The sequence below is a fragment of the Littorina saxatilis genome, linkage group LG2 (assembly GCF_037325665.1).
Source record: "Littorina saxatilis isolate snail1 linkage group LG2, US_GU_Lsax_2.0, whole genome shotgun sequence".
Classification (NCBI taxonomy): domain Eukaryota; kingdom Metazoa; phylum Mollusca; class Gastropoda; order Littorinimorpha; family Littorinidae; genus Littorina; species Littorina saxatilis.
Window position 1 is genome coordinate 27,111,934 of NC_090246.1, and position 72,089 is coordinate 27,184,022.

The window sequence follows — 72,089 nt, forward strand, 5'->3', positions numbered from 1 at the left end:
GTTAATGTAATATCACGCCACCTCCCTCGAGACTTAACTCCAAAAGATGTTCTTTTTACGTTAAAAACGTAAAACCAAGTGGTCACTGACAAAAATGCCAGTTAAAGTACAGAAAATAATAATAACACGCTGATCCCGTGTATAGTTAGAAAAAGTTACTGATCTGCCTCAAAGTGCTAATTCATGCAGGTGTCACACACCCCACGTCGTCACCACTCGAGTATAATCATTAATAATACAGATGACTTGGTGGTAAGGGTGCAAAAGACATGGTGCAACTTAGCTTTTTGCCACTGAGTGGGCGGCCCGTAATTAGTCTGTAGTCTCCACAACTGCTCCGTTGAATGTAGTGCCGGTTAGCGTGGCAACGAAGCAGGGAACAGTGGAGACATCAGGCGCCTCACTCAGTCGCTGAAGGTCCTCCCCGTAGTCTACCAGAAAGATGTAGAAGACGCGTAGATGGGCAGGACGGCGACAGCGACAGCAAATCACCAGTACAGCAGGTTAGCAGGTTACAACAATGCCGCGGACGACCTGGTTACAGCATCCCAGCGTAGCACGTAGTGGAATACGTAGGCAGCAACAGAAGAAGGCTGCAACAAAAAGCATCGGTGCACTAAACATGTCATGCTATCCCTCACACGCCACCTTTAAACATGTCACCCTGACATATTTCATCGAGCACGTGGGCCTGCACAAACGGACTTTTACAACAACAAATCAGCTATTTTCCTTCCTTCTCTCCATATCTGCAAAAACCATATACAGATTAGTATTTTAGCGTCACAAAGAGCAAATTATGCGCTAACCTGGAAAGAACAACAGAGAGTATTTCATTCCACAAACACAGACTCGTCAACAGCGTTAAATAATGATTTATTACCTCAACAGCCTTATGTAGGTAGCTCTCTTTTAAGCGAATCCGCTTCCTTTCGAATGACTTCTGTTCGTCACAGAAATACCGTCATCCTCTTCTCTCGCTGAATCCTTATGCGGTGATAACGCACAGCGGAGAAACCTTGACGCCCCGACTGTCAGCCAGCATGTATACAGGAAGAAGGTGGTCTGTCCTTGTAGTTCCTATCAAGCCCTACAAGCAAGTAGCATGGCACGTTGATATACCGTAAAGTATCTATACGTGTTGAAGACCATCAAACTTGTAGTATAATTCTGACACCGACTCTTCTCTCTCGCTGCCGAGTTTCGAGGGTGTCATTAATATGTCTCAAACAAACAGACAACCTGGACAAAATCACGTGACTCACCTTGTCACATTCCAAGTTCAGCTATCCCAGTTTTGCCCCGACAGCAGAAATCACCCACGTGAAATCCGTGCGACACGAAATTCCCGTGTTCGCTTTGCTCGGTCAGCTAAAACCCAGCCGTTGACAGAAAGCACAGGCGCTTTCTATCGCAATTGACCAAGAGAAGGCACCCCACAGAGTGACACTTTCTCGATCCATGTCATTAAATCGTGACACACACACACACACACACACACACACACACGCACACACACACACAAACAAACACAAATACACACACACACACGCACACACACACACACACACACACACACACACACACACACACACATCAAATAAAATCACCTGACATTTTGAACCGTCGCAACAAGTTTTCCCTTTTGTATGCGTCCACTACATCGCACTACGCCTGGGCATTGTGTGCTCCAGCATCAAAATCATTAGTGGAATACTGTAGTCATCTGAAGGTCCAGAGTTTTTCTCGTCTATTTATTTGGCGCCGCGACCAGGACAGATAAGAGCAGCTCAGGGGCACGGGGAAAGGGCACCAGTGACGCTCTCAAATCGATGTTACTTGGGGGGTGCCGGTGGGGGTGGGGAGGGTCCCGTCAATGCGGCTCCAATCAGGCGTCAAATGAAGGCCAGAGATCCCCCCATTCCTCGCCGGTCTAACTGGGATTCTCTCCCCCCTTTAACTCGAATTATCTCCCCCTCTTTTTAAGTATCGGCCTGTGCCTTGTTGACCGACTCCTTGGGCCGGGAACTGTCCACAGCCTGTCGATATCTGTCCGCCTGATGAATTTCACGTTTGTCCCATGCCCTGCTGCTTTCGCCACCGACGCCAAGCCTAGTGGCGCATACATGGCCCGAGAGCTTGGGGTGAATACTATTTGAAGAAGGAAATGTCAGGGTCGTTGCACATATCTTATAGCCTACTGCCTGAAACAGGTCGATGCAGGCAATATTTATGTTCGGTGAAGAAAAATGGCTGTTCTGTCGTTACCGTCTTATAGTAACAGCAGAAGAAAGGGCAACGGTGATGTGTGGTGTCTGGTAAAGAAAAAAAAAAGTCTTCAAAAATGTACCACTCGGCACAGAACGCAGCCAGGCTGTTGAATTTGTGCATGTGTCCCAATCCCATGTTAAAAACAAGTCGCGTAAGGCGAAAATACAACATTTAGTCAAGCTGTCGAACTCAGAGAATGAAACTGAACGCACTGCAATTTTTCAGCAAGACCGTATACTCGTAGCATCGTCAGTCCACCGCTCGTGGCAAAGGCAGTGAAATTGACAAGAAGAGCGGGGTAGTAGTTGCGCTGAGAAGGATAGCACGCTTTTCTGTACCTCTCTTCGTTTTAACTTTCTGAGCGTGTTTTTAATCCAAACATATCAATCTATATGTTTTTTGGAATCAGGAACCGACAAGGAATAAGATGAAAGTGTTTTAAAATTGATTTGGAACCGGCCCCCGTAGCGCAGTGGTTAGCGCATCGGACTGTGGGCCGGGAGGTCGTGGGTTCGAATCCCATCATGTGGGTTTTTCGGGCTACGGTCGGCTCCTACCCAGAGTGGAAGTGCTATGGTTCCTATGGGAAGGCTGGAATCACACAGCCAAGTGGCATTCACTTAACGAATGCGACTTTGAGGGTGCTCAGGTTCTGTATACCTGACCAACACCGCAGGTGCGGCAGTTCTCGGGCCTGGTTGACACCAGGATATATTATGACAGTAAGCGTAGAGTGCTGCCCTGTCACGTAGTCTCAAACCAAAATTGGAAATCCATAGCATCATTATTATATATAATCATCCTCATCTCATTAATCATCCAAAAATTATAAATTGTCCTTGCTCTTGTGGCCCTTCATGCCCGGAGCTCTCATGGTGACCTTGGTCTCAGTGTTCCTGTTCCATCCTTCCCTGAAAAGTACTTCTGCTGTCAGTCTTCAACGTGTGACGTTCTGGGGGGTCGACGGAGGGACGTGGTGGCTGTCTGCTCTCTGGAGGGGACCCTCACTCAGTCTGGCTCCGCGACTTAGCAGTCAATGTCGTTAGTAGGGGGCATAGTAGGTAGTGGGCTGCGTCCGTTAGCTCGGGACAGACCCACTACTGAACACCGTCGAAGTGACTCAGCAGAAGTGCAGTGTCATCTTCCGAGGGTAGCCTACCGCAACGACCCGACATCCCTCCCTGGAGCGTCTGTAAAATCGGCAAGTCTGGCAGCGGAACGAAATTCAGATGTGGATGGAGCAGTGAGTGCAGGGACGGGGCGGCGTGAGAGCACACCGGGACAAGGAACAGGTGTAAGGGAAAAAAAAAAAAAAAAATTGATTTGGAAAATTTAATTTTGATCATAATTTTTATATTTTTAATTTTCAGAGCTTGTTTTTAATCCAAATATAACATATTTATATGTTTTTGGAATGAGGAAATGATGAAGAATAAGATGAACGTAAATTTGGATCGTTTTATTATTATTATTTTTTTTTTTACAATTTTCAGATTTTTAATGACCAACTCAACTCTCAACTCAATGCCCGTCACTCCTGTCAGAGTATGGGCCGCCAACAACAGCTCTCCAGAGTCCTCTGTCCTGGGCCATCTTTTCTATCTGACTCCAGGTGTAGCCCATCTTTCTGGTGTCGGCCTCTTAATGACCAAAGTCATTAATTAATTTTTAAGCCACCAAGCTGAAATGCAATACCGAAGTCCGGCCTTCCTCGAAGATTGCTTGGCCAAAATTTAAATAAATTTGATTGAAAAATGAGGGTGTGACGACAGTGCCGCCTCAACTTTTACAAAAAAGCCGGATATGACGTCATCAAAGACATTTATCGAATAAATGAAAAAAATGTCCAGGGATATCATTTCCAGGAACTCTCATGTAAATTTTCATAAAGATCGGTCCAGTAGTTTACTCTGGATCGCTCTACACACACACACGCACAGACAGACAGACAGACAGACACACAGACACACACACATACACCACGACCCTCGTCTCGATTCCTCCCTCTATGTTAAAACATTTAGTCATAACTTGACTAAATGTAAAAAAAGCGCACACACACACACACACACACACACACACACACACACACACACACACACACACAAACAAACAAACAACAGCAAACTGCCCTTATTTGTTTATACGTTTGATGAAAACATGCTGGTGTTAACACTATCAATTCTTTTGTTACTGTCTTACTTGTTTCCATACCAGACGAAAAATACAGTGAATAGTATCTAATGTGTCGTTACCGTCTAAGGTATGTTAAAATGTCAGACAAAAAATACAGGTATAATAATAATAATAATAATAATAATAAATGAGCATTTATATAGCGCAACATCATAACTTTACAATTATGCTCTTTGCGCTTGACACATTTAAAATTAAAACACAGTTATACAAGCATTTACATCTACATGCGAAATATGCTAGTGTGAACAGTACAGTACATTATTTTCTGTCGTTGCCGTGTAATAATTATACAGCCGAAAAAGAGACACGTTGGCACTTTATTTATTTAAAGCATAAAGCAGGCATTGCCTGTTGTTATTGTCTTGTTTACAAAACACACAAACAAAGTACGCTGTGTTATCTTTGGCCTGGCTCACCTATGTAGCTTCAGCAGGACAGACGACGCACTGCAGATTATCCCAGCCCGCTACACGTTGCGTGAAAGGAAAACAGGCCAAGTACTCGTCATAATCCCTATCGCAGCATCAATAATATGCAGTGCGTCGTCTGTGTCCCTGAAACTGCGCAGGTATATTCTGCCCTTTAGGATGATGCCGTGGCAGCTGACTTAGCATAAGACGCGGGCAATGGCCATCATTACGTGTTGCCATTCTGGATGTTATGTGCATTGTTAAAGCAAAACATGACTGCGTGGGATTTCCTTTGAGAGCCTTTCCTGGTTCAGACGGCAATGATGGTCAACAGTAATCAACTGCGTGGGCAGACATCGGCTTTGTCTTTTTCTCTCGCCACTTGAAACGTACGTTCTGATTGGTCAACTTAGATCAGTTATTCTGGGCGCGCGCTCGTTAGATCTAAGTAGGCTAAAGAAGACTATGTCAGTATGGGTTTGTGATGTGTTGAAACGCAAGGGCAACAATAGAACAAGTTCATTGAATGACCCTTGGTATTCTGTTAAAAACAACGAGATAAAAACAACGGAAAAACATTAATACTTTGTACACAAGCTCTAGACATACACAGCACTAATAGGCCCGCATGGTTCTATTTTTTCAGTTGATGAGGTTGTTGTTTTATGTATATGTATATGTATATATATATATATACTAGAGGAATACCCGGCTTCGCCGGGGTGAATCGCGAGACAGAGACAGACAGCGTGGCGGTTCATCACAATCACCTCTGCAGGCGAAGTCCTGTCAAACGGGATTGAGAATTTTAGAGCTTATTTCTTAGCCCTATATTATCTGTTGTGTCTTCTCAAATGCCAGAACATACAGACAGACAAAAGCCGCTAGACCCCATCACAAACAGAACTCTACAATCCACAGGTTTTTGCCCACACACACACACACAAACACACACACAGAGAAGCCGTATATATAAATATGTATATCTATATCTATAAATATATAGAGATAGGTGAGAGTGTATTTTTCGCGTGGCTATAAATTGATTCGACCTTTTCACTTTGACAGTAAGAACAACTTACGGGTGCAAGGGAAGCGTTCTGGACAGCGCAGTGACATTCTAACAATAGAACCTCAGAAACGGGAATTTGGGGTGAACGGCGCGAGACAGAGACAGACAGCGTGGCGGTTCACCACAATCACCTTTGAAGGCGAAGTCCTGTCAAACGGGATTGAGAATTTTAGAGCTTATTTCTTAGCCCTATATTATCTGCTGTGGCTTCTCACATGCCAGAACATACAGACAGACAAAAGCCGCTAGACCACATCACAAACAGAACTCTACAATACACAGGTTTTTGCAAGGGAAGCGTTGTGGACAGCGCAGTGGACAGCGCAGTGACATTCTAAAAATAGTAATAGTAACTTACAACTGAACGGGAAAGCCACACGAAGGAAGGGAGATAAACGCCAAACACTGGAGAAGATAAGGAAGAGTTACTTATAATGGTGAAATGAACACAAAAACCCAAATCAGTTCAGCGCTGCGCGCTGAGAGCACGTGTTGAAATATCTCATCGATAATATTGTGTCCGGGGTGTAGCTGAATACGGTGTCCAAATTTGAAAAAGATCCACCGAGAACTTTGGCGTTGTGATGTGGTGTAGCGGCTATGGTGTGTCGGTATGGGGGCCCGGGTAGCTGAGGTGGAACCAAAATAGCTGAGGTGGAACCAAAATCGGTTCAGCGCTGCGCGCTGAGAGCACGTGTTGAAATATCTCATCGATGAGGTTGTGTCCGGGGTCTCTCTGAATAAGCCCACCAAATTTGAAGCAGATCCATCGAGAACTTTGGCCGTGCATGGCGAATACACAAATACACAAACACACAGACACACAGACACACAGACACAAGTCGTATATATATATAGATATATATATATGCGGATTCTGTGTGTGTGTGTGTGTGTTTGTGTGTGTGTGTGTGTGTGTGTGTGTGTGACAGTGTGTGTGTGTGTGTGTGTGTGTTTGTGTGTGTGTGTGTGTGTGTGTGTGCGCGTGCGTGTGAATGTACGTGTATGTGTACGCATGCTTATACATGCGAATGTGTTTGCACGACTGTCTGTAAAAGGCTGGGTGTTTGTTTGCTTGCAGGATAAAAAGGATTTTGTTCTACTAAGTTGAGCTGAAAGATGAACATGTTTCACAGGTACAACAACACAAACCGCGCGAAAAAAAATAACCGTTACAAATATGAAAGAACGCTGTCAAATACTTCTCCGAAGACGGGACACCATTCTTTGCAGAGATTATTGATTAAAGCTTCTGCTTGGTATGCAATTGTTCTTTACTGCCTTGACATTTGCTTCATTACGCCAATGCATTAGCGTATTTGCAAGAGTACTTTGAAGCTCCGCGTTCTCTAACACGCTCTCAATCACTGCTGATGACCGGCACGGTTGGCCTAGTGGTAAGGCGTCCGCCCCGTCATCGGGAGATCGTGGGTTCGAACCCCGGCCGGGTCATACCTAAGACTTTAAAATTGGCAATCTAGTGGCTGCTCCGCCTGGCGTCTGGCATTATGGGGTTAGTGTTGGGTTAGTGCTAGGACTGGTTGGTCCGGTGTCAGAATAATGTGACTGGGTGAGACATGAAGCCTGTGCTGCGACTTCTGTCTTGTGTGTGGCGCACGTTATATGTCAAAGCAGCACCGCCCTGATATGGCCCTTCGTGGACGGCTGGGCGTTAAGCAAACAAACCAACAAATCACTGCTGATATTTTGCCACGTCTCTCAGTCGTCCGTAAAACTACCAGCGCAGTGAACAGCTTGTCTGTTTCTTTGGAGAATCGGCTTGAGAGTCGGTTACTTAAAATAGTACAAGCGTGTTCTGGTTCTTGTTAGTATCGGCTTTAATGTGACGAATGGTTAGTTTTAGAAGTGAAAGCATGTTCTGCTTCTTTGTGTTGGGAGTATTGGCTTTAGGAGTAGCTTAGTTCAGATCCTAAAAGCGTGTTATGCTTCTTTGGAGAATTTCATCTTTTAGAGTCTTTAGTTTTTATTTAAGCGGTGAAAGCGTGCTCTGCTTTTTTTTTAAGGATAAACTTTAGTTTAACTAATTTTATATTTGAGTAGCCACGATTAATTACTCTAGGCTCTAGGGTTTTTCGAGTATCGGCTTTAGAGTCATACGAGTTTAGTTCTGTAGTAAAGTTATTTCTAATCATTAGTTCAGTGTTGAGAGTACCTCGTACTTAGTTTCCTTGTAGACTTTGGATCATCATTCCACTGGAGTTTCCACTAAACTTACGAGGTGTAGGGGGCCTACATGAAGCGTGTTTTTCCAAATCATAATTCCTCTGTAGTTTCTTTCCCTAATCTATAGTGTACAGTGTCTCTGCTTCTGTATTTTCCTTCCACGAATACCACAGGGAGTTTAAGCGCAAGGCTGAGCACATCAAGAATCTGATGCACCCTTGGGAAAAATGGTTGATTCTTTCCCGGTGATATTTTCAACAAAAAGCTTCACATTCTGACGTTACCTAAAGTAAGAACTTCTGGAGCAGTTTGTGTATGAAGGAGTACACAATGTTCGGAAATAACTCTGTCAAGAGTTTATGGGTTGTGGCAGAGTAGCTTGTCCATATTTTTTTTCTTGATTTTCCTTAGCAACACTGAGGCAAGCTATATGTGCCATTGTTGGCCAATCACTAGCGAGCGGCCTGTCTCCGCAAGAGTAGAGGTCGGTGATCTGTGCCTGTGAAATCATGCGAACGACTGATAATCCAGTTAATGAGTTAGAATTAGCGCCGTTCTGTGCTTTCTGCACTGTCCGCCCAATAAACGCTCTTTTCGTTCAAAATATCCGGGCTGACTATCGTTTTTGCCGACGTGATCGCATCTCTCAGTGCACAGATCGAGCGACCACGTGTGGAAACTCACCTCTTGCTAGTGATGGGCCTGCAGTGTCACGTGAAGCTTGCCTCGATGTTTCCAAGGTAAAGCAACTCTTCCACAACCAATAACAAAAAATACAGTTATTTCCGGAATTCGTCTGTGGCTCCCAGGACAGTAACGTCTTTTGAAAATAAATGTCTGTATAAACACGCTGCATTTCCTGGTACCAGTCCTCTATATACGTACATCCTTATACATTTATTTATTAAGGAGATTTCTATAGCGCATAACTAAAAGCACTATGCCATACACATATACCTCTTAGGGAATAAGCCCCTAATTTATATTGACATTATGTTAAGTGTAAGGTACTTTCACTACCTAAATAAACACTATTGTCATCATTTTCACGAGTTTTCATTCACAAGCACCTGGGAAATAAATATCATGTTCCCCAGGCAATAAATCCCCGGTTACCATAGTTGCAGGAAGCGGGTTATACATGGATAATCAAAAGCAAACTCAATAGAAACGCTCGGGGATTCTTCGGCTCTTTTCATTGGTGTTTCCCCAGACCTAAACAGACGACACGACACTGCTTTGCAAAGTTCCAAAAACGAACTGGCAAACTGGCAAAAGTAAACAAAAAACAAAACTACTTCATGAAAGGTCATACATTCATCAAAAACAAATGAAACCTACCGATATGTTTTGTCTTCTTACAGAGTCATGGAGTGCGTGTGTCTGTGTTTCGATACACAGACGTTCGGAGAAACACGAACGTCAAGTACGGAACGCGCATCGTATCAACTGATGCATCAAATTGATGCATCCAAAACCAAGATTTGATGCATCATTTTCACAATTTGATGCATCATTTTCACAAAAGGATGCATCATTTTCAAAACGGATGCATCATTTTCCAAAACTGATGAATCCGATACGAACATGATGCATCCTTTTAGAAAATGATGCATCATTTTGATGCATCATTTTGATGCATCACTTTCGGTTTTGTATGCATGCGAAAAATCATTCATTGCCGGTCTTTCCGTAAGAATCGCCTGAGCACGGAAAAACTTGAAATGACATTTTGACGAATATAAACAGATTGGTTAGATAAAACAAAAATAAACGTACAACATACCATTAAATAGGGAACAAGTCAAAGTCACGGCATTATGCATTTTAAGGCCTTTTTTGTTTTGTTTGTGGTTTGTTTTCTGTGCACACGAAGTTTTGACGCCCTTGACCTTCGATGCATCAGTTGATAGAAATAGTTCGTTTCGCTTCAAGTCGTATTCCGGTTCAAATTTTGCTTTTTGCCCGGCATTTTCCGGGAAAACCCGAAAATTCTGATGCATCCAAACGATGCATCAAATTGTGAAAATGATGCATCAAATTCTTGGTTTTGAATGCATCAATTTGATGCATCAGTTGATACGATCCGCGTTCCGTAGTCAAGTTCAAGTAAAACGACCCCTGACACACACATTTTGACCCGTGCACAAGACGTTGTATCGATAAACGAAGCACAAATAAGAAACAATAAAAAAAAGCAAAGAAAATAGCAACAAAATATGCAAACAACTAACAAAGCCGAGCAAGCAGAATGACAGGTCTAATGTAAAACAAAGAGGTACTGAGTCGGAAACAAGATCGCGATTCTTTCCTTCGCTGCACGACGCAAATCTTCTGTGACCTTTGACCAAACGTAGCTTCCACATTCGATCACTCAGCTTTATATTTACAACAGAAAGCCGAGGGGGTGGAATACTGAGATGAACCTACAGAACTGTGCATCCTCAAACCTGACATATTCATCCCAACATTTAATGAACTCAAAAACACAGAAAGTTGCTTTCACACGCCTTTGATTGCCAGTGGTTATCAAACCGGGACTCGTGTGGTTATCAGCACGGAACCCGTGTTTCAAAGCATGGCTCCCTGGGTTGATTGTGCACTTATTTTTTCACTACCAAAATGATGACAAAACGATGTTTGGTGGTTTGTTGACAGACCAGCTTTTTTGTCGGTCCGAGGGGGGGCATATCGCCTTTTGTTTCATATATATTGACCGCGGCCTTCGGCCTTGGTCAATACATATGAAACAAAAGACGATATGCTCCCCCTCGGACCGACAAAAAAGCTGGTCTGTCAACAACCCATCAAACATCTTATATTGACGGAATGCCGATAACAATATCAATATATACCAATGCCCAATCTACGTCGAGTGTGCTGATATTTAAAATACGTGTTCTCTAAACAAACAATTCTCTGTTAAAACATTTGGAATACCTTCTTGCAAATTATTGAACAATTCTTTTTTAACAAGACATTTTATTTCTTATTGTTATTTTTTTCTTTATATATTTTCCTGTGTTATTCCTTAGTTGCATACTTTATTGACCTTCAGGGCTCTTTGATAATATGAGAGGGTTTTGGTGATATCTATGGTTTCTAGTTATTTTAAAGGTTTTCTTAAATGTCAAAAGATTCTGGTGATATCAAAGATTTCTCAAGATGTTAATGATTTTGTGTATTTTAGTATTGTCAATGATTTTCTGTGAAACTAAGTTTTAGACGGTTTCAGGGGTTTCTGTGATGTCAGAGGTTTTGGATGATATCACAGGTCTTTTGCGATGTCACATACTTTTATTGTTGTCAAATGTTTTTAATGATGTGAGGTGTTTCTAGTCAAGTTTACAATTTTCAGAATGACTTCTAAAACGTCCAACATCAAAACAAAACATAGTGTTAGGCTTTGTTTTGTAGTATCGTAAGTTTCTAACATCGGGTAGAGCGCCCCCCATCCCCCAAAACCCACTCCACATCCAGAAACCAGCCATCCTTTAACGGATCGTTGTCAGAGGAAGACGGCAAACATTGCTTGCGTACACGCGCCAATTTTCTCCCTGTTTGTCTCTTGTAGGTTTTCACAGGATCAATCTTTTGTGTGGTGGTTCGGTTGGCATTTGTTTTAGACAACTGCCGCGTTGGCTCTATACGTTTTCGATCTGGGTTGTTGTCTGTCGTCAAACAGTCTGTCTTTGTGTCTGTCAGCCACCTCTGCTGCCGTCTGCGATCCTTCCGTTCGTGTCTGATTTGTTTTGTCTTCCTTGTCTTTCACGACTATGGCTGCATTGTCATGCCATATAAAAGGACGTCACCATCAGTGTTATGTAAGGTACAAAAAGAGTTACACAGACAGATCACATTAACATAAAAACTTAAAAGCAAATCGATCGGATGCAAAATGATAATTGCCAAACAACGTCACGAAGGAAGACGACATTTCAAAGGAGGAAGCACCTGAGGGGTCTACACAATGATCTGTCATTCTCTTTAACAAGATGTTTTTGTTAGCCCAAGACATAAATGTCTCTGAGTTTGTATATTCTGCTGAAGCCTGAGACTTAAACGTCATCATCATCATCATCATCATCAGCAGCAGCAGCAGCAGCAGCAGCAGCAGGCAGCAGCAGCAGCAGCAGCAGCAGCACCGTCTCTCAAATCTGCTGAAGACTTCTATGGTAACATCAATCAAAGTAACGTCACAGTGTTCTGACAAAAAGCTTTGCACAGACCGTGCACAACAAAATGTGCGTGTTGAAAGTCTGGCGAAAACAGACGTGAAGGAATTTACTTGTCCATAGGTGCATCAATAGTAGGAAAATGATAGGTCTATGGGTGCGAAAATGATAGGCCCACAAGTATAGAATAAATATACTTATAGTAATGCAGGTGCGATGATGACAGTACATTACAATAACACTAAAACTATTGTGAAAACAGATGTATTACGCTACGGGTGCATTATACATCCAAGACGTTTGGAAGTCTGTGTGCATTTTATTTACCTGGACAATTGTCAAATACGAAGAAACAAATATTAACAAAGTTAATGATATGGATACAGATAGCGTACACTTGGCTGTTATACTGTCTTTTTGCCTTTATGTCTATTTGTTTGTCTCTCCTTCTCCTTCTCCTCCTCCTCCTCCTCCTCCTCCAGCTTTGTCTTTTGTTTTGTTATTTTTCATCATCATTTTTCTTCCTTCAAAATTTCAGAGAAAGAGAACTTCATTCCACACTTCGGAGAGAGAGAGGCAATGCTCCGCGTAATCCTATCAAAAACGTTTCTTGGAACATAGGAGCACAAAAATGAACATAGGACCCCATCCGCTTGCCGGGGATTTTGTGATTTGTGCTTAATAAAGACAAGGAAGTGATGGTGAATGTTAACAGCCTCGGGGCTGTGCATCCCCTCGGCTTGAGATCAGGACACCGGAAAGAATTCATGCAAGTGTGGAATAGGAGGTATTGTCATCGTGTTTTTAGTGCCTTTCTATCTTTTTGTGTGTATTTTGTTTCGAATCTTCTTCTTTTTACATTTATTCAAGTTTTGACTAAATGTTTTAACGTAGAGGGGGGAATCGAGACGAGGGTCGTGGTGTATATGTGCGTGTGTGTGTGTGTGTGTGTGTGTGTGTGTGTGTGTGTCTGTGTGTGTGTGTAGAGTGATTCAGAGAAAACTACTGGACCGATCTTCATGAAACTTGACATGAGAGATCCTGAGTATGGTATCTCCAGATGCTTTTTTCATTTTTTTGATAAATGTCTTTGATGACGTCATATCCGGCTTTTCGTAAAAGTTGAGGCGGCACTGTCACGCTCTCATTTTTCAACCAAATTGGTTGACATTTTGGTCAAGTAATCTTCGACGAAGCCCGGACTTTGGTATTGCATTTCAGCTTGGAGGCTTAAAATTTAATTAATGAGTTTGCTCATTAAAGTTGTCATTAAAATCGATTTTTCGCAAACAGATTTAAAATTGATTGCATCGTATTCTTCATCACATTCTGAATCTAAAATATATATACATATGTCTGTTTACTCTTAAAAATGTGATCACAATTAACGAAAATAGATTAATTAGTCTTACGATTAAAATGTAAGAAATCGATCCAAAAATGATTTCATCTTATTCTTTATCATTTCCTGATTCCAAAAACATATAGATATGATAGGTTGTATTCAAAACAAGCTCAGAAAATTAACAAGAATACAGAAAAGCGCGTTTTCCTGCTTAGCACATTTACGCCACCGCGCTAATCTGGCGTGTCAATATCACTACGTTTTGCACGTGGAAGGTGAGCGATTTCCTTCACGCGGGGATTGACGAATCTGTACTGTCTTGGTGAAAAAATACAGTGCGTTCAGTTTGATTCTGTGTGTTCGACAGCTTGACTAAATGTAGTAATTTCGCCTTACGCGACTTGTTTTTAATGTTACAAGCATGGGTTGTCGTATTTTTTCAAACAAAAAGTACCCTATCTGTGTGTTTGTTTTTAATTTTGGTCTTATTCTATGTCCCCCCCCCCCCCTTTCTCCCACTCTCTGTTTGTCTGTCTCTCTTTCTCTCTATCCCCCCCCCCCCCCCCGTTCTCTCTCTCTCTTTCTCTGTCTCTCTGTCTCTCTGTCACTCTCTCTCTCTCTGTCCCTCTCTCTCTCTCTCTCTCTCTTTTTTTTTTTTTTTTTTTTTTTTTTTTTGACCTCAGTTGCATGCAAGGTTGCTTCAACCCATCTTTTTTGCCTCTTTCGTCTTTTTTTTTCTTTTTTTTTCTTTTTTTTTGTCTTTCTTTTTGGGCGGTGAGCATATCCTTCTTCATTGGTCTTTTTTTTTTTTTTTCTTCAATGACATTTTAATTTTGTTTTCTTTTGCATTACAGGTTACATTTCCATTAAATTACTTTTTAATTCAACAGCAATCTAGCTAAGGACAATGGGGATACACCTTTCGTAGCGCCAGTTCTTGTTGAAATACAATTTCCAATGGAATATGCGATTTAGTTTTCTTAACTTTGCTAATGCACATTTTTGCTATCAATAAAACATGGTTAATTAACGCTGATTCCTGACATTTTTCGATTCCGAATAATACATCTGTAATAGACAATAAGAAAGCCCGACCTGTCAGACTGTTCAACATTTTTTCAATATAAGTCCAAAACCTTCTAATTCTGGGACACTCATAGAAAAAGTGTTCCATGACATCCAAAATATGTGGGCACTCGTTACAGTTTTTTGTTTGACTTACTTTCATTTTATGTAATAAAATATTGGTGGGATATAAATTGTGACACATTTTCCATTGCAACACACGCAGGCGCACTTTTTTTGTCACCTGTCGTGGCAACAACCACGTCTGTTCGACAAAAACAAAATCTAGTTTTCTTTTCCAAAAATCGATTGCATGAGATTTTTCAATGCTATAATTCCGTTTTTTCTTTAAATATAACTTAATTAACTTGGGTTTGCTTTTAAACACATTCAATTCATCATCAATTATATTTACATTAACTATATGTGCTGGGTTGTCTACAATCCAATCTTTCCATTGTTTTGGAATTGCATTCATCACAGCGTTGTATTCAAAAAAGGTTATTGCAGGGTTTTGCTGCACAGTGATCTGAACATCTTCACACAACAGAAACTGATTTCTTTCAACATTCAACAAATCATTTATAACATTAAAACCTTTCTGGCGCCATTTTACAAAATCCAACACTTTACCTTTAAACTGAATCAGTCTATTATTAAATATTGTCTCTCTCTTTCTCTCTATCCCCCCCCCCCCCCCCCGTTCTCTCTCTCTCTCTTTCTCTGTCTCTCTGTCTCTCTGTCACTCTCTCTCTCTCTCTCTCAGTCTCACTCTCTCTCTCTCTCTATTTCTCTCTCTCTCTCTCTCTCTCTCTCTCTCTCTCTCTCGGACTGCCTTCTTCTTCCTCTTCCTCCCTATTTCCCTCTCTCCTCCTTTCCTTGTCTATGTTTCCTTGTCTCCCTCGATCGACCAACCAGCCCTTCTGTTTGTCTTATCGGCTGGTCTATCTGTCCTAATGTCTGCACGGGCCATTTAAGGATGTTGCAATGGGATATATCGTCTAAATGTGGATCTTGTCCTTCATAAATGGTGTCGTTAAAAAGCTACTGTTCTTATTACGCCTAATCAAAGCTTGGTTGAAGGTCAAGGTTACAGGCTGGAAGTAAATGCCTGGCCGCAAAAACTGACAAATACTAAAAAAGACTTTCGCGTTTCTTGGTGTTACACTTTTTATGTTTGCCTCTACTCCCTTATAACAACACTGCACTTTAAGTCGCACCTTGCATTCTTCTTGTGCAAATTATAATCATCATTCGCGTCTTCAGAATGAGATCTCTGGTGATTTATACTCAGAGATAGTCAATACTAACTGAACATCACAAATGCGTCTGGTGATTTATACTCAGAGATAGTCAATACTAACTGAACATCACAAATGTGTCTGGTGATTTATACTCAGAGATAGTCAATACTAACTGAACATCACAAATGTGTCTGGTGATTTATTCTCAGAGATTGTCAATACTAACTAAAGAACTGCACAAATGTGTCCAGTCTGGCTGATATAGGTTACCGCCAGCCTGTTCATTCGATGGTAATAATCTTCTTTTATAGCGGTATTTTCCGTAGAGAGCTACTGACCAACATAAACGGCAACGTCCTTGACTTTTAAACTATCACAAGTACTTGCAAATACAACAGCCAGACAGCTACGTTTTGGCAGGTGATCAAATGGAAGGAGTGAATGATGCCATGAACAAACGACAGATCTGTGTTGGTTTGCACGATCGTTGACATGGGAAGGAATGTATCTCTAAAGGTGTATCTTGAATTGTGCACTTATACCACGTGCTGATTATTAGCTTGCATGTTCATTACTTTTGTGCGCGACGTACAACCTCATGACCTTTCGAGGGTTTCAATTTATGTCTCAAGTTTCATCTTTTTAATAAGGGCATCATATCCGTTGAAGTATGGAACGTTGCAGAATCGTTTAGAGATGTACTGTACTTCAATTAATGCAGATTCTCTCTCTCTCTCTTTCTCTCTCTCTCTCTCTCTCTCTCTCTCTCTCTCTCTCTCTCTCTCTCTCTCTCTCCCCGTTCTCTCTCTCTCTCTCTCTCCCCCGTTCTCTCTCTCTCTCTCCCCCGTTCTCTCTCTCTCTCTCTCTCTCTCTCTCTTTCTCTCTCTCTCACACACACACACACACACAATCGCACAATCGCACACACACAATCGCAAATTGTTCTGCTCTCCCAAAGTATCCAACAACTATATACACTACTCTCTCTCTCTCTCTCTCTCTCTCTCTCTCTCTCTCTCTCTCTCTCTCTCTCTCTCTCTCTCACACACAGCATTGACCTAGAACGCCGTCTCTGAAAAAACCCACAGAAGACATCTTTTCAATGTCATCAAGTCAAACGCAAGGCAGATCCTTGCATCTCGTGCCTCGGGTTCTCTCTATCTGCCGACACTCGAGGGACCGGCCTTGTCACGATATAGGGACCTTTGCAGACAATGACAAATCGACCGATCTCTTGGTTCAGACCTATCCATTGAGCCTCGGCACGTCGAACATTGAAAGGCCGCCAGGGGCAAAGAGAAACATATTGTAACAGTATATGTTTTGTAAGATCTACGAGGGAGGTATCGCTGCGTTGCAAAACTTGAGTCTCAAGGTCGATTCAGGTCTATCAATTTAATCTTAGCACGCCGAAGAGCAACAAGCCTCTAGGGAAAACAGATAAGCATCTTGCCTTAGTATGAGTATGTAGTGGGGTTTTATTTTCAAGTTCTGCGATGGTGATTTCGCTACCGTTGCAGAATTGTAGATTGATAGACGGTATATGGTCAATGTTGCCATACCGCACTCAGCCTTTAGCTATCCTTGGCGGATTATTACATTATTCAGTTATTCTGCAGAAAAACCAAAATGCTGGAGAAAAACTGTCTTTTCTGCAGCATTCCTGCATAATATCATCTTTCGCCGAAGCAGCGTTTTTTTCTGCAGCAAAACATTTTACTGCAGTAAAATTGAAATCAAGAATGCTGCAGTAAAACGGTGCTGTTGTTTTACTGCAGAAAACCTGTTTTTATTTTTTCTGCAGCATTTTGTACTGGCTCTTGGCGGATTATGACATTATTCAGTTATTCTGGAGAAAAACCGAAATGCTGGAGAAAAACTGTCTTTCTGCAGCATTTCTGTATAATGTCATCTTTCGCGAGAGCAACGTTTTTTTTCTGCAGTAAAACAGTTTTACTGCAGTAAAATTGAAATCAAGAATGCTGCAGTAAAACGGTGATGTTGTTTTACTGCAGAAAAACTGTTTACACTTTTTCTTTAGCATTTTGGCATTATTTAGTTATTCTGCAGAAAAACAGAAATGCTGGAGAAAAACTGTCTTTTCTGCAGCATTTCTGCATAATGTCATCTTTCGCCGAAGCAACGGGTTTTTCTGGAGCAAAACATTTTACTGCAGTAAAATTGAAATCAAGAATGCTGCAGTAAAACGGTGCTGTTGTTTTACTGCAAAAAACCTGTTTACACTTTTTCTGCAGAATTTTGTACTGGCTCATCTTCTTCTTCTTCTTGGCGTTCGCAGAGGTTACACAATCAGTCCAGCACTGGTGATAAATGTTGTCGTTTTCTCCAACTCCTGTCGACTGCCGTATAGTTTGGTCTGCAAGGGAGTTGGTGACGGCCACACTTCTTTTCGTTCCTCATCTAGTAAGGGACATCGCTGTAAGATGTGTTCCGCTGTTTGGTCCTCTTGACCGCAGGCACAGGTTGGTGATGGCGCCAGCTTGAACTTTCGGTTCATGTGAGCATTGAGCCTGTTGTGGCCAGTACGCAGCCTGATGAGGTTGACTTGCTGCTCTCTGGACATTGTGTGGTAGTCATCTCTGTTTGTCCTTGGCCTCATCAATGCCTTGATGATTGTCTTCTGCTCACTAAAGCTGACACTGTTTTCAGGTTGGTCTTCCACGGCTCCTTCTTTTGCCAGCTCATCTGCCCTTTCATTTCCTGGTATCCCACAGTGTGCTGGTATCCACTGGAGGACAACTCTTCTGGTTTGTCTGACCATCTGTAATGCTTTGGCCAGCTGTGGGAGTTTGTCGTTCTCTAGGGCCTGAAGGACTGAAAGGGCGTCCGAGAGGAAGACAACTTGTACTGGCTCATTATAATGTTGGAGCACGCGAGCCCCCCTCTGTCGAGAGATGGACTCATCCAGAATTACCAATAGTTGTGCATGACTGACACGAATGTATTTTGTCTGTCTGACTTCCCAGGGGGCGACGAATACAAACGCTTCTTTACAAGGTTGTTCGTTTTTCTCCAGAAAAACTGTGACAGACTATCACAACATCACCGTTTTACTGCAGCATTCTTGATTTCAATTTTACTGCAGTAAAAAAACGTTGCTCTCGCGAAAGATGACATCATGCAGAAATGCTGCAGAAAAGACAGTTTTTCTCCAGCATTTCGGTTTTTCTCCAGAATAACTGAATAATGTCATAATCCGCCAAGAGCCAGTACAAAATGCTGCAGAAAAAGTGTAAACAGGTTTTCTTCAGTAAAACAACATCTCCGTTTTACTGCAGCATTCTTGATTTCAATTTTACTGCAGTAAAACTGTTTTACTGCAAAAAAACCCGTTGCTCTCGCAAAAGATGACATTATGCAGAAATGCTGCAGAAAAGAACGGTTTTTCTCCAGCATTTCTGTTTTTCTGCAGAATAACTGAATAAAGTCATCATCCGCCAAGGATATTTAGCCCCAGAACGTGATCACCGGAAAATCAATATTAATTACTTTTTGGCGGGAGATGCAAACTGACAAACGGCCGCATTAAGTTTCGTTTGGCTGGTAAACTAAAGTTGTGTGTAATCATCTGTTGTGTAAAGCTTGTGACTGTTTATATCGTAACCTGCGTCAAAAAGACAAATCGTTGCTTCAGCAATGCTGTGGTTTGCACTGTATCTGTCATTTAATTGTGTACATGTATGTCCAAGGGTTACGTAAGGAATTGCAGCTCCGTACGTAAGCTAACAACCTTTATAAACAGAAGCTGGCTAGCTATCAAAGCCAGTTTTCAGAATCTGTTCATCAAAGCATCTAAAAACGTAACAGGCTCTCGAGCAGCAAATAATATACAAAAGGAAAGCGGCTTATCCGCTCCTAGTTAAATATAAGCTGCACATCCGTGCTCATTCACTTAATTTATATTCTACGCACACAGACATACGCATTTGTTATTTTGGGTTGCAGCTTCCTTTTCGAGATTACAGAACTGACTACGTCAATTACACATTAACATGCTTCCATTTGAAACTTCGAGGTCATCATCGTGGATTGACGCCCGACCAAAACTAATTGAAGCCAGACGGAGCAAAGCGACGGAGGGCTTCAATTAGACTTTGGGAGGGCGTCAATCCACGATGAAAACCGAGAAGTTTCAAATGGAAGCATGTTAATGTTATTGTAATTCAATCTGACGACGATCTCTTTCCTGCTTTCATGCGATGGTAAACAGACAGAATTGGTTCTGTTCTGTTCACACACCACTTTCAGTCCACCTACCTGCAAGGGTCAAGTCCCAAGAAATATGTCTCTGTATTCCTCTCTTATCACTCTGCTTCTGTTTTGTTTTCTTTCACATACATTTTCCCTTCTTTTTTGACGGGTTTCTGGAAAGCAAACTCAAAACAAATTCTTTTCATCACAAAAGCGATCTTTGGAATTGACTGACGTAGTCCGGAAGAATTCATGCATCAACTTACGTCACGTATTCGACGTTATCACTTCGCATACCTTATGGTCTCGGTATTTCGTTGGCCTTCGCTCCGTCGGGCTTCAATTAGCTTTTGTCGGGCGTCAATCCCCGATGAAGACCTCGAAGTTTCAAATGGAAGCATGTTAATGTGTAATTAAAGTAAGAAGGTATTTTCGATTTTAAAAAATGCATTGCGCTGATTTTGCAGTTGAGCTTCCGGAATTGTCATGAGGTAACACGGATTTGTGCATTGTCTTGATTTTCTGATCGACTTCCCCAATCGGTCTTTATCGGCATCGTTTCCGCAAAACAAAGTGCAATTAGCAGCGGATTTGTAATGTTCTTGGTTTTTTTCTGATTGAAGACAAAGAAAGAGAGAGAGAGAGAGAAAGAGAGAGAGAGAGAGAGAGAGAGAGAGAGAGAGTGAGAGAGAGAGAGAGAGAGAGAGAGAGAGAGAGAGAGAGAGGGAGAGAGAGAGAGAGAAATGTGTGCGTGAGTACGTGCGTGTGACTGTGTGTGTAAGCCTATGTGTGTGTGTGTGTGTGTGTGTGTGTTTATGAGTGTGTGTGTGTGTGTGCGTGCGTGTGTGTGCGTGTGTGTGTGTGTGATCGTGTGTGTGTGCGCGTGCGTGTGTGTGTGTGTGTGTGTGTGTGTGTGTATCTGTATGTGTATGTATGTGTGTGTATGTTTCTCTCTCTCTCTCTCTCTCTCTCTCTCTCTCTCTCTCTCTCTCTCTCTCTCTCTCTCTCTCTCTCTCTCTCTCTCTCTCTCTCTTTTGGGAGATCTGACAACTACGGGCGTTGCCTTTTACTCCCTGTTGGGGTTTCGTCTGCATACGAGAGCAAAAAAGTCAGTTTGCGTTGTGCGCGAGTTGCGCCAGATTGGGTTGATGCTGTAAGGCGAAAGAACGCTGTGTGGTGCTGCTGAATAGAGTTTCGATTACGAGGAAGTAATTTCCGAAAATTTGATTTTTTTCTTCTCAGTCTGTGTCTTTATGTCTGTCTGTCTGTCTCTTTCTCTGTGTCTCTGTCACACACTCTCTGTCTGTCTGTATGTCTGTTTGTCTCTCTCTCTGTCTGTCTTTCTCTGTCTCTGTCTGTCTCTCTCTGTGTCTCTCTCCCTCTCTCTCTCTCTGTCTCTCTCTGTCTGTCTGTCTTTCTCTGTCTCTCTCCCTCTCTCTCTCTCTCTCTTTCTCTTTTTCTCTGCCTCTCTCTCTGTCTCCCTCTCTCCCTCTCTATCTCTCTCTGTCTTTACACCCCCGGTATAGGGGTGTGTATAGGTTTCGCTCGATGTGTTTGTTTGGGTGTTTGTGTGTTTGTTTGGGTGTTTGTGTGTTTGTGTTCGCATATAGATCTCAAGAATGAACGGACCGATCGTCACCAAACTTGGTGAACAGGTTCTATACATTCCTGAGACGGTCCTTACAAAAATTGGGACCAGTCAAACACACGGTTAGGGAGTTATTGGTGGATTAAAATTATACAAGGACTTATACAGGGACATCTTCATGGTCAAAGGGAAATAACCATTCTCACCCAGTCACTGCCACCAACTGAGAAGGTTATTTCCCTTTGACGGGGGTGTTTTTCCTACCTCGTAGGAATTTCTTGTTACTTGTATATCTGACTATCTACACTATTAATTATGTAACCATCTATTTATCTATCTATCTATCTATCTATCTATCTATCTATCTATCTATCTATCTGTCTGTCTATCTATCTATCTACCTTCAGCTTATGTGCTTGCTTACTTTTCTGCATATTCGTTTCTCTGGGCTCGACAATATAATCTATCTATCTATCTATTTATCTATCTATCTATCTATCTATCTATCTATCTATCTATCTATGTATCTATCTATCTATCTATCTATCTATCTATCTATCTATCTATCTATCTATCTATCTATCTATCAGACTCGCTTGAGAGCTCGTGTGCGAGTGTGTGGGCGTACTGAATGTACCTCTTTTTCGTGACTTTGTGTGTGTGCGGTGTCTGATTTAATATGTTAGAATAAGGGGGTGGGGCGCTTCCAAATACTCCGTAAAACAGATTTTATCCAAAAGTTCTTGTTCTCGTCAAGACAGCGGATAATGTTTACGACATCACCTGTCTGCCCTCTTTTTAATCATGACAAAACACCTATTTTCGCCTCACTTGACAGTCATTGCTGAAATACAGCGCTTTTTGTCATGGTACCCCTCAAAATGAACGTAAAAACCTCTCGTTTTCTATTGCTCATGCGCTCCACATCTGCATCAGTTGAAATGACATAACACACAAGATACACAAGATAAGAAAACAAAACAACCTGTTCTGGATAGACAACTGATTTGGCTTTTTCATCGTATGTAAAAGTTGCCAAGTTGCGCCTATGTTGAATTTTTGTCGATTTTTTAATTGGTACCTGACGTTTTTGTCAGGTCGATTTTGGGGGTACCCTTACTTCGGCGGCGGTCACGTGATACCTGTAACAGACATCTTTGATCCGAAAAGTGTGCCAGATAGCCAAGTGAAGGGCCTTTCATGGCATATAAGTTGGAATGAAATGACACGGGAATGAATGTTTCAGTTGCGGTACGAAAATGGGTGCAATAATTATTTTGCTAAGTTTAGGTCCTGAACTGACTTATTCCACATAAGGGTGGTTTTATATTTCACGTGCTGATTGGTGTTATATGGAGAGTAGATTGAGTATTCTTACTTCTACGATGACCTCATCTTACTGAGGCACAACCAATGCCTGGGGTGTATTGTAGACTAACTATACGATGACCTTCATGCTTGCAGCTCACGTTAATCTAGATCAGTGTTTGTGTGTTCCACGTGCAGGCGGGTGTAATGGAGATTTGAGAGGATCATATGCTTTGCGCGGAGATTTCCAGTTACTATAAGTCTTTAAAAAAACGATGGCCCTAGAATAAAGGAAAAGGCGAGGTGTTTATGTACCCATTCTGACCTACATGTACATGATTTCATTATTTTGTCTGGTCTGTGTCTAACTTGCGGACGGATGTCGTCGAGAGTGACGAGGATGACAGCGTGTGCGATGAGAACTCTTAACTGCTACGAAGACCTCATCTTTTGGGAGGAATTAAAACACACACACACAGACACACACACAGACACACACACACACACACATGCGCACACACACACACACACACACACTCACACACACACACACACAAACATACACACACACTCACACACACACACACACACACACACACACAAACACACGCAAACCTTATTAACAGCCAAACGGAACTTTCTAGTGTTTAACTCACGCTGACCTAAATAACGATGTTGCTTGTGTGTATGACGTGCAGACGGGTGTGATGGAGAGTGACGAGGACGACAGTGTGTGCGTGGAGAGCTCGTACTGCTACGAGGACCTGACCTTCCTGGAGGCGTGCCTGGAGGGGGACCTGGACGCCATCCAGTCCATTGTGGAGGAAAACCCCACTGAGGAGGAGATCAACGAGAGAGACCGCTCAGGACGGGTGAGTTACAGACATCTTCATTTTACGTTTAAACGACCCCAGACCCCAAAACCGTTTGTCCAAAGAAGCGAAATGGTGCTATGGCGTGCCATCTCAGCTTTGAAATTGCCACGGAATCATCTTACCAAATTCCCAAGTAAAAAACATCTCCCTATTTTTTTTCTTTTTCTTTTTAAGCTGGAGGGGGGTGCACGTGCATCTTATGCAACCCCCTTGATCCACCCCTGGATCCTGTACGCTAAGCAGTGAGAAATTTAAAATAGCGTTAGAGGCTATGTTGTTGATAGCTAGCTGACTCCAAATCCTAATTGTAACTGCTATTCACGTCACCAAGTTAGAACGCCGTTAGCTATTAAGTTTCAGTTTTACCTCGATTCTTGTCTGCGTGTGATAAGGGCATCCATCCACGTGTACACACACCAACGACCTGCAGCGTTGCTGCCTTCTGTCCAAAATGGATTATTGTTGTTGTCATTTTTGTTATTGTCGCCGGATTAGTACGTTACTGACACATGTTGACAATCTTGCGAAATTAATTCTACACCCAAAAGTCCTTCTCTACCCAGGATGGACCCAGGCTTATTTTGGGTATCTTTCTAAGAGGAAGGATGCTTTTTACTCGTAACAATTCCTGGACAGAACTGTGTTTTCATGATCGTCTACACGCGAAGGGAGGTACCTTCAAGGCTTCAATGTTCTTCGTGCGTATTTATAGCTAGTTGGCCTTTAGGAGTCAATCTTAAAACGCTTGATCAAGCTGACGACACAACACGTGCACTGTACTGGCGATCGGTACATGCGCTGCGCTGTCCTCAGTTTAATTCACCCACGCAGTCTCAGAGATGTCAAGAAAGTCTGCGACAGAGAGAGTAGGGGGAAGTTAATACTCTACTCCCCCTACCTACCAACTTCTATCAAGTCGCGCAGATCTACCTACCAAATTCTATCTAGTCTCCCAGTGCATAACAAGGTCAGACTGTACGTGGTTCACAGAATGCACGATACGTGTACTGGGGAGGGTGGAGGGGTCTAGAGAGACCCATTACGGCGCGAGACGGAAGCAGACGATCAGTCCAATATCATGGCAGGCGGGATCAGACAGATACATCAGCTACAATGGTCATCAAATAACCCTGACCCGACGGGCGCTGGCGTTGCACTATCATCATAAATGGCGGTTTTGTTGGTGGCCTGACGGTTCGTAACAAATATTGTTCTGAAAGTGTAACAATGAATAAGATACCATTTTCGTTTGCGGTTTGGCCCAGTTTTATGGATGTAGTATTTAAGAAGCCCTTTTGGATAATTGAATTGTAACATTAAATAAAATACCATTTTCGTTTGCCGTTTGGCCCAGTTTTAAGGATGTAGTATTTAAGAAGCCCTTTTGGATAATTGAATTGTAACATTAGATTAAAGACCATTTTCGTTTGCGGTTTGACCCAATTTTAAAGATATACTATTTAAGAAGCCTTTTTGAACAATGTTCTGGCGAAATTCATTAAAGAATAACAAAGGACATTTCTTTTCGGCAACTGAGACACACATGCAATGATAACATCTAAAAATGCTCCGTAGCTATGCTCATAAATGAAATTAATGTGAAATGGGGAACAACTTCGTTACGCAAATTCTTCTGTCAGAGTCCCGATTATGTTCATCGACAATTCGTTTTTAGTGCATGAAATTATCCATAACGCTAGCAGACGATACCTTTGCGACTTAGTTAACTCTGTAATCTATGAAATGCTTGTACATTTCACCGCTGTTCGTAACGTCAGAAAAGGTAGGACGAAGCATAAGCAAACGCAAAGTGCATGAGAAATGTACAGTTTGCAAAGACTACCCAAACACAGCGTTCAGAATCTGAATACCTGAACGATCAAACTCTGATTTTAAGGTATTCCTGGCGTACGTGTGGTAACAAGGACATTCCAAACCACAAGCCGACCTGTCTAGCTTTTTTTTTTTTGGGGGGGGGGGGGGAGTATCCCTTACATTTTGGTTGTGTTTTTCTTCTTTGACACACACACGTTTAGAGCAATATAATTTCTGAATCGCTTAGACTTCATAAAGTCTCATTCGCCAGAAATTGTTTTCTGAATGATTCTGCAAGCATACGAGCTTTAACACCCCTAACAAAGCCATTGCAGACCTTGAGAAATGTGAAATGCGGCATTTGAAGACTCAACTTGTTGATACCGTGTGTATTGTATGTGAATAGCTTAGATAAGGGCCTGAAGACGAAGCCAACACAGAACAAGTCGCGTAAGGCGAAATTACTACTGCATTTTTTCACAATGACCGTAGTCCGCCGCTTGTGCATAACGGAGTGAAACTGACGAGCCTGTTCAGCGCGGTAGTGGTTTCGCTGTGCTGCATAGCACGCTTTTTTGTACCTCTCTTCGTTTTAACTTTCTGAGCGTGTTTTTAATCCAAACATATCATATTGAACCGACAAGAAATAAGATGAAATGGTTTTTAAACCGATTTCGGAAATTTAATTTTTATCATAATTTTTATATTTTTAATTTTCAGAGCTTGTTTTTAATCCAAATATAACATATCTATATGTTTTTTGAATCAGGAAATGATGTAGAATAAGATGAACGTAAATTTGGATCGTTTTATATAAAAAAAATGATTACAATTTTCAGATTTTTAATGACGAAAGTCATTAATTAATTTTTAAGCCACCAAGCTGAAATGCAATACCGAAGTCCGGCCTTCGTCGAAGATTGCTTTACAAAAATTCAAATCAATTTGATTGAAAAATTAGGGTGTGACAGTGCCGCCTCAACTTTTACAAAAAGCCGGATAAGACGTCATGTCATCAAAAGTATTTATCGAAAAAAAGAAAAGTCCGGGGATATTATTCCCAGGAACTCTCATGTAAAATTTCATAAAGATCGGTCCAGTAGTTTGGTCTGAATCGCTCTACACACACGCGCGCACAGACACACACACACACACACACACACACACACACACACACACACACACACACACACACACACACATACACCACGACCCTCGTCTCAATTCCCCCTCTATGTTAAAACATTTAGTCTAAACTTGACTAAATGTAAAAACATGTAGTTGGCCGCGGGCAGAAAAAAGCTGGATTGTAAAACGGCGGATTATTTCTGTCTTTTTTTTCTCCTTTTTACATTTAGTCAAGTTTTGACTAAATGTTTTAACGTAGAGGGGGGAATCGAGACGAGGGTCGTGGTGTGTGTGTGTGTGTGTGTGTGTGTGTGTGTGTGTGTGTGTTAGTGTGTGTGTGTGTGTGTGTGTGTGTGTGTGTGTGTGTGTGTGTGTGTGTGTGTGTGTGTGTGTGTGTGTGTAAGTAGAGCGATTCAGAGAAAACTACTGTCCAGACCGATCTTCATGAAACTTGACATGAGAGATCCTGAGTATGGTATCTTCAGACATTTTATTTTCATTTTTTTGATAAATGTCTTTGATGACGTCATATCCGGCTTTTCGTGAAAGTTGAGGAAGCACTGTCACGCTCTCATTTTTCAACCAAATTGGTTGACATTTTGGTCAAGTAATCTTCGACAAAGCCCGGACTTTGGTATTGCATTTCAGCTTGGAGGCTTAAAATTTAATTAATGAGTTTGCTCATTCAAGTTGTCATTAAAATCGATTTTTCACAAACAGATTTAAAATTGATTGCATCGTATTTTTCATCACATTCTGAATCTAAAAATATATACATATGTCATGTTTACTCTTAAAATGAGATCACAATTAACGAAAATAGATTAATTAATTAGTCTTACGATTAAAATTTAAGAAATCGACCCAAAATGATTTCATCTTATTCTTTATCATTGCCTGATTCCAAAAACATATAGATATGATAGGTTGTATTCAAATCAAGCTCCGAAAGTTAACAAGAATACAGAAAAGCGCGCTTTCCTGCTTAGCACAATACGCTCTTATCTGGCGTGTCAATATCACTACGTTTTGCACGTGGAAGGTGATCGATTTCCTTCACGCGGGGATGGACGAAGCGGCTGTACTCTTTGGGTGAAACAATACAGTGCGTTCAGTTTCATTCCGTGAGTTCGACAGCTTGTAATGTAGTAATTTCGCCTTACGCGACTTGTTTTGAGTTGTCGCTACATCACAAAAACGATCCTATTGATGCGTTATGGGGATTAGGTGACAATGACCACGAAAAAGTGCATTAATAGATCTATGGTCGTGGTGCAGATATAAAGTGCTGACGCATTTTCGTAGTCTTTTTTGAGAGACTGACCTTTTCATCGGTACCTTTACTTTCCCGAACTATGAATGACGCAGTGTGCAAGACACATTAATTTTAGACAAGCTTTGTTCTGAACAAGGCCATCCCTCGTTTCTGAACCCATTGCGTTAACTCTTTGTATGGACTGAAACGTACAAGTGCTTTTTCTGTCAGAGAAGACAAACTCCTACAACCCCACTCCCACCCCGTCTGTCTCTCCGAGATATATGCGCCAATTTCTGATTTGGACTCAGTTCTGTAAATTACATTGCGTCAGACGGAGGCAATTCCGTGTTTTGTGTTCTGTATTTGATGTTAGGATTCGTGAGCAAAAACACACAGAAAGGATAGATTTGACCAACTACAAGAAGTGAAATAATGTAGTACAGTATTGCCAGAATCTAAGAAAAGGACAGGACAGACGGGCGCAGTGGCAAGACGTCGGCCTCCTAATCGGGAGGTCGTGAGTTCGAATCCCGGTCGCTGCCGCCTGGTGGGTTAAGAGATGTTTCCAATCTCCCAGGTCAACTTATGTGCGGACCTGCTAGTGACTTAACCCCTTTCGTGTGTACACGCAAGCACAAGACCAAGTGCGCACGGAAAAGATCCCGTAATCCAAGTCAGAGTTCGGTGGGTTATAGAAACACGAAAATACCCAGCATGCCTCCCCCGAAATCGGCGTATGCTGCCTGAATGACGGGGTAAAATCGGTCATTCACGTAAAAATCCACTCGTGCTAAAAACATGAGTGAACGTGGGAGTCTAAGCCCATGAACAAAGAAGAAGAAGAAGGACAGGACAAAAGTATGAAGCTTTGATATTGTTTGACTTCTTTAGGCTTGTGTTTGTTCTTTCTAATTTATTTGTTTCCTTGCTGTGGTTTTTTCTTGGGTTTTTTTCGTGTTTTTTCTTTGCATGTTTAAGAAAGGAGGTTCCGTTTTAAGCACACCGGGGCTGATGAGCACGAGAAAGTAGCCAATCGGGTAAGATCCAGCCGTGGTATCGGAATGGTTGAAATTGAGGTTTGCTTGTGCTGCCAATCAATCCGACCCAAATGCTGGCTCACACACGATTGGCAGGGGTGGATCACATCATTTTTAAGGGGGGGTTTCCAAATTCCTTTTAGGGACAATTCCACGACAGGCGACAGGTGGAATACCCCCCCCCCCCCCCCTTTGATAAAAACAAAGAAAATTGAGCAATCTGGTGCAATCTGAACAATGAAACTTCCCCCAAAACACCTTCCAAAAAGTACATTTAAGAAGACAAATTTGGAGTAAAATAAAGACAATTGTCCGGTCTGGTGCAACCTGAGCAAGGAAATTACCCAACTACTTTCCAAAACCATCACTAAGAAGACAAAGGCCGGCTCCTAGGGGAGTCCGGGGGCATGCTCCCCCGGAATTTTTTGGATAAAATCAAGGAAAATGGAGCAATCTGGTGCAATCTAAGCCATCAGCTTTTCTTTGTTTTCAAATTTTATTTTCTCATTCTTTTTTCTTAGGCTAGGGGGGGGGGGGGTCCGAAAACCCCGGAAACCCCCCCCTGGATCCGCCCCTGATTGGTACATTGTTTGTGCACATCAGCCCTGGTACATGGTGTGCGAAAAGAAAACAAATGTAGCAATACCAGAATAATGCTTTCAATATGTAATGCTCATTTCAAAGACAAACAAATCCATTCACAAGAATAACAAGAAGCAGAATCACACATTTTCAAACCGGATGATAAGGCAGTTTTCAAAATCGATCATGCAACTCTCACTCTCTGCTGCCATGATTGTTTTCCTGCGCACTTGCTATTGTTCCTGTTGCTTTGTTTTGTTGCGTGGCTTTCTGTTTCCTCCGGATGCGCATTGCACAACTAGACCTGATTATCCCACGGCGCTAAGGGAATTACATTTCTACGGGAAAAATCCCAGCTCTAGTTTTTGTTTTGCTGGCTCTTCGTTAGCGCTTCGTTCAGGTCCCTGTTTGGAAGACGTTCCTTTGTAAGCCTCTCTCTCTCTCTCTTTCTGTCTCTCTGTCTCTGTCTCTGTCTCTGTCTCTCTCTTTCTCTTTCGCTCGCTCTCTCTCTCTCTCTCTCTCTCTCTCTCTCTCTCTCTCTCTCTCTCTCTCTCTCTCTCTCTCTCTCTCTCTCGTCCCTCAACGGCGACATAATCTTCTCCTTCCTTGCTGCTCAAGAGTTTTACTTCGCCTCAAGCGTCTTCCCTCTTTTTAGTTTATGAGGGGTTTCTTTCCTTCCGATTTCAAAAAAATCTATTTCTTTCACCAAGGTTCAGGCTGATTTTCACTGCGTTTCGTGAAAGCTAGTTCGCGGTCTCTTTTACTTCATTATCCGTCGTAAACAGAGTTTCGCCAGCAGATAAATGTGTCTTTTTGTTTAACTAAAAAGGATGACCTGTTTACGTGATGGCGAATGCGGTGAGAGGTAAGAGTGGAGAGGGGAGAGAGAAGACGCGCAACATTTAGGACGGGAAGAAGAGATAGGCAGGGGAAAGATTGCTGGCTATAGTCACCTGATATTTTGTCACTTGATATTTTATCTTTCAATAGTTAAATTGTTCGCTCTCTCCAAAAATGCAAACAACAACAGCACCTCCAACAGTAACAACAACAAAAACGTTCCAGCCTATTCGCGCGATGCTCTTAAAATTATGCAAAACACAAACATATCAGTGCAATCGCATGGAACTGATGAATAGTATGCTATATTTCTACACTTAGCGTTCAACCAGACATCAGCATGAATATTTTAAACACAGTTAAAAACCAATGGGCAAAAAAATCTGTGGTGGTCGAGAGAACGGCATCGCTTCTCCTCATCCTGTAAAGATGAAAGGCATACCTTGCAGACCATCTCCTACATCGATCTGCACAGGCTTCTACGTTGCTTAAGTGCATTCTCACGCTTGGGCACACACTAAACATTTACAGCCTGGTGGTTGCTTTCTGTGCCGAGTAGACAATGTCAGTTCAATTGCAATGTTGCGTTCGTACCCGTATCAATCTGCAAAATAACTCCAGCCCGAAACTTCCTACTGTGCACACAGAAGCAGCCCGGCTGTTGATTGTTGTTGGTATGTATCGATATAGATATAGATATAGATATATAGATATATCCAAGTGGTAGGATACACCTATCTCGTCTGAACTCCTGGACAAATCTGTGGCAGTAGACTATGAGAAAGTTTACTATGTATATTATCTTCTTCTTCTTCGTCGTCTTCTTCTTCTTCTTCTTCTTCTTCTTCTTCTTCTTCTTCTTCTTCTTCTTCTTCTTCTTCTTCTTCTTCTTCTTCTTCTTCTTCTTCTTCTTCTTCTTCTTCTTCTTCTTCTTCGTCTTCGTTCGTGGGTTGCAGCTCTCACGTGCACTCGGAGTTTTTTGCACGAGTGGATATTTCCGTGTATGACCATGTTTTTCCACGCCATCATTTAGGCATTCATATACGTATACTCCGTGTTCTGGGGGAATCGAAGGCAGGTATCTTTAAGTATCCATCACCACTACTAAATCCTCGGCCATTTTCTGGGTCCTTACGTGCGGGGTATATTATTACTCAGAATTATCGATTTTCCTCTCGCTCAGGCACAGGAACCAAAGGGGAACATTCCGCATTTGATGAGTTTTTCACAAAACGATGCCGAAAATGTCTATTCGGGACCCGGGCATGCGCAGAGGGACGTAGAGGATTGACCTGTTCCGCCTGTGGTACATTCAAAGGGAGGCAATTTCCGGCCACTTCCGGTATCTAGGTATTGAGATAGTTGCGTAGAAATTACCCCCGAATTACGGCCCTCATGAGAGAGAGAGAGAGAGAGAGAGAGAGAGAGAGAGAGAGAGAGAGAGAGAGAGAGACAGAGACAGAGAGAGACAGAGACAGAGAGAGAGAGACAGAGAGAGAGACAGAGAGAGAGGGGGGGATGGAGACAGAGACGGTGACAGGGATATCGACAGAGAGAGAAAAAGTGAGAGGGAGAGAGAGTCAGACAGACAGACAAGCAGACTGACAGAGATGGGCACCGCGGAACAGTAACTGTAGCAGAGACAAAGGGGGTGGGGGGGGGGGAAGAAAGAGAGAAAGAGAGACAGACAGTGAGAGAAAAACAGAGAGCGAGAGAGAGAGAGACAAATACACAGACAGAGAGAGACAAAAAGAAAGACAGATATAAACAGCAATGACAGACACGGACGGATACAGACAATGACAATTCTTGATTCTTTATTTTTCGAGGGTTACAAAAATAAGCATACTAATGCTTTTTTGCATCTGGCACTCGGCCTAAAGAGAGACAGAAAGACAGAGAAACAGAGACAAACACACACCTAAACCTTTCCACGCAGTAAATTATGGGATGAACATGGAGAAGAAATGATAAGAGGTGGTGCGTGACACGGATAAGCCAAGAGTTTGACTTGTAGGATTTGCATGACAATGCTTTTGATCTTCTTCCATCGTGTAACATTCTTTTGAACGTGGAGCAAAAACGTTAAAGCTTCACTCTGAGTAATTCTGATGGAATGGCTTCTCCCAGCTTGTTTTGCATAATGGAGTCAGGACGTGTGTGCGTGACCGGAGAAACGAAGGAGATGATGATGAGAAAATGATGATTCAGCCAAACAACAATAGAAAGACAGCAAACAGGGAAAGAGAGACGAAAAAAGAGAGAAAGAAATACAAAACTAGGAAAGAAAGACAGAAGAGAGAGAGAAAGAAGGAGAGAAAACAAGAAAGGAATGAAGAAAAAGAGAAAGGAAGGACACAAGAACATAAGAAAGAAAGAAAGAAAGAATGAAAGAAAGAAAGAAAGAAAGAAAGCAAGAAAGAAAGAGTGAAAGAATGAAAGACAGACAGACAGACGGACAGATGGACAGAAAGAAACAAAGAAACAAACAAGAAAAGAAAGATGTCATGAATGAAGGAATGAAAGATAGAAACAAGAAAAGAACGAAAGATATAAAGACAGAAATTGAGAAAGGAAGAAAGAAAGAAAGAAAGAACGGAAGAAAGAAACAAGTCGCGTAAGGCGAAATTACAACATTTAGTCAAGCTGTCGAATTAACAGAATGAAACTGAACTCACTGCATTTTTACAGCAAGAGCGTATACTCGTAGCATTGTCAGTCCACCGCTCGATGCACAGGCAGTGAAATTGACAAGAAGAGCGGGGTAGTAGTTGCGCTGAGAAGGATAGCACGCTTTTCTTTATCTCTATTCTTTTTAACTTTCTGAGCGTGTTTTTAATCCAAACATATCACATCTATATGTTTTTGGAATCAGGAACCCACAAGGAATAAGATGAAATTGTTTTTAAATCGATTTCGGACATTTTATTTTAATAATAATTTTTATATTTATTAATTTTCAGAGCTTGTTTTTAATCCGAATATAACATATTTATATGTTTTTGGAATCAGAAAATGATGAAAAATAAGATAAACGTAAATTTGGATCGTTTAAAAAACAATTTGTTTTTTTTACAATTTTCAGATTTTTAATGACCAAAGTCATAAATTAATTTTTAAGCCACCAAGCTGAAATGCAATACCGAAGTCCGGCCTTCGTCGAAAATTGCTGTGCCAAAATTTCAATCAATTTGATTGAAAAATGAGGGTGAGACAGTGCTGCCTCAACTTTTACAAAAAGCCGGATATGACGTCATCAAAGGTATTTATCGAAAAAAAGAAAAAAACGTCCGGGGATATCATTCCCAGAAACTCTCATGTCAAATTTCATAAAGATCGGTCCAGTAGTTTGGTCTGAATAGCTCTACACACACACACACACACACACACACACACACACACACACACACACACACACATACACCACGACCCTCGTCTCGATTCCCCCTCTATGTTAAAACATTTAGTCAAAACTCGACTAAATGTAAAAACAAATATTGGTCCAGGAAGACTGCTTGCGCACAGGCTGCGTGTTAGTCACAATGTTGTTATTTACCTTTACCATTGGCTTGTGCACTTGTTGCGAGCTGAACAATTGTTACCATGCAAAAAGCCCCGAAAGAAACAGAAACCTTTCGTTCTTTGGAGGAATCGCTAACGGAAGCTTTCTGCGTATGCATTTTTTTACTTCATTCATTCATATTCTTATTGTCAGATCCTTCGTTGCTGCCCCATAATTACGACAGAGAGCATAACGGGAAGTAAGCCTATTTGTTCTGTGAAAGCCGTAAGGTCGAACCAATTAAAGCGAACCGTTCATTTTAATCAGTCACTGATGCCTTTTAATTTACAATGACCGGTTATTTTCGCTGCCGGTCAGTCAGTTTGATCCCTGAACTTTTGAAGTGTCTGTCAAAGGTGGCACAAACTGAGCCATTCATCCTGAATAAATACGATTCCTCCTGAACACGAACCATTGATTTATAAATGAACCGTTGATGTGACCAAGTTCCTTTGGCTGGTCTAGTAACATAATATGTGACCCTCCACCACGGAATGAGTCGCATGTTACCTTTGCATGATTTTCTTATTTTTACATTTTCCTATAGAGTGTTTTATGCTCTATCCAGTGGTGAAAACCGTTTTAGTAAAGAGCGAAAACAGTTTGAGTTATAAGCCTGTGACTAAGGTGACCCTCACACTGTTACCAGACACTCCCCGGACTTATATTAAGCCTAGCGCAGAACCGCGCGAGGTGACATGCGACTCATTTCGTGGTGGAGGGTCACATATGTCAAGTTGATTTGAACAGTTTACCAGGCTACTAGTTGCCTTTGAAGTTAAACTACCTTGTTGTTTCCATCCATACAGACGGGAATCAGCCACCTGTGTTCCAGCGGTCTGGCACCGGCGGTGGACATACTGAGCGAAGTACCTGAGATAGATGTCAACATTCCAGACAAGGAAGGCAACACTCCTTTGATCTTCGCCGCCCAGGCAGGTAAGCCATGTATGTAATCGATACACGCATTCACACAAACACACACATGCAAGCACGCACGCACGTACACACGTACACGCGCGCTTACACACACAAACACACACACACACACACACATACACTCACACTCACGCGCGCACACACACACACACACACTCACTCACACACACACACACACACACACACACACACACACACACACACACACACACACACACACACACGCACGCACAAACACACAAAATCGATATCGTCACGCCTGTTTTCAGCAGCGTGGCGGAATCGCTTCCGTCTTCACGCGTCAGTGATCAAAGCTTTGCCGACTGGGTTGGATTTTGTTTTATGTGGCCAAAGGGAGTTTTCAGCTCAATTAGTTTTCGCGCCGCACTGTTTTTCTTGCCGATTGAACACCTTTGTCTTTCGCGACCAGGAAGCGCACCTTTGTCTTTACACCCCCGGTATAGGGGTGTGTATAGGTTTCGCTCGATGTGTTTGTTTGTTTGTTTGTTTGTTTGTTTGTGTTCGCATATAGATCTCAAGAATGAACGGACCGATCGTCACCAAACTTGGTGAACAGGTTCTATACATTCCTGAGACGGTCCTTACAAAAATTGGGACCAGTCAAACACACGGTTAGGGAGTTATTGGTGGATTAAAATTATACAAGGACTTATAGAGGGACATCTTCATGGTCAAAGGGAAATAACCATTCTCACTCAGTCACTGCCACCAACTAAGAAGGTTATTTCCCTTTGACGGGGGTGTTTTTCCTACCTCGTAGGAATTTCTTGTTGTCTTTGTTTTGTCTGAACGTGTTTGGAACATTAGTCTTTTGTGCTTTGAAGTTTACATTCGGCTGATTTTGATTAGAAAATATTTCTTTTGATCATTAAGTCCCAAGCTTGTTTGAAATCTGGATCGTACTTCTTGTTGTTTGAACTGTATTAAGAGTTTAAGTATTTTTCATTTCCAACTGTAAAATTAATTTTTAGGATTGGGTGAATGTGTGAAAAAACACTTTTTTCTTTTATGAGTTTCTGCATTTGGGAATATAGTTGTCTTTTCTCTCTAAAAAATAAAAAAAATAAAAAATTAAAAAAAATCAACTGTGCGAATAGAGCACACACACTGTTAAGTTTTGGTGGAGGGATGGTCCTAATCGTATCCCATTTAACACCTTGTCAGCTAATCTGAGATGGTGAGATGAATTATTTTCGCGAGCAGGCCTGTGCCTTTGAGACCCTACTGTTTGAGATTCTCCTTCTTCTTCTTCTTCTTCTGCGTTCGTGGGCTGAAACTCCCACGTACACTCGTGTTTTTTGCACGAGTGGAATTTTACGTGTTTGACCGTTTTTTTACCCCGCCATTTAGGCAGCCATACGCCGTTTTCGGAGAAAGCATGCTGGGTATTTTCGTGTTTCTATAACCCACCGATCGAACTCTGACATGGATTACAGGATTTTTTCGTGCGCACTTGGTCTTGTGCTTGCGTGTACACACGGGGGTGTTCGGACACCGAGGAGAGTCTGCACACAAAGTTGACTCTGAGAAATAAATCTCTCGCCGAACGTGGGGACGAACTCACGCTGACAGCGGCCAACTGGATACAAATCCATCGCGCTACCGACTGAGCTACATCCCCGCCCTACTGTTTGAGATGTTTTCGGGGCCTCACAAGAGAGGCACCACGGTACTATATCTCCCACTATTGGGCACATTGAAAACTGCTAGTCGCCGTTGTGGAGAAAGTGCCATTAAAGGGACATGACCATGCTTACGACATCAAATTTGCTACGGAGAGACAGCCAGATGCAGTGAGCAGAGCACTCAGTTTCCAGTGTTATGAAACAAAACAGCATGTAAATAATTAAGAATCGTGAAGCGTGTACAAGCAAGCCCATAAATGATCACCGAAGCATGACCTGTTGTTGAAATAAAGAAAACATTCAGGAGGGTATTCGACCTAATTTTTCTGCAGCCTAGCATCCGTGATTTTTCAGGTGAAAACAATGCGTTGAACTCTTTCATTTGGTGAGAATGAACAAAAATTCACAAAACTGTCTTCACTAACCAAAGTTTATCTGTTATTAGGTGCAATGACCGAGTTCTAATCCATTCACATGCAAATTGCGCACGACGCGTCTGAAAACAAATTACCGCAAGTAAATATCTCAGAATGCCGATAATGCAAATCGGTTCAGAAAATGAAAACATTTTAACATGCAGAGCATCGCCTATACACGCACGCACGCACACACACACACACACTCACCAACACACACACACACACTCACTCACGCACACACACACACACACACACACACACACACACACACACACACACACACACACGTATCCCACCCCGACTCCACCCCATCAACCAACACACAAACACGAGTCAACTGTGACATCAATCAATAGTCCTTTCCCATTCCCATTCGCCTTTCCAAAACCACACAATAGAACGAGAGCCGAGGGATGAAAGAACAACAAAGATGCCGATTGAAGATACAAGGGTCCGGCGCCTAGTGTTGATTTCCCAGTCGATTCATTCTGCTAGTGCCATCAGATGGAGTGCCCGCCGATTGCATCTCTATCCACGGGCACGCCTTGACGAGTGGGTGCTTGTGTACCACACTGGAAGGGAGGTTAAAGTCGCACCCTAGAACCGGAGGTTAAAGTCGTACCCTAGAACCGGAACGAGCACGCCTGGTGTTATACGTTAATATATCTGTCGATTTAGTTTTGATGCCTGCATTCATTATTTGTCAGTCTCTAAACTTTATCGTGTACGTAGCTGTGTTAAATACAAATTCGGTAATTAGAAGAGGGGCTTATGAGCATCAGATAGCAAAATGTTGCGTTTTTAGTCTATCTGTCTGTCTTGTCTGTCTGTCTGTCTGTCTGTCTGTCTGTCTGTCTGTCTGTCTGTCTGTCTGTCTGTCTGTCTGTCTGCCTTAAACCTCCAACCCAATGTTTTAAGATCAATCAATCAATCAATCAATCAATCAATCAATCAACCAACCAAGCTATCAAGTATGACCAACTGACCAACTGACCCACTGTGCAGGGCACACGGACGTGGTGCGGGTGATGCTTCAGGAGTTCAAAGGGATACGGATTGACCAGGCCAACAGACTGGGCTTCACGGCCCTCATGAAAGCAGCCATCCAGGGCAGAACGGACGCTGCCAGACTTCTTCTCTATGCAGGTAATATGTCTACGTTAGTCCAGTCAATCATTTCCCTCAAATACGCCTTTGTAGGTAGGCAAACAGGAAAAGGGCAGAACAGAAGCAAGTTGCCTGGCGTCTTCTCTACGCAGGAAAACTGCCCAACGACAACGTCTCTGACAAAATACGAACTTCACACGTTCCAATTACTAAACCCTTCTTGTTGGTTTTTTGTTCTGGATTTTGGAAAGTTAGCAATCTATCTGCGTTTTTTTATTTTTTTTTATTTTTTTTATTGTTTCCCAAATTAAGTCTTCTCAAACTTGTTTTCGCTGAAACATCGTTGCAGGGTTGAACAGACTTCTGTTCCATACACACACAAAAAAGCTAATAGTCCAGTCAAATGTTTCTCGCACAAACGTTTTTGAAGGCATGAACAGACGCTTTTCTCAAGTGGAAGGATGATGTCATGTAAAAGCCTAGACAGGTTAGTGGTGGTTTTATATAATGGCTTAAGCCTCGGTTTTGCACAGGAACCGAATACTCCCGAATAAATTCGGGCCGATTCTGTCCGAATACGGGTTGAATCGGATGGATTCGGTGGATTCGGGACCTATTCGTCTCTAATTCGGGGAGCTCCCCGAATCGAGCCGAATAGGTCCCGAATCAGAGCAGAATCGGCAAGAATCGACGCGAATTAATTTTTAGAATCCCGAATACAGCCGAATGCCAACCAGAATAGTGACCAGAATCGAGCCGCATTCGACCAGAATAGCACCGAATCTGACCCGAATGTCCCGAATATGGCCGAATAGAGCCGAATAACGACCCGAATGTATTCGGGTGAAGATTCGGATGGATTCGGGGAGGCATTCTGGGCAGATTCGGCTCTATTCGTGCTATTCGGGTCTGATAATTCGGACCGTACTCTCCGAATGATACGAATACGCCCGAATCTGCCAAGAATGTCCCGAATGCCTTCCCGAATGCATTCGAATTCCAGCCGATTACCTCCCGAATGTGGCCCGAATGAAATTTGTCGGGGCCTCATTCGGGAGTATTCAGGAGGGTATTCGGCTGGTTTTTAACATTAATTTCAAAACGAGCCGAATCCCTCCCCGAATGTTCCAGAATCCCTCCCGAATTTTTGATCATTCGGGGAGGGAGAACAGAATTCTCCAGAATGCACCCGAATAGGTGCATTCGGGTGGATTCGCAGCTGATTCGGGTCCGGTGTAACCGAGGCTTTACAATGGGAAAGAGGCTATCTTTAAGGGGTACATTTGATATCGTGTACTTATACCATGTGCTCTACTGTATTGATTTTCTGACATTAGCTTTGCATGCTCATTACTTTTGTGCTGGGCGCATGTTAAATCTAAAGCTTACTGCTGTTTGTCTTCGTCGTCGTCTTAGAAGGGAAAACCAAAATGTCTGCTGTTTCATGTTTAAGGTTTCGTCATCGTCATAGAGTGGACAACCAAAATGTTCGGCTGTTTCATGTTTAAGACAAGTACAAGGAAGCATACAAATTATGATTATGAAATGTTATAGTGCACTTGGCATTTCTGCGAGTGAAAATAACTCCATCCGTACTGACGCTCTTCCTCGCAAACAAGTTATTTAATGGATTCCTTTCTCACTGAAGTCACGCCCAAAAATACGCTGTCAAGACAACAAGAAAATCAGCATCATTGTCTCGGCACTGTTGTTAACCTGTGATTTGTAAAAATGTAAAAACATTTTACAAATTACGTCGAACCTAAAACCGCGATTTGTAAAAATGTCGCATTCCACAAAGTAATACATGCCTTTTATTATTATCTATATTTGTTGTTTAGAGCCTCTATTCTGGGTGGTGGGGGGTGGTTTTGGCCCGATAGATAAAATATTATGATTTTTAGTATAACAAAGAAAACAAACCCGAATTTCCCAGCGATGGGACAATAAAGTAATGAGAGAAAAAAAAATCTAATAGATCCCTTGACTTTGGGGTAGCGCGACTCTGTTGCTGCTAGCTTTCCACTGGGAGGGAACGACCCGAATTTCCCAGCGATGGGACAATAAAGTAATGACATTTTTTTTTATCTAATAGATCCCTTGACTTTGGAGATAACAAGAAAATATCGGGCGCATTTACGTGATTTGTAAAACATTTTACAAATCGCGGGGCGCGCCCCGTGATTTATTTTACGTTTTTACAAATCACGGGTTAACAACTGTTTGTAGCTAAGAGATTACTACCAAGTGGTTACTATTCTTTCTTCCTCTACCCTACGGAGTACAGAAAGATAAAGGTTGCCTGCTATCATGCAACCAACGTCATATGGAGGTTTCAGTTAGCTCTTCTTGTCCGGTCTAGTAACGAGCATTATGGAATAGTTTTTGTCTTGTGTAGGCTGGAGCCATTTCGCCTGGAACGTTCTTGTTTTTTGCGGAAAGATCTACACCTTAACCCGACCGCTATCTGGAAATCAGGTACACTGACACAGCGAAGATTTTAAATTTGCGGGGCTATATTGCCCGCTCCGTTTCGCGTCGGCCAGTCTTGGTAGTAAACCCGTATACATAATTGGAACCCCCTTTTAAAGACCACACCCGTTCCAATGTAAGACTCCCTCCTTAGTAAGACCCTAATGATCTTTTCATAACCTCTGTAATTTTATCCCCGTTTTAAGACTCTCTCCATTTTAAAGACCTGATTTTCTCAGATTTTGTGAGGGCTTAATTAAAATGGGGTTCCCCTGTACAGGGTTCTTTAAGTTCCGGACAAGAGTAATAACCACTGAACTGCAGAAGATCCAGGTCACACAGCTTTTATCGGATCTGGTTCAATACTCCCAACAGTAAAAAAGAGAGCAGCAGTGTACGCCTGATTCCCTCCCACGCACTCTCTCCATCCCTTTACTTCGTAACAGTCCTCCTTCTTCCCCCGGCTTTGCTTTTACCCTTGTTCTTCTTTTTTTTCTTGTTCGGCTTGCTCTCGTTGATTAAATACACATCTTCGCTACAAGAATTTCAGCCAGAGGATTAATAAATGTGTTATAGTCACAAGGGTGCTCAACGTTCTGCGGGTAGACGCCAACTGACACATGAGTGCCGAGAATCCTCACTGATAGTCTGCGGAGATGCCGTGCAAAGCAAGTTTTTTAAATGTCAACCATACGACAAAGGTTCTAAACTCTTTCTTCAGTTTACTACCTGCCCTGTGGTAATTTTAGATGAAAAGAGCAACGAGACTTGGTTGCTTCAGCGACTGGTTGACCGTTTGGCTGATTGGCCGGTTGGCTGGTTAGCTGGTCGTGTGGTTGTCATTGCTCATGTTCGAGTAGAATTAAAGTTCTTTCCTAAGTTGGAGTTTCCTCTCGCCAATCAGCCTCGTGAATAAACATCACGGAAAATGCAACTCATTTTCGTCTTTCACGCCTTTCATAGTTTTCTGAATAGAGAACACGCAGAGTATGGTGCAAGAGAATTTCATTATCGCAGCCGGCCTTGTCTGTTCTTGACATTTTATGCCGCCATCTTGTCCTCACTGAGAGGTCTTTTGTGAGAAAGACGTCTTTGGTATCGCCGGAAGAAATAAAAAAAACGCGGATAGTTGGCTTCGATTTTCCTTTCTTTTTTTTTCCTTTGCGATCCCAGTTTCTTGTAGAACGACGACCGCAAAAACTGTTGCACCCAGGCGAGTTGAGTGGAACCGCAAGGGAGCAAGGATGGGAAAATGTCGGATTCAGGAAAAGATTAATAATGAAGCAGATTCGTTGGAAGGGTGGAATAAGAGAGTGAATGCCGACATCGTTGGAATGTAGTATTTTTGTATTTCTGAACGTATGTGTATGTTTCTTTTTCTTTTTCTTTATTTCTCTTTTTTTCTTCTTTTTTTGTTGGTTTTCCTGTATAGCTCCAATCCGGTTTTTTCAACTGTAATGTTTTTGCATTTTTGTTTTGTTTTTGTGTTTGTTTTTGTGGGGGTGTTGTAATTTGTAGGACACTTTTTTGTTGTAATGAGAAAAAGGGGTGTGGGAGAAAGTAAAGGAACTGAGGATAAGGGAAATGCAATCGTTACATGTAATGAAGATGAATGAGATTGTCATGGACATTTTTATATAAGCCTACATTTCGAGTAATCATTTTTGGAACTGGATAATATATCGGTCAAAACTATACTCAAAGGAAAAAGTTAGGGACCGCCCTTGAAAAAACCCAGCTGACTTCATCTGTGCCAAACTCCTTGTTCCTAAGTTTATAAAAACCAAATGGCTGTCAGGCCGTACACACCAGTGGGTGAGCAATGCTGTCTTAGCAGGAAAACTTGCTCGGGATCCACGGAGGCCTGGCTAGGGCACGAGACAGAAACTGCCAAACTGCAAAGAGTGGACCATTTTTACGCTGGCGCGTGGGAAAGCCTAGGCGGGAAAGATGAAAAATTCGTTATGCACGTGCAGGGGGGATGTGTTGAAAGTGAACTGTTGTCACCAGTTAGGCCTTATAGCCCTGCGATTTTCCGCTAGCCACCATCTTCTCACTATGCCTCCCAGACGAAAGGTGACCACCTTCAACAAAGCCCGGGCCATCGCATGGCTGCAAGACGGCGTAAGCAAGCGAGAAGTGAGCAGACGACTTGGAGTGTCCCATTCTGTCGTGGTCAGGGTGCATCAGAAGTTCCAGGCCACCAACAGCGATCTGGAGAGGCCCAGGTCAGGACGGCCTAAGAAGACAACACAGCGTGAAGATCGCTTCATCAGAAGACAAGCTCTGCAGCAGCGAGGCACCACTGCAAACATCATCAGGGGCCAGCTGAGGGTGGCGACAAACACCAACGTCAGCACGAAAACCATCCGCAAACGCCTGCACGAAGTTGGCCTGCGATCACGTCGTCCAGCTGTACGGCCACGACTGACAGCAGCTCATCGCCAGGCTCGTTTGGCGTTCTGTCACAACCATGCCAGGTGGACACGCCAGCAATGGGCCGATGTGCTGTTCAGCGATGAGTCCGGCTTTAATCTGCACCATCATGACGGTCGTGCTTGTGTGGGGAGGCGTCAGAGCGAGCGGTACAACAACGGTCTGGTGCAGGAGAGGGTGGCCTTCGGCGGGGGCTCCGTCATGGTGTGGGAGGCCTTCAGTTTTCGACACAGAACCCCACCACATTGTTGGCAACCTGACGGGCCAGCGCTACAGAGATGAGATTGTCCCCCCTTTGGTTCTACCCGCTCCACACCAGATTGGTGTGCAGGCTGTGTTCCAGGACGATAACGCGACATCTCACAGAGCGAGGCTGGTCAACAACTTTATCCAGCAGGCTGGTGTCACCAGGATGAACTGGCCGGCCTGCAGCCTTGATTTCAACCCCATCGAGCACCTGTGCGATGAGCTGGACAGGCGAGTGAGGAACAACCACCCACCCCCAAGGAATCTGCAGCAACTGCTTCAGTTCCTGCAAATCGAATGGCAGGCCATTCCTCAGGCCTTCTGCAGGAAGCTGGTAAACTCGATGCGGAACAGGACTGCAGAAGGCATCGCAAAACGCGGCGGACACACCCATTACTGAACTGTTCGGAACTTGCAACTTTTGTTTTCGACCCCCATGTTGTTTCAGAGCTTGTTGACACGTAATGCGTGAATGAAATGTCGCCATATTTTGGAAAAGGATCGCAGAGATAATGAATTAAACAAGTTACAAATTTGATTCAATTTTGTTTGGTGGTTTGGAAGCTGTGTTTGTTTGCGTAAGTGGTCCCTAACTTGTTCCTATGAGTATATTTATTTACCAGCGTGAACATGTCGACCAATGCAAAACTTTAATCTCATCTCCAACGATGAAATTACATGCATTAAAGCGTAAAACAATGTAAAAAAGGGATATGAAAAAAAGAAGAGAGAAAGCTAGGACTTTAAAGAAAGAGTGAAATAAAGGAAATGAGGAAGAAATGAATTAAGAGAGAAAGAGAGATAAGAAGAGAGGACGGTAAACAAAAATGTAAGAAAGGAATGCATAAAAAAAAAACTAAGAAGAGTACAAAGGAAGAAAGATAAAAAAAAAAAGGAGAAAATCAGCGAGAGGACAAAAAGGGAGGGAAAAAAAGGAAGACATCGACATAGGAGGAACGAAAGAAAAGAATAGAAGCAAAATAAGAAGGAAGGAAGGGACGAAGGAAGATTGAAGAAGTAAAACAGAAAACAAAAGAAATAAAGAAAGATAGATAGGAAAGGAAGAAGAAAGAAAGTAAGGAAGGAAAAGAAGTAGGAAGGAAGGAATGAAGGAAAGAGAGAAATGTTGATACAAACTAAAAGGAAACAAAAGAACGATTAGAACGAAGGAAGAAAGACACAAGGAAAGGAGAGTGTGAGGCGAAAAGAAAGACCTTGGTAGAAGAAGAAACAAGTCGCGTGAAGCGATATAAAAACATTTGGTCAAGATCAACACCACAAACCAATCATCGCCGAGACTACATTCAGATAGTCTCGGCTAACCATACCGAAGACCGAGACGGGTCACGCTTGCCGCGGCAAAGCACGCGTCCGTGGTACTTACTGAACCTATTTCCTTTCATTCTGAGCATAATTTTAGAGTACACATGACATATCTATATATTTTTGAATTCAGGAGAAGATGAGAAATACAATGCAATCAATTTTAAATCTGTTTGCGAAAATTCCTTTTTAATAACAACTTTAATGAGCAAACTCATTAATTAATTGTTAAGCCCCCAAGCTGAAATGCAATAGCAAAGTCCGGGCTTCGTCGAAGATTACTTGACCGAAATTTCAACCAATTTGGTTGAAAAATGAGAGCGTGACAGTGCTACCTCAACTTCATCTTGAACACACGGCCAGTACAACTGGCCTTGACACGGAACGATTCAAGGGGGGCAATCTCAGTCATCTGAAAGAGGGAAATCCAAACGCAATCCGCCTTGTTCGATTTTATGGGCTTGGACGATAGAGAAAAATAAGAAAAGCAAAAGCTGGAGTCCAGTCTGGACGAAACTGCTATCAAGAACGCAGAATTGATTTTTTCTGAGTTTTTTTTAGCCGTAAGCGCCATGTTTATCGGAGCAGGAAACTCTTCCAGAGTGAGGCCCCTTTGTTGGTTTCACTGCGGCCGCATTGTGAACAGCAGTTACTGAGAAATTCGAAATGAGAAATGGCGCTTACGGCTAAAAAAAAAACCTCAGAAAAAATCAATTCTGCGTTCTTGATAGCAGTTTCGTCCAGACTGGACTCCAGCTTTTGCTTTTCTTATTTTTCTCTATCGTCCAAGCCCATAAAATCGAACAAGGCGGATTGCGTTTGGATTTTCCTCTTTCAGATGACTGAGATTGCCCCCCTTCCGTGTCCGTGTCAAGGCCAGTTGTACTGGCCGTGTGTTCAAGATGCCTCAACTTTTACAAAAAGCCGGATATGACGTCATCAAAGACATTTATCCAAAAAATGAAAAATGTGTCTGAGAATATCATACCCATGAACTCTCATGTAAAGTTTCAAGATCGGTCCAGTAGTTTCTCTGAATCGCTCTATACACACACACATACACACACACACACACACTCACACACACACACACACACACACACACACACACACACACACACACACACACACATACACCACAACCCTCATCTCGATTCCCCGTCTATGTTAAAACATTTAGTCAAAACTTGACTGAATGTAAAAAGAGAGAAGGAACGAACAAAAGAACACAACCAACAACAAACATGTTTGAGCCTCAAAAGAGTCCCAGAATGGGGTTCACGTGCGTGCAGAGAGGCGGTGTCTTTAGAAACAAGGAAGGTACTCAGCTGCCAATGGCTCTCTGTGCTTTATCCCTTGATTTATGTGCACAAGGAGTCCTTTAGCCTGGCCGGTGTAACACGAAATTTTTACTCCACGAAAAATTTACTCCGGAGTAAATATTTCGTACGAAATTCTTACTCCGAGTACACTTTTCGTACGAGAAAAGAATTCCACAAGGCACGAAAAAATTACTCCCTCCACGAAATTGTTACTCCCCATTTTTTTTTTTTTTTACTTCCAGTAAAAATCTCGTACGCAAAAATGGGATGCGGGCGAAGGGATAATGCCAATAAGTGATATCGCGCACACGAATGTCGCGCTACCCTCCTTCCACCCCTTCCACCACCAAGACTAACAGGGGACAAGGGAGTAACAATTTTGTACACCTGGCATGGGAAGTTAAATTGCTCGTGTTGGGGTGAAGTAATTTATTCGTTATTTATTCGTCAGGGGAGTAACATTTTTGTACGAAATGTTTACTCGGAACTCACCTGTCTTGGGGAGTAATTTTCTCGTGTAATGGGGGAGTGCTTTTTTCGTAAAGGGAGTAACTTTTTCGTTCGAAATGTTTACTCCGGAGTAACAAATCTCGTGGGAGTAATTTTCTCGTGTTACACCGGGAATGTTTTTTGCTAAGTGCGTGGAGGCGGTGGAGGGGATGGGAGGAGTGGAAGGGAGAGAGGGAGGATGAAAGGAGATGTGTGCATGTGCGGACGGGAGGGTAGGTGGTGTATGCATTGGCGTCTCTGTGTGCTTTTATCTTGTTGAAACTTCATCAGTCAGTCCATCCGTGTGTCGGTCTGTCCGTCCGTGTGTAGGCCGGTTTGTCTGTTCGTCCATTGATACTCGTTGTTCGTAAGCGTTTGTGTGCTTGGTAAAGATAGGCATGGGTGTGTTTCAGGACGAGTATGTGCCACTCTCGACGCTATACTCAGTATGCTATAGCAACTGTTACTGTAACACACACACACACACACACACACACACACACACACACACACACACACACCAATCTCACGTGCGCGCTCGCGCATTTTTCACGTTGCCAGCGAAGCATCCAAAGTGTACAAGAATGTAGAGAATCAAGCATCATGAAGCAAAAATGTTGCACGTTGTCGCTTTTCTGTCGCGGTCAGGGAGGGACACTGTTGTTTTAGTCTCTTTCTCTGAAACAGCACTATGACTGAGCAAACCCATTTTGCATAACACATATATATTTCCTTTAGTTAAGAGCTCATTTCCAATGCAAACACAGTACATGAGTTTTGTATCTAGGAAATAACAAATAATACAATGCGTCATTTTCGGATCTGTTTTGAAATTTCTTTTCTTAAGCAAGATTTTAATAAAAAAATAAGTTTAACGTTTTAAAGCTGAAATGCAATCCTATTGTCCGGACCGGGAAAAGAAATGTTTACAGTAATATGTCAGTGAATTTTCTTCAAAAATTGCGACCGCCACAGTACCGTACCGCCCCAACGTTTTTACATTTAGTCAAGTTTTGACTAAATGTTTTAGCATAGAGGGGGAATCGAGACGAGGGTCGTGGTGTATGTGTGTGTGTGTGTGTGTGTGTGTGTGTGTGTGTGTGTGTGTGTGTGTGTGTGTGTGTGTCTGTGCGTGTGTGTGTGTGTGTAGAGCGATTCAGACCAAACTACTGGACCGATCTTTATGAAATTTGACATGAGAGTTCCTGGGAATGATATCCTCGGACTTTTTTTCTTTTTTTCGATAAATACTTTTGATGACGTCATATCCGGCTTTTTGTAAAAGTTGAGGCGGCACTGTCACACCCTCATTTTTCAATCAAATTGATTGAAAGTTTTGTAAAGCAATCTTCGACGAAGGCCGGACTTCGGTATTGCATTTCAGCTTGGTGGCTTAAAAATTAATTAATGACTTTGGTCATTAAAAATCTGAAAATTGTAATAATTGTTTTTATATAAAACGATCCAAATTTACGTTCATCTTATTCTACATCATTTGCTGATTCCAAAAACATAAATATGTTATATTTGAATTAAAAACAAGCTCTGAAAATTAAAAATATAAAAATTATGATCAAAATTAAATTTCCGAAATCGATTTAAAAACAATTTCATCGTATTCCTTGTCGGTTCCTGATTCCAAAAACATATAGATATGATATGTTTGGATTAAAAACACGCTCAGAAAGTTAAAACGAAGAGAGGTACAGAAAAGCGTGCTATGCACCACAGCGAAACCACTACCGCGCTGAACAGGCTCGTCAGTTTCACTCCGTTTTGCACAAGCGGCGGACTACGGTCATTGTGAAAAAATGCAGTGCGTTCAGTTTCATTCTGTGAGTTCCACAGCTTGACTAAATGTAGTAATTTCGCCTTACGCGACTTGTTTATTATAAAGTCGGATAAGGTAAATGAGTCATACAGAAAGGGGTTGGGGAGAAGGAAGGGAAGGGGGGAGGGGGGTGAGAGATCTTAATCTTTATTTGCTAAAAATGATAGCAATGCCTTGGCTTCCAACCTTTCCTCAGACAAATACAACTGGAATCGTGAAAATCTTTGCCGATATGATTCGTTTCCACTGTAGAGGAACAGGTTAGGTCAGGGACTGCAGAAATCTTCCAACATTTGCCTAAATGTATACATGTCTATTGTGGCAAATTTGACCAAGAAAATAAATCCTGGAATAATCTCTGTAAGGACACCGCTTGAGGAAAAGCATTCGGACACATCTGTTTGTGATCTAATTTATAATTATGTTGCTCCCAAAAACAAATGAGCCGCCTACATTAAGAGTTTTTTTTCCTTGCACGCAAACAGCGCATCAAACCTCGATCATGGTTCTTTGAATAACAAATTGCAATTTTGCGTTTCTGTTGTATGTCTAAGCTTTCTTCCGCCTACTTTTCTTGGACAGCTCGATGACGTAGCTTAAATTTTGCTTTCTGCATTGAATAAGTCAGGCACTGTTAAAAGAGAAAGAAACCATTTCAAGTAACGATTTTGTTAATGCTAAAATATAGAGCGAGAGAGGGACAGGGGGGGGGGGGGGGGGGGGAAGAGAGAGAAGGACAATAAAGACAAGATAGATAAGATCAATCTTAATTTGCAGAGATGGTGGCATTGCACACAAGCGCGTTTGTTTGTTTCAACAAGCCCTTGCCTGGGTACGGACTTAGAAAAATACAGAGACAGAGAGACAGACAGGCAGGCAGAGGAGAGACCGGTTGAGGAAGGAAAGGTGAAGGTCAATATTTGGACTGGTGTCTATTTTGCATCGTATGTATGGAGGAAGAAGCAATTCGAAGCACATCGAACCATTTTCTGTCAGCTTACAGTACTTCACTAAAACTAAGCCTGTTGGTTCATTAGCGCGGCATAGTAATCTTCCTTAAGTAGAAATGTAGTGCTAATGGACAACAGCCAACAGGCTGGCATGTTAACTACATAGATGCTGCCAGACGACTTGTTGTGGTTTAAAAGAGAGGGGAGTGAAGGGGGCAGGGGGGTTGGAGGTCGTCGTACATCTCTTCTTCAGTTTCTGGCTGACTTATCCGTTAAAAGGAATCATCGTTAAGCTGTAGTTTAATCAACTTAAAATGTAAGTATGATCCCAGAGGGAGAGAGTATTCTGAATTCACTCCATGTAAGTTTGTTTGTTCAGACACCGGCTCAGAAGATGTGAATAGATTTGGTCGTGATTTCCGCAGAATCATCTTTGCAGCACATGGCTTTTGCAACGACACGAAATGACAGCTGTCCCTCTATGGTTTAACGGCAATACACAACCAAACAACAAGACAGGCAATACACAACAATCACTCTTTTCGTTGGTGAATGCTGAAAGAACAGGGTACCGTCTCGGAAATAGGGGGCCAACACTGCTTGGCTGTACTTACCACGTTCGTTTCTCCAAGCCTTGGTAGCGGTGGGTGTCATGTTGGTAGGCACCGAGTTTGGTACATGTATGATGTTAATTGAACATCATCATTAGCCTTTCAGAAAAAAAGAAAGAAAGACCGACAGAAAGAAAAAAAGGTATAGAGTAAAGAATTGAAAGGAAAAAAAGAGACAAAGAAAGAAAGAAAGAAAGAAAGAAAGGAAGAAAGAAACAAACAAACAAATCAAAAACAAAGAAAAAAAGTAACAAAGAAAGAAACAAAGAAAGAAAGAAAGTAAGTAGAGAAATAAGGAATGTGGCAGGTACATTGTGAATGTACAGTCACAAAAAGAAAGAGAGAAAGTATAAAGTTTAAACAAGTCGCGTAAGGCGAAAATACAACATTTAGTCAAGCTCAGTCGAACTCACAGAATGAAACTGAACGCACTGCATTTTTTCACAATGACCGTAGTCCGCCGCTTGTGCAAAACGGAGTGAAACTGACGAGCCTGTTCAGCGCGGTAGTGGTTTCGCTGTGCTGCATAGCTCGCTTTTCTGTACCTCTCTTCGTTTTAACTTTCTGAGCGTGTTTTTAATCCAAACATATCATATCTATATGTTTTTGGAATCAGGAACCGACAAGGAATAAGATGAAATTGTTTTTAAATCGATTTCAGAAATTTTATTTTGATCATAATTTTTATATTTTTAATTTTCAGAGCTTGTTTTTAATCCAAATATAACATATTTATATGTTTTTGGGATCAGAAAATGATGAAAAATAAGATGAACGTAAATTTGGATCGTTTTATAAAAAAAACATTTTAATTACAATTTTCAGATTTTTAATGACTAAAGTCATTAATTAATTTTTAAGCCACCAAACTGAAATGCAATACCAAAGTCCGGCCTTTGTCGAAGATTGCTTTACAAAAATGTCAATCAATTTGATTGAAAAATGAGGGTGTGACAGTGCCGCCTCAACTTTTACAAAAAGCCGGATATGACGTCATCAAAAGTATTTATCGAAAAAAAGAAAAAAAGTCCGGGGATATCATTCCCAGGAACTCTCATGTCAAATTTCATAAAGATCGGTCCAGTAGTTTGGTCTGAATCGCTCTACACACACACACGCACAGACACACACACACACACACACACACACACACACACACACACACACATACACCACGACCCTCGTCTCGATTACCCCTCTATGTTAAAACATTTAGTCAAAACTTGACTAAATGTAAAAAGAGGAGAATTGTGCTTGTAGGCAGAATCGAAGAGGCTGAATTGTTCCATGAAGCACAGCCATTCAAGCCAAGTTTTTTTCAGAGAAAACTCGGTAACGCTTTTGGCGAGTTTTTACTTTTGAACCTAGTTGACATCTTCTTCAATTACTTATTTAACTATTCCATCACATCAAACTTAACAAGGATTCATTTGAAACAGATCGGGAAACGATTTAACGTTTCGATACGAATGACGCTGTTAAATCACTCTTGTAATTGTGCTAGCATCGAGAAGGTTAAAGTGGATACGTTTGAAACTTACGAAAGGAAGAAACTTTACGACTTTGATCGGGTGCAGGAAATGCAACTTTCTGTAAGAACGCCATCTTAAAGGCTGCCATATTCGTTGCGTTCATTAATTAATTCATATTGTTTACATGTGCCAATAATGTTATAAAACTGTACCTAAGGGGATATAATAACGATTGGCTGTAGCTTTCGAACACAGACAAAATTATTTCAGTATTGCAAAGTGGTGTTGATAGTGTCGAATGTAAACAGAACAGTCTCAAAGTGAAAGTGGATGTTTTCCGGAAATTGCGCAGGCGGAAATATACGATCTCTCACAGCACATATTCGCAAGAATAAGGCCACAGGCTTCAGCTGACAAGCTACAAGTACATCTAATTTTCTAATAGGCCTATGTACTCACGTGTCCAGCAAAACTTTGGCGAGTTCAGTATCCCCTTTGTACTTGGTTCTCAATTTGAAGCGATGGGCCTCTGACGAAAACAATCTTTCTTTCAGCGCGACCCAACGCTGGTGCTGCGTGGTGATGAAGCAAGGAGTCCACTTTCTCTTCTCAGCAGATTTAGTGGCCTTGACAGCTTTAGACGGGTTTACTTCTATCTTTTTTGCCATTGTACGCAACCGCGCTTTGACTGTCTCCGACGCCATCTTTGGTTTACGAAACGTCACGAAGTGACGTCAACGGTCTAAAAATAGCCCAAGTCCTGGAGAACTGTTGCTAAACAATGCAATAAAGAATTAATTATTTCTCGTAATTGGTAAGGACTTCAAACCTAAAACTTTGCAGGAAGCTTAATTTATACATCCCCGCAACGATGGGAAAAGCCCTGGAAGTAATTAAACTAATTAAATAGGACTATATGTCAGCCTTAAACTGAATGTTGCAAACGAATGCCATGTCATTGTATCCTGAACCTTAAAAGGGCCAAGCGTACAATTTCCTTTTTATAGGGTTTTATTTTGTCTTGTCTTATTGACATATTGTCAGAGATTTACAACCTCTGTCACTGACGATGTCGTTTACACATTTCCAGAGGTTGCTGGCTGGTTGTGTAAAGCGAACGCAGTTAAATGTTTCCCATTGAAGCGAAAGTTTCTATCATATTAACGCGAATGTAGTCTATTCGTACCGATTTACATATCTTAAGGTGATGCAAAGTTCAAGAACATTAATGTCGGAATATTCGTGAGCTTGTGCATTTTGATTTTAGAATTACAATGGGGAAAAAATATTTGATTACAATGCGGATTTATGCCGATTCAAATTATTTGTAAATTGTGAGAGGATAAAAGACGAAGATCTCAGCTGAGCATTGTGAAACTACAAGAAGATCAGCTACACACTCCCAATTTTCGGGGGGGAATTCGAAAACGATAAGTTGCCAATGAAGGAGACAAATAAACAGAAAAATGGAGGCAAACGACAAAAGGAAAAGTAGTGCAATTTCTCGTATCTCAAGTGAAAAAACAGCTTGAACTCATGCCACCTTTTTCCCTGCAAACATCAAATTTAGTTTAGCGTCAAACAAACAACAAGAAAAATTTTACTGTTTTACATGTTCAAAACATATCGGTTCTGAGCAAATGTCCTTTTAACACTCAATTCTGCAATCGCGGTTTTTTTTATTCAAGTTTTAGATTTAACACTGCTAACTTTTTTTGTTTCGTGGCAGAAAGAATTCTTTTTTTGTTGAAAGAAATCGATACAATTTGACCTGCGCGCTATCCTAAAGCAGATAATTTCATCGGATTTGTTCAAGTTGAATGCAAATCCTCATGCAAGAAACCGGCAGTGACGTAAGTCAGCTTCTTCCGGGTTGCAAACTTTCTAATGATGTGTCTTTAAATGTTTCAGTTTCTTTCGACAGTATTTATTTCATTTACTGTCCTCTTTTCTTACATTCTCTCTTTCTTTCCTTCTTTCTTTCTTTTTATATTTAGTCAAGTTTTGACTAAATATTTTAACATCGAGGGGGAATCGAAACGAGGGTCGTGGTGTATGTGCGTGTGTGTGTGTGTGTGTGATAAATGTCTTTGATGACGTCATATCCGGCTTTTCGTGAAAGTTGAGGCGGCACTGTCACGCCCTCATTTTTCAACCAAATTGGTTGAAATTTTGGTCAAGTAATCTTCGATGAAGCCCGGACTTCGGTATTGCATTTCAGCTTGGTGGCTTAAAAATTAATTAATGACTTTGGTCATTAAAAATCTGAAAATTGTAAAAAAAAATAAAAATTTATAAAACGATCCAAATTTACGTTTATCTTATTCTCCATCATTTGCTGATTCCAAAAACATATACATATGTTATATTTGGATTAAAAACAAGCTCTGAAAATTAAATATATAAAAATTATTATCAAAATTAAATTGTCCAAATCAATTTAAAAACACTTTAATCTTATTCCTTGTCGGTTCCTGATTCCAAAAACATATAGATATGATATGTTTGGATTAAAAACACGCTCAGAAAGTTAAAACAAAGAGAGGTACAGAAAAGCGTGCTATCCTTCTTAGTGCAACTACTACCCCGCTCTTCTTGTCAATTTCACTGCCTTTGCCATGAGCGGTGGACTGACGATGCTACGAGTATACGGTCTTGCTGAAAAATGGCATTGCGTTCAGTTTCATTCTGTGAGTTCGACAGCTACTTGACTAAATATTGTATTTTCGCCTTACGCGACTTGTTTTATATTTAGTCAAGTTTTGACTAAATATTTTAACATCGAGGGGGAATCGAAACGAGGGTCGTGGTGTATGTGCGTGTGTCTGTGTGTGTGTGTGTCTGTGTGTGTGTGTGTGTGTGTGTAGAGCGATTCAGACTAAACTACTGGACCGATCTTTATGAAATTTGACATGAGAGTTCCTGGGTATGAAATCCCCGAACGTTTTTTTCATTTTTTTGATAAATGTCTTTGATGACGTCATATTCGGCTTTTCGTGAAAGTTGAGGCGGCACTGTCACGCCCTCATTTTTCAACCAAATTGGTTGAAATTTTGGTCAAGTAATCTTCGACGAAGCCCGGGGTTCGGTATTGCATTTCAGCTTGGTGGCTTAAAAATTAATTAATGACTTTGGTCATTAAAAATCTGAAAATTGTAAAAAAAAATAAAAATGTATAAAACGATCCCAATTTACGTTTATCTTATTCTCCATCATTTGCTGATTCCAAAAACATATAAATATGTTATATTCGGATTAAAAACAAGCTCTGAAAATTAAATATATAAAAATTATTATCAAAATTAAATTGTCCAAATCAATTTAAAAACACTTTCATCTTATTCCTTGTCGGTTCCTGATTCCAAAAACATATAGATATGATATGTTTGGATTAAAAACACGCTCAGAAAGTTAAAACAAAGAGAGGTACAGAAAAGCGTGCTATCCTTCTTAGCGCAACTACTACCCCGCTCTTCTTGTCAATTTCACTGCCTTTGCCATGAGCGGTGGCCTGACGATGCTACGAGTAAAATGGCATTGCGTTTCATTCTGTGAGTTCGACAGCTACTTGACTAAATATTGTATTTTCGCCTTACGCGACTTGTTGTTTTTTCTTTCTCTTTTTCTTTCTTTCTTACTTACTTTCTTTCTTTCTTTCTCTTTTTCTTTCTTTCTTTCTTTCTTTCTTTCATTTTGTTTTTCGTTTTCGATGTTCGCTCGCAGAGTAGAGTGCCACGAAAAAATATGACCCTTTAATTGGACGTCCCGTGCTTTATCATCTAAAACAATCTCCGGTATCAAAATGAAATGTATGCATGCTGTCTTATTCCCGATGAGAATTGTATGCAGCTACGATGAAAGTTTTCGAAAAAGGAAAGTACAGTGTGAACTGATCAAGAAAAAGAAAACTATTATCCAAAATGTCTCCTCGGAGTTCAATATTGATTCCCAATCATGTCCGTTGACAGCATAATCCTTTCATGGAAGACATGGAACGAATATACGCGAAATGTATACACCTCAAAATGAATAGTACCCAATATTGACGGACTGTGTGATGATATCTTCTGCTATGGTCTGTTGAGACAGTGATATCAAAATCGAGACAGGAGGTCGAGATTTTGATATCACTGTCGAAACAGACCAATAGCAGAAGATATCATCACACAGTCAGTCAATGTTAGATATATTGCTAATTCTCTGGACATGTTGTATTTACTGTAAAAAAAAAATTACAAAAGTATTTGTCTCAGTTTTGGCTGTTCCATATCCCTCCCTCTGATTATTATTTCTTTTTGTTCACTCTTTTCTTGTACTTTTCAGTATTTTCAAATGTCTTTTCTTTCAAAAAGTCTTTAGTCACTTGCTCAACTAAATTCTGGGATCATTACATTTTCATATATATTTGTTTGTTTTTAAATTTAGGTGTTTTTGTTTTTGAAGTGGGGAAGCAATAAAGAGGTCGTCGATATCAAAACTGATATCGACGGAAATGTCGTCGATATCACTTTTGCACTGAGCTCAGTTTTGCCCACTTGACCAATGGAAATCCACGTAACATATGAAATATAGCAATATTGTTTCCTTCACTGTAGATGAGAATTCCTCGTGCGCACACCGCGCTCTCAACATCCCCGACAAGGAAAGAAGTGTAACGCCTTGTTTCATGTTAAAATGCAAATTTAATCGTAATGGAATTGCGCTGTTTCCTTTACCGCTTTTGTTTTTATATTTAGTCAAGTTTTGACTAAATATTTTAACATCGAGGGGGAATCGAAACGAGGGTATGGTGTATGTGCGTGTGTGTGTGTGTGTGTGTGTGTGTGTGTGTGTGTAGAGCGATTCAGACTAAACTACTGGACCGATCTTTATGAAATTTGACATGAGAGTTCCTGGGTATGAAATCCCCGAACGTTTTTTTCATTTTTTTGATAAATGTCTTTGATGACGTCATATCCGGCTTTTCGTGAAAGTTGAGGCGGCACTGTCACGCCCTCATTTTTCAACCAAATTGGTTGAAATTTTGGTCAAGTAATCTTCGACAAAGCCCGGACTTCGGTATTGCATTTCAGCTTGGTGGCTTAAAAATTAATTAATGACTTTGGTCATTAAAAATCTGAAAATTGTAAAAAAAAATAAAAATTTATAAAACGATCCAAATATACGTTTATCTTATTCTCCATTATTTGCTGATTCCAAAAACATATAAATATGTTATATTCGGATTAAAAACAAGCTCTGAAAATTAAATATATAAAAATTATTATCAAAATTAATTTGTCGAAATCAATTTAAGAACACTTTCATCTTATTCCTTGTCGGTTCCTGATTCCAAAAACATATAGATATGATATGTTTGGATTAAAAACACGCTCAGAAAGTTAAAACAAAGAGAGGTACAGAAAAGCGTGCTATCCTTCTTAGCGCAACTACTACCCCGCTCTTCTTTTCAATTTCACTGTCTATGCCGTGAGCGGTGGACTACGAGTATACGGTCTTGCTGCGTTGCATTGCGTTCAGTTTCATTCTGTGAGTTCGACAGCTACTTGACTAAATATTGTATTTTCGCCTTACGCGACTTGTTGTTTTTTGTTTTTGGCCAGCGTATATATTGAACTCATGCTTTATGTCTGTTCATCTGGGTCTCTCCCTGTCTGTTTGTTTGTCAAGCAGTTTGTTATGTGGTGTACCACCCCCACCTCATCCAACTCTTACGTAGGGTTGGACATTATACATCATTGTGGAGCAACCTCTTAACGCCAAGTACCAACTGCAAAAACACGCGCGCGCGCACACACACACATACACACACGGACACACACACACACACACACACACACACACACACACACACACACACACACACTCACGCGCGCACATTATTCAAAACAAATGTTAACTACTACCTAACTTCATTTCAGACCCACACCCATTATTATACACACATTTCACATTTAAACCATTATTTGGCCCCCTGTCGATATTTATCGACTAAGTTCCTTGTCTTCTTCTTGGGTTAGTTTAGACGTGCACAAGTCGGTAAATGTAGACCTCAAGGTTGAAAGGTAAAACCCAATAAGCGAACTCCGGAAATAACTCTGTCGGTTTTGTATGGGTTGTGCCAAAGAGTGAATACTCCTGCTTTTAGTGACGCAATCATTTAACACGTGCTCCTTGTCCACGTGTTTCCGACACACCCCTTGCTAGTGTAAGGACTGGGTGGCCGAGTGGTAACGCACTTGCGCTCGGAAGCGAGAGGTTGCGAGTTCGACCCTGGGTCAGGGCGTTAGCAATTTTCTCCCCCCTTTCCTAACCTAGGTGGTAGGTTCAAGTGCTAGTCTTTCGGATGAGACGAAAAACCGAGGTCCCTTCGTGTACACTACATTGGGGTGTGCACGTTAAAGATCCCACGATTGACAAAAGGGTCTTTCCTGGCAAAATTGTATAGGCATAGATAAAAATGTCCACCAAAATACCCGTGTGACTTGGAATAATAGGCCGTGAAAAGTAGGATATGCGCCGAAATGGCTGCGATCTGCTGGCCGATGTGAATGCGTGATGTATTGTGTAAAAAAAAAAATCCATCTCACACGGCATAAATAAATCCCTGCGCCTTGAATATGTGCGCGATATAAATTGCATAAAATAAAAAAATTAAAATTAAAATTAAAATCCCTGCGCTTAGAACTGTACCCCCGGAATACGCGCGATATAAGCCTCATATTGATTGATTGATTGATAGTGTCTGGCCTATAATGTCACGTAGAAAAGTTTACCTCAATAAAAGGAAGAGTATTCACTCTTTCACAACCTATACAACTCGTCAGTGTTAATTCCGACCATCGTCTATTACTACCAATGGCACACTAAATGTCTCTATGTGATGATGCTATCACTTTTTCGCCTTGTTGTAACCGTAAATGTGTACTGCTTATTATTTTTTTCAGAACGTGTCATTCAGCAATTAGCTTGATATTGGTGGGTTTTTTGTGTGAAACGATTGTAGACAGCAAAAGTGAATAAATAGAGAATACTACATGGCTTGCTGTGTCGTACCAGATTTACACGAGTTGTTTTTTCAAATATTGAACTGCGAGCGAAAGCGAGCTGTTTACTGTTTGAAAAAGCAACGAGTGTAAATCTGGTACGAAACAGCAAGCCATGTAGTATTCTGTTTATCCTACATACTGTACTTACGTGTATTTTACTGAAAATGTCCTGCAGTCGAGGCAGCTAACTTGAAGACCCTTGTTTTGGAACCTTGATCTCTTCTAAAGCCTCATGCAATCTATTACGTCAAAATAAAGAAACGTCACTCTGAAAGTGTGGCGTGACGTGTTAGTTCTAAAAATTCATCGAGGGTAATTAGCGAGCGCAATTTTTTTCTTCTCTATAATGACGTTTGTCTCGGTGACTTTGGCATCATAAGCAGTGGAAAAACAGGTCCCTGCCAGACTTGCTTGACATGACCTCATTTACATGATATACACACGTGTGATTTGAACGATTATTATCTCACGAGTGTCTCTCTCACGTATGTAGGATAAAACACAATAAAACCAAATGTCTTTGCCATGTTCCAGGTGCAGACCCCAAGCTGCGGGACCCAGGACGCAAGCTGTGCGCCGAGGAGTGGGCGCGCTACTGCGGGCGCAAGGACTGCGCCGACGCCATTGCCAAGTTCTCCAACACCAAGCGCTTCTGCTCAAACCGAGCACGCCTGGCTGGCGGCGGTGGTGAACTCACCGGCCTGGAACGGGCTAACAGCCTGCCGGACCTCTTTGCGGGGCAGCAGGAGCGGCCCAAGCCCGCCGTGCACAAACGCTCGCACTCCTTGCGCAAGAAGATCAAGAAGATCCTGCCGGGGCACCACGACAGCAACACGCTCAACGTCACCAACTCCGGCAGTCCCTTCGCCGTCATCGCTCGCTGTGTGTCCACCCCGGCCCTTCCCGGGGGCCTCAAGTCTCCCCCTGCCCTGAAGAGACCCGTCAGCACCGACAGCATCCCGCGGGTGGAGGTGACGATTCCCTACGACGAGGACACGCACGCCGCCACCATGTTGGAGTACCCTATGTGTTCCCGGCGGCGGATTCGTCGCGCCCAGCCTCCACACTACCCCATAGACAACAGGGACCCCGTGGCTGTGACTCGTTGATATATCTCACAAATTAGGGGAATTTTGGGTAGAGGGTGATATATAGATTTATCGTACGTTATGATTTGTATTTTTGAGGCGCTGCGACTTTTGATTTATTGGTTGTGTTTGGAAATCAGGAAGTGCAGCGCCATGTGTCGTGGGTCTGACATTGGATGTGAGACTACGTGGCACATATCTGACGAAAGAGAGACCAGGTGTTATGTATGCTCTGTTGTGATCTCTTTTTTTTCTGGACACTGTCACAGAGAAACCAGGGAGCTCTGCAGCTAAGTACTGTGGTCATAAGACCGTGGGTATGGCTTCCAAATAACAAACCTGGTCTATCTTCATCAAGATTTGCGATTTGCCATTTGCACAATTTTCACCTACGGAAAAGCAGGGAGTACTATGGACTGTGGATATAGATAAACAATTACGCGTCCAATATGCACTTTTGGGTGATTATGACTTTGCGGAGCATATAATTATGGGCTAACTTGGAAACCGGAGAGTAACGCAGAAAATCTCACACATCTCTTGTGATCACCAGGCACCTTGTTTGGATAAACACAGAATGGCAATGTGCATCGAAATCCTAACATTGTGAAACACAAGGGCTTCAATTGTATGATTTCATGCAAAATCGAAGAACGCTGCACTCCTAACATTTACCTTCTGTCCTGGTAAGACTAAATCTGGTCTGACTCAGTGAATGGGCAAAGTGTCATTCAACCCACTTGCGATTCGTAGTCATAAAACAATGTAGCAGAGATTGGTTGTTCTGTTCGAACAACGGTGGGCAGAGTGCGATTTATCATAGCTAAGAACAGCTATATTGTATAGCTCTAAATCGCAGCAGTATCAGACATAGAGACTCTGTCTTTGGAAAGATGCCATTTATCCTGCCTTTTGATTCACGTCTGTGGGAAACTCTCTCCGTGGCTCCTGGATCCACTGGGAATTCGAATATAGAAGTAAGGTGCCGTACGTGATATTCGTTATCTTCAGACAGAACGGCAGTGAATCGTCCATCTCAAGCAAATCTGGGCCAAGATGGTTGCGATTACGAGGCACCTGGAATATAAACCGTTGCGGTGATGTGTGTTTCTAGGTTGTCGTTTGCATCGATCATGGCAACTGTTGGACATAAGGGAAAACCGAGACACACAGATGAAGAGAGACAACGTGGCTGTGTGATTTGTTGACCAGACTGAATAGCTGGATACAGAAACATTTTGTTATCCAGATTCCTGACTAAAACGTCAGGACTGTAAGTCGTCTATCAAGAGATCCTGATCATTGGGGTCATTGAACTGGTTAAATGTTGAGATATCTTTGTCCCTTGTCAGCCCGGAAGGATGGGGAAGAGTGCCCCTTCCACGTTGAAGCTCTACCTGAGACATCTGCAAGAAAACTGCTCATAAATTATCTACTCATCGCATGAGTCGGTGCATAGCTGCATGATCATCCTTCTGACACTCACACCCAAGCTCTACGTCTACGTGTACAAGCAGAGTGCTCCTTATAATGTGAACGTTATGCTAAACACTGCAGACTCTATACCTCGAGTCATTGCCTCCAAGGTTAAACGCCATACGCGTGGGATAACTTTAGATCAAAGGGGGTTAAAAGCGCAGCTGCTTGAAGCACGATCAAACCTTGCAGATCTTCTTTAAGTCAGTAGAAGTTTCTTTTAAGCGCGTGGGATAACTGCACATCACAGGATACTGAAAGTGCAGCTGTTACAGGCCAGGCCAGACCTTGCCGTCAGCAGAAGTCTTCTCTAAACCGCCTCTCTCTGGTTTGCAGCGCCAATATTGTGACTACCGTGCGACAACACTCTACCCGCAATGTCAACCAGTTCGCTAAAATACTATGGGTCACAGCGTCTGAGTCTGTGTGCTTATGCCTAAATCTCAGTGCTCATAAACCTGCGGATTGTTATGGAAATCGGGAGGTAACCAATCCCAGATCGATCACGGTTATCGGTCCGTTGGGCGCCTCGCCTGCAATTAATGTGCCAAAGATGAATTCTCTGTAGCGGAGGTCTAGCCGGGTTGAGTCGTTACACGAGAGATGTGAAGTGTGCGAGTGTGTATAGCAAGCGAGCGGTCTGGGGTGGTATCGGCGAGAAAGTGTCCAACGGTGTGGGAACCAAACGCTGGCTGGGATTGTTTGAAATTGAGTTTAGCTGCAGCAGTGTACCAAAAAACAGATGACACGGGGTTGAAGAAAAAAATACCGGTTCACGTTCTTCGTACCGGTTGGAACCGGTATTCTTCCTGCTTTTCTGTAGCGATCAATGGAAACACGCGAATACATTATGGCTACGAGTGTCCCATAATCCCATTTAAGCGCGTATTCTCCACTGCCGGGGACATTTTGATAGATAAAAGCAGAACATATGGACCGCCTCATTTTTTCAAGAAACAACAAGTCGCGTAAGGCGAAAATACAACATTTAGTCAAGCTCAGTCGAACTCACAGAATGAAACTGAACGCATTGCATTTTTTCTGCAAGACCGTACACTCGTAGCATCGTCTGTCCACCGCTGGTGGCAAAGGCAGTGAAATTAACAATCCAGAAAAGCGCGGTAGCGGTAGCGCTGAGGAGGATAGCACGCTTTTCTATATCTCTATTCTTTTTAACTCTCTGAGTCTGAACGTGTTTTAATCCAAACATATCATATCTATATGTTTTTGGAATCAGGAACGGACAATAAATAAGATGAAATTGTTTTTAAATCGATTTCGGAATTTAATTTTGGATCGTTTTATAACAAAATAATTTTAATTACAATTTTCAGATTTTTAATTACCAAAGTCATTAATTACATTTTGAGCCTCCAACCTGAAATGCAATACCAAAGTCCGGCCTTTGTCGAAGATTGCTTGGCCAAAATTTCAATCAATTTAAGTGAAAAATGAGGGTGTGACAGTGCCGCCTCAACTTTTACAAAATGCCGGATATGACGTCATCAAAGACATTTATCGAAAAAATGAAAAAAACGTCTGGGGATATCATACCCAGGAACTCTCATGAAAAATTTCATAAAGATCGGTCCAGTAGTTTACTCTGAATCGCTCTACACACACACACACACACACACACACACACACACACACACACACACACACACACATACACCACGACCCTCGTTTCGATTCCCCCCTCTATGTTAAAACATTTAGTCAAAACTTGACTAAAATTAATGTAAAAAGCAAAGAAACATGAAGCAAGCAGTCTGGTGCTTTGTATGGCTACATTGAATTAATGGAAAACTACCTACTCAGAATCTCATGCTAAAATTACGGTATACGATAAATCGATATGAAACCGGTATGTGAATGCTTATCTGTGCACAGCTGAAATTTCAGCCAATCCGTAACAGTACTTGGGTCCCACCCATTAAGCCACGTTCTCGTTCACCTCCCCTCCCATGGTTTCGGGAACAAGCAGGGGTTCAATATCCATGCACAGTGTTTCTTAACTTTTTTTTAAAATTTCCAATTGCCAAGTTCTGCCATTCACGATTTTAGGCCTACATGTTTGAGTCGTTGGCGATTGCTGCATGCACTCTGAGGACTAGATTCCGGACAAATGTCGGTTTGGTGTTGTGTTAATAATTATAAAAATAATTGCTAAGGTTACCATCACATTTGCGATCTCATTTTGATCTGTGCGTTTCCCTTTTTTTCTGTCCTGGTTTGTGGATTTGTTTTCCTTGTTCCTAGATCCTTTGATGTAGCATACTTTTTATATTTAGTCAAGTTTTGACTAAATATTTTAACATCGAGGGGGAATCGAAACGAGGGTCGTGGTGTATGTGCGTATGTGTGTGCGTGCGTGCGTGTGTGTGTGTGTGTGTGTGTGTGTGTGTGTGTGTGTGTGTGTGTGTGTGTGTGTGTATGTGTGTGTGCGTGCGTGCGTGTGTGTGTGTAGAGCGATTCAGAGTAAACTACTGGACCGATCTTTATGAAATTTGACATGAGAGTTCCTGGGTATGATATCCCTGGACGTTTTCTTCTTTTTTTCGATAAATGTCTTTGATGACGTCATATCCGGCTTTTTGTAAAAGTTGAGGCGGCACTGTCACACCCTCATTTTTCAATCAAATTGATTGAAATTTTGGCCAAGCAATCTTCGACGAAGGCCGAACTTCGGTATTGCATTTCAGCTTGGTGGCTTAAAAATTAATTGATGACTTTGGTCATTAAAAATCTGAAAATTGTAAAAAAAAAAGGATTTTTTATGAAACGATCCAAATTTACGTTCATCTTATTTTTCATCATTTTCTGATTCCAAAAACATATAAATATGTTATATTTGGATTAAAAACAAGCTCTGAAAATTAAAAAAAATTAAAAATTATGATCAAAATTAAATTTTTGAAATCAATTTAAAAACAATTTCATCTTATTCCTTGTCGGTTCCTGATTCCAAAAACATATAGATATGATATGTTTGGATTAAAAACACGCTCAGAAAGTTAAAACGAAGAGAGGTACAGTAAAGCGTGCTATGAAGCACAGCGCAACCGCTACCGCGCCAAACAGGCTCGTCACTTTCACTGCCTTTTGCACTAGCGGCGGACTACGTTCAATTTCATTCTGTGAGTTCCACAGCTTGACTAAATGTAGTAATTTCGCCTTACGCGACTTGTTTTAATATTTAGTTGTGATTTGCATGTCGTTCTGTTCTTTCCAGATTCCTGTCTCCCGTTCCCATCTGTTGGTCTTTCCTCCGAATGAATATTTTTGTCCATGTTTATTAATTTTGTTGCTGTCAACTAGTGTTATTTTTGTCTTCAACTTTTCCTTTTCGCTGTTTGTTGCTTGTATGTTTGCCATTGTCACAAGGGATGCACAATCGCCATTTTTCTCATCTGCAACAGTTTGACAAGATAACATTTTGACATGTTTTGTTAAAAATATGCATGTGGTTGTGAAATAAAACAAACTTTGTCTCAAAGAAACAGGACTTTCACGCACATCCACACCCTTTGTCGCGGTCAGTAAATAAAAATCAATAAATATCTTGCATTCTAAATGAACGACTGATACTTTGCAATGCAATGTGTGACGGTGTCATGTTTATTAACATCTTGATTCGGATCTCATATGTTCAGGTGGTGTTGTTGTTGTTGTTTTGTTTTTCTTGAGGAGGTTGAGCCTCGATGTGCGAGGTGTTCAGAACAGTTCAGAACAAGGTACAGTGGAACCCACGTTTAAGACTCCAACCTACACCCCCACCCCCACCCCCACCCCTACCCCCCTCCTCGATTTCAGACTCCACGCTTTTAAAACCTTGCTTTTTTTTTTTTTTTTTTTTTGTGGTGTTCATAACGTTTGTAAATTTCCCTCAATTTTCAAGGACCCTTTTTTCAAGACACGATTTTCTCAGAATTGTGAGGGATTTTGGAGGGGGGGGGGGGGGGGTCCACTGTACTGGAAAGAAAGCAGCTCTTTATTCTAAATGTTACTTTCGTCCGAATTCTTCTACATGTAAATTTTCTTGATTGTGTGTATTAGATCTATATGTTTCGCAAATATTGTCTGTCGTAAATGTTTTTGTTTTGTTTTGTTTGTTTTTATCTGGAATGTAGGTTGTTGTTTTTTCTTCTAAATTTGACCAAAACATCTATATATTGCATCGTATTACGAAGGGAGCAATTGTTGCAGATAGATACCTGTTAAATAATGCTTTTGTTCATGTCTTTTTCGACAGATTATGTGAAGACAAATCACTGCATGATATTCTTTTTTGATCACAGAACAACTATGCTCCCAAGTGAAAATATTAAGTTTCCTTTATCACATTATTTATTTCAGATTTCTCATCTTTTTATCCCCTCCAGCTACCAACAAATGAAACTTCGCATACGAAGAGAAAATATGAGTGCTGTATTTTTTTTCCATGGTTGGCCGGCTTGCACAATTCTAACGGGTCTTCTTTGTTAGAAGGAATCAACTTTTCGAGTTAAATTAATTTATTTTAAAGGAATTCGTTATGTTTATTAAAATTGCCCTCATTCGAGCTTTCAAAATGCTAAACTATACCGGAAAATGAATGTTATGACACGGATGTCTAAATTACTGGTTTTTCAAAGGTTTACTTCTCCTTTTGTTGAGGAAATCATTATTCTATTTGTATTTTTGTAGTTGCGGCTACCCTCAAACCAATGCCTGACCAATGATCTGAGCAATCAAGATTTTGCAATGATCAAATTTTAGCATGACTGTTTAGTTTTCCGTTCCCTGAGAACGAAAATCTTCCACATCCAAAGAACATCTTTTCCTTTACTTGTCGCGGCTATGATTCAATGTGTGTATGCACTGTTATGTTCGTGTGCGTTCGTGTTTTCATGATATTGTAAATAGTCTATTTTAATGGTTGTACTAGTTTGCGCGACAGGCAAAGAGTGCACACTAATAAAACGTCGATTTTCTTGTCCTCCTTTATGCTAATGGACAGAATATACCTGTGCAGTTTCAGCAGCACAGACGACGCACGGCCTATTATTTATGTCGCGATAGGGATTATGACGAGTACTTGGCCTGTTTTCCTTTCATGCAACGTGTAACGGGCTGGGATAGTCTGCAGTGCGTCGTCGGTCCTGCTGAAGTTACATAGGTGAGCGGAGCCCCTAAAGATTGTGAACAGTCTGTAAAAGGCTTACTAAGCTGTTGAACCTAAAGCCGCAGGGTTGAAGGGGGGGGGGGGGGTAGGGGTAGGGGAGGCGTGCACTTTGGTGTGCTGGCATGCCTGCTATAGAAAGAAGAGAGCAACAACAACATACAAGTTATCTGTGATGCAAATTGAAATCTACGTGTTCAAAAATATATAGCGGACTTTATTTGTTTGTCTGTTGTTGTTTCTCACTGTGTCTTACACTCATGTCATGCCCTGTACCCATAATGCTTCCACCATCCATCTTGTTCCTCTTTATGACGTATTTCCGGTTGCTGTGTACAATGCACAGTGCGTGTTTGTGCTTGCATTATTTCCCTTTTACTGTCCTCAGGTACCCAGGATTTAAACAAATATAAGCTATTCAAAATCAATTCCCATGACAAAATGTAAGCGTGCATCTATTTTCTGCACATGGTTTTCGCTTGCGAGAGCGTTGGTTTTACTGTTTTAAACAGCTATATTTGCTATATTAGCACTTAGGAACTACGACCTAACGGCTGAGAAAATGATCAATTGATGTTCTTCTCGTTAATTAACGTGGGAAAGGTAGATTTTAAAATGTTCCGTTCATCTTTTCTTTGTGCATTTTCATATAAAAATTTTTTTATGTCTGTGTATATTTTTTCATTTCTTCTGACTTTCAGCAGTTTCCTTCCTCTGATACATGTATCTTTCTAAATGTTTCGATGATCAGAACTGTTTGCTTTACTTGATAGACTATTTCCATTTGCATCTCTGTCTGTCGGGCCTTCGTATAAAATCTAATACTTTTCAGTGTAGTGTGTATCATTTCTCTGAAAGGCGGGAGAGTAGGATGTGTTAAAAAGAAAGATGCATTTCAGTCTCTCTTCTTTAAATGTGACTTCCTGTTGCGAGCGCATTTTCAAGTTTATTATTTAAAAAATATTATCTCCTTTTTCTTAGAAACAGTTTTCCTTGCCGGCGCCTTGATTTCCTCTGTTAATACAAATAAAACGTTTTGCACAAAATCATTTTAGTTTTTGCAGATACACTTCATCAGACTTGGATTTTTGCATTTAATAGTATAACAAGTACCCTTATATAGTTGTATATATCATGGAATTTAGTTTTTCAGTCATTCTTGAGGTGGGAACCACTGAAAAAGAAGGTGTTTCAGACGGAAAGTGAAAGTAAAATAGACACAATTGGGCACTTTGTTGTAATGTTGCTCAATGTTCATAATGTGATTGTCTTACTTGTGTGTTTTTGTGTATGATAATTCCTCATGTCAGCACTGGACCAAAGTTTCCATCACATGTCTGTAAACAGACATTGTGTCAGCTGATATGACATTGATAACACCCTGAAAAATGCATAGTTTACGACAATATAAATGGACTCAATGCATTTTCTTCTTACCCTTACTGTTTGATATATAAGTTATCACGTAATATTCAGTTTAATATTTCATAAGGTGCTACGTACGCCAATAATACGGTCGTTATTGTGTGAAAACAAAACGTCTATATATTTAGCTTACAAGTATTCGGTCTAATATTTGTGTGTGTGTGTTCCGCCCTGTGCTTCAAGTCTGTGATTTTCCCCCTTTGCGCAAAACTATTAACCTTCAATCGTTTGCTGTTGTTGTTTTTGTGTGTGGGGGGTTGTTTTTTTTTTTATTTTTTTTATTTTGGGGGGGGGGGGGCAATAAACCCTTCTTTGTTTGCTTGTTTAGTTTTTTTGTCACAAAGGTTAAGAAAACCGTGGTTTGTTATGTGACGACCTTGCTTCCTGCACAGAGGGCAAGAAAAAGTCTCTTTTTGTCCTGTTTTTTCCCAGTTGTTGGTTGGTGTGCGTGAGAATGTTTAACCCTGAGGGATAAAATTGCTCTCTCTCTCTCTCTCTCTCTCTCTCTCTCTCTGTCTCTGTCTCTCTCTCTGTCTCTCTCTGTCTCTCTCTCTCTCTCTCTCTCTCTCTCTCTCTCTCTCTCTCTCTCTCTCTCTCTCTCTCTCTCTGCACAAACCCTTGTGGTGTGACATTTTTCCTTCTGAGGCGATTCGTAATTACTGACACCGATGCCCAGCCCCCTATAGCGCGTTGTCCTTTGCCATCAACACAGACTCATGGCGATTATTATCCATTCTGCTATCGGCTAAAGCGGGAGAGAGAAATTGGGTTTTTTTTAGTCGAGAAGAAGTCAACATTCGTGACAGATCCAGTGCGTGCTAGTCACTATATGATTAGGCTTTTCAAGTCTTCTACTATCACGTGTTAACCCTTACGGGTCATCACTGCAGAATCTGATAAGGATCCTTGAGAGCTGATTTTTTCTTTTTCTCTTTCTTTTTCAATCTTTCAGAAATTGAGTTAATACACTGATATACTGTTGCATGTGTCTACAAGAATTACTGCAAAATCTTTTTTCCTCTTGGATCAGTTAAAGTGCTTGTCAAATCAAACTTTAAAATCTAGAGTTTTTACTACCCCCCCCCCCCCCCCCCCCCCCTTCCCATCTCCCCCTTCCGCTCTTCCTACGCCCTCCCTCCTCCCCCCGACACCCAGCCCGACCCGCCTACGCGTCCAACCTAAACCCTGCAGCTTCGACTGGAAAGATGTTACATCATTATATTGCACAAGGCTTCAAAGAACCAAAAGTGACGTTGCCACACTACCAAAGCCGTTTTACTGGATCTCTTCATTTCCATGTTCAATGACGCTTTCTTTGTCATGTAAAACATCCATTTTATACATTATATTTTCAGGTTGAATGATGCTTTCATTCTTACATGAAACTTAAATATTACAGTATTTTTCTTCTCACTGTGTGATGCCGTTGCAATATAAGTGGACCCTTGACCAAATATTCTTATGTCGTATTTATTTTGCAGTGTTTTTATTTTGGTGTTGGTTGTGTGGTGTCTACCTCTGTGTGCAAATATTTCTTCCAGTTTCCACATGTTTCTTCTACTTCTTACACAAATGTGATATTATTATTCTGTGTGGTTTTGCTCTTCAACTGTACCCTTTTTCTCAACTTGAAAGAAAAAATAAATTCTTGAAATTGAAGTACGATATTTGTGTTCGTGTGCGTGTGTGTGTGTGTGTGTGTGTAAAATGGCTGAGTAGTGGTGGCGGTGGAGGTGGTGGTGTTGCGAGTATTGCAGCCGCTAAAAAAAATTAAGAAGAAAGCGAAGTTACCTTGACAATGATTAAATTAAGAGTGACCCAGAAGCTCCACCTCAAGGAATAGACTAAAAAAAAAAGTCATCCGTATCCTTGTGATTGATTCTCATGATGATTTCAAGATTGTGATTAACAGTCGTTTCATCGAGGCCGAATTCAAAATCAGTCGTGGTTCTAGTCTGCGCTCTCCGCTAGATCAGAATGCTCAGCAAAGAAGAGATGTGCGTTCGATCGAAAATGACTCTGAATCACGAGAGCAATATTAAACCAAAGAGTAAATCCCTCAGTGTAAGACTCTCAGGCAGTGACGAATGAGCTGCGAACAATGAAAAGCTGGAGGCCAGATCAGCCTAGCGTGAGTTATTCCGTCTGCAAGCCTGAAACCCACGGAGGCGAAACTAACTGTTATGAATAGTGGAAGCGCCCAGGCAGGCCATCGTCATGCCCGAAGAATGGTACACGAAGCGAAAGTGGGTGAAACCCAAACGGGTGAGAACAAACCGCGAGGTCTGATACGTTGAAATCACAACATATCTCAATTCCAACCAATACAAAACCGCGGCTGCCTCCCACCCGGTTGGTAACCTTCTCGTGCACCTCCACCCTGCCTCCCACTGACTCTCCGGCAAAATAAAGCAAACTGTTTCCAATTTTGGAAAATCGCCATTGCCAGCTCCGTACTTTTTTTCTGATGGAACCGCCAATACTTCTGCCTTCCCGTGATCCTTTTCTTTCTGGGACCAGCTCAAGGGAGATTAGGCTCATCCACTGTGGCTTCAACATGCAGATTAGTTGCGGCCCTTCGGGGACATTGATTTGAGCCCGTGTCAGCGTCTAATTACTAGATTTTTTTCTGGAAGCAGAGTCGTTCACTTGCTTTGTGGTGTATTTTTATATTTAGTCAAGTTTTGACTGAATATTTTAACATCGAGGGGGAATCGAAACGAGGGTCGTGGTGTATGTGCGTGCGTGTGTGCGTGTGTGCGTGCGTGTGTGTGTGTGTGTGTGTGTGTGTTTTAGTGTGTGTGTGTGTGTGTGTGTGTAGAGCGATTCAGAGTAAACTACTGGACCGATCTTTATGAAATTTGACATGAGAGTTCCTGGGTATGAAATCCCCATATGTTTTTTTCATTTTTTTGATAAATGTCTTTGATGACGTCATATCCGGCTTTTCGTGAAAGTTGAGGCGGCACTGTCACGCCCTCATTTTTCAACCAAATTGGTTCAAATTTTGGTCAAGTAATCTTCGACGAAGCCCGGGGTTCGGTATTGCATTTCAGCTTGGTGGCTTAAAAATTAATTAATGACTTTGGTCATTAAAAATCGGAAAATTGTAAAAATAAAATAAAAATTTATAAAACGATCCAAATTTACGTTTATCTTATTCTCCATCATTTGCTGATTCCAAAAACATATAAATATGTTATATTTGGATTAAAAACAAGCTCTGAAAATTAAATATATAAAAATTATTATCAAAATTAAATTGTCCAAATCAATTTAAAAAACACTTTCATCTTATTCCTTGTCGGTTCCTGATTCCAAAAACATATACATATGATATGTTTGGATTAAAAACACGCTCAGAAAGTTAAAACAAAGAGAGGTACAGAAAAGCGTGCTATCCTTCTTAGCGCAACTACTACCCCGCTCTTCTTGTCAATTTCACTGCCTTTGCCATGAGCGGTGGCCTGACGATGCTACGAGTAAAATGGCATTGCGTTCAGTTTCATTCTGTGAGTTCGACAGCTACTTGACTAAATATTGTATTTTCGCCTTACGCGACTTGTTTCTTTCTTGTAATTGTTAGTTTTGCTCCTTCTGGTTCATGTAATTCTAGAGAATGTTACAGGTTTGAATACATTGGCTCCCTCTGCTGCTGACTTGAATCAAACACGTAACTTTAACTCTGTGTTGCTTGAATAGAGCTTTCTTTGGTGATTTATGGAATGGTGGCATTCAATGATCTATTCAAACAAGCATCTATAACGACGTGAATATGCAACTGAAACTAAACTAGCTCTAAACACATTCCTCTGCATTGGAATTGTCAGGAAAGACACACACAGCCGTGCACACACACACGGAGAGAAAGAGAGATGATGTGGTGGGTTGGCATTTTGAACTCAAAGCCATGACGTTCCCTACACAAGGCTTTGATAACGAACGGATAAGGGGCGTAACTCCTTAGTCATATTACAGTTGAAAATTCAAAGCGGGTCGGCTTCACTCAATTTCTTGGCATCAGAGGCTTGACATAAATTAGGAAAACAAATGGTTGGACCCATCATGGACCAACTAAAACGCTGTAGGGCAGAATTAATATTTTGATGGTATTTTTGAACGTTCTCAGCGTCACTGTAGGAAGTGGCGTTCTCAGCGTGCAGAAAGTGAGCGTCAAGTCCCTTTGTATCAACAACGAAAATCTTTGCATCTTTGAATGAATCGAAACGCACGAGACTTACCACTCGTGCGTTTCGATTCATTCAAAGATGCAAAGATTTTCGTTGTTGATACAAAGGGACTTGACGCTCACTTTCTGCACGCTGAGAACGCCACTTCCTACAGTGACGCTGAGAACGTTCAAAAATACCATCAAAATATTAATTCTGCCCTACAGCGTTTTAGTTGGTCCATGATGGGTCCAACCATTTGTTTTCCTAATTTATGTCAAGCCT

General features: G+C 41.5%; 1 protein-coding gene across 1 annotated transcript; it reads left to right on the forward strand.

Annotated features, from left to right (window-relative positions):
- The first annotated feature begins 23,780 nt into the window (after positions 1–23,780).
- LOC138952554 (uncharacterized) lies at positions 23,781–59,591 on the forward strand. Its single transcript, XM_070324245.1, has 4 exons — positions 23,781–23,945; positions 34,980–35,109; positions 38,180–38,320; positions 59,017–59,591. Exons 1-4 carry the CDS (start codon positions 23,781–23,783, stop codon positions 59,589–59,591), a joined length of 1,011 nt encoding a protein of 336 aa, XP_070180346.1.
- Positions 59,592–72,089: the final 12,498 nt, after the last annotated feature.

Excerpts from the sequence above, each read along its gene's own strand:
- LOC138952554 (XM_070324245.1), top strand. The coding sequence starts at position 23,781 with ATGGAGAGTGACGAGGACGACAGTGTGTGCGTGGAGAGCTCGTACTGC. Across the intron at positions 35,110-38,179 it reads GATCTTCGCCGCCCAGGCAG|GGCACACGGACGTGGTGCGG; the intron begins GTAAGCCATGTA and ends CCCACTGTGCAG. Across the intron at positions 38,321-59,016 it reads CAGACTTCTTCTCTATGCAG|GTGCAGACCCCAAGCTGCGG; the intron begins GTAATATGTCTA and ends GCCATGTTCCAG.